This window comes from Akebia trifoliata, chromosome 9, assembly GCF_017979445.1.
Source record: "Akebia trifoliata isolate Shusen 1 chromosome 9, ASM1797944v1, whole genome shotgun sequence".
In the NCBI taxonomy this organism is placed as follows: domain Eukaryota; kingdom Viridiplantae; phylum Streptophyta; class Magnoliopsida; order Ranunculales; family Lardizabalaceae; genus Akebia; species Akebia trifoliata.
This window is the reverse complement of record NC_141383.1, coordinates 20,065,944-20,138,032: the sequence shown is the minus strand read 5'-3', so window position 1 is coordinate 20,138,032 and position 72,089 is coordinate 20,065,944. Positions and strand designations below refer to the sequence as shown.

Below are 72,089 nucleotides of genomic sequence, written 5' to 3'. Positions count from 1 at the left end.
AAAAAAAAAAAAAAAAAAATGATATGAACTTACATTTGCAATATTTTGCAAGATGGGAAAACCATGGCTTTAATTGATAAGACTTGTATTTTCTCTCAAATAAAAGGACAATGGAGCTTGATGATTAGCACTCCCACGGTACTTTACATAATGACAGGCCTCTTTTTTTCACTCATTTTTTAGTTTAACGTAGCTTCTTGCATGCTCAGGGTCCTGCCTTGGCCATAATACGAGCGTGGCTCATTTACCAACTCCAGAGCAGAAAAGGTAATTGCAAATAATATCTCAGAAAGTATGTTTCAGAAGGCAGTAATCTCCACTGCTCTAAGCTTTGTAATAAGCAATTTTGGGCCAATTGACGATTGGTAAGTCTCAATTCAAAATGCTTCTCACTTAGTCGTGCTTTGAATTTTTTTATTTTTATTTTTTTGTCAAACTTTTTCTTTAAAAGACCAATTTGTTAATGCTAAAGACATTGTCCCTGAAACTCGACATCCTAGTTGCTTGCAGGACACATATGGGCGCAGCTTGTGCAGGAATTGCTTATTGTTTTCTCACGTGCCCGACACTACAATCAGATAATTCATCCCAAAACACTAGTCAGGAAGATGTAATCACGTTCGTTAGAGTTCATCAGCATGATCATTGAAACCATGTCCTGCAAAATTAGAGGTAGGCTGAAAGTATAATGTTTTTTCACTAAATTAAATCCAAAATCATGCCTTCTGTTAGTGCAAGTGTTCTCACATCCCAACTATTACTTATTACACCCCAATTAAAATAAAAAAGAGTAATTCAATGGTTGGAAATGAGTAAAAGTTGGATTACTAATGGAACTCTATCTCTATTTGTTAATCAAATAATAACTTGAACCAAACTTTTGTAATGTTTGATAAGTGTTTTAATCTTTAATTTGGGTGTGATAAATAATTTAAGAAATTGTGGTGTTATACATAAAAGATAGGGTGTATATTTAAACTTCTGAATATATAAATTTTTTTTAAAATTTAAAATCATGTTTATTTGTTTTTCCAGAAACAACTGCGCCTAGCTTCCAAAATGACTCAACAAATGTCCAAGTTGATTTGATAAATCAACCCTTTTTGATCGAGTTTATATGCCATGCCACCTCACGAGTAGATTAGTCTTGGCCAAGTTTTCTTGGTGCATATGATACTAAAAAATTATTACTGTATTTTTTTTCCCCTTTTTTATTTATTTATTCACCATTAGATAGATCTTGAAATACTATTATCCTGGTGAAACAGACATTTGATCAAACCCTTATCTTAAAAAGATCATAAAGTTTATCTAAGTATCTGTTTTGTTGAATTAATGTGCATCTTAGGTGTTTCATGAAGATCTATGCAATGAGAAACTTGAATCTCTTCACTTGTGAAATGTGAACTCACTGCCGATTAGACCTTTTGGAATATCTTAAATTTATATATTATCTTAGGGAAATGGACATTCAGATCAAACATTACATCTAATTATTCAAATTTATTAATATGTAGTTATTCGTTGGTCATTTGCCATTATAAATCGTCAGAATTGATTGAAAAGTTACAACTAAAACATCAAAATTATAATTGTCGCTCTTAATTCCAGGAAAAAATATATATTAGTTGATAAATTTGGGGGTTCAATTTAAAACTAATTGACAATGAGTGGAGAGGCCCAACAGCTTATAAGGAGAGAGATAAGGCAATTTGTCTGTCTGATGTGGGATTAAACTCAACATGTCCTCGCACGTGCAGGCAGGACTAGGGCAAAGCACATGGAGAGGCCCAACAACTTATAAGGAAAGACAAGGAAATGTGTGTCCCACAGCTCATATCTCCATGTGCTTTGGCTTAATCCGGCCCACACGTGAGGGGTGAGTTAGAGTTTAGTCCCACATCGAACACACATTTCCTAGTCTCTCTCCTTATAAGTTCTTGGACCTCTCTACTCATAGTCAATTGGTTTTGAGTTGGACTTCCAAATTATCACTGACCACTAAAAGTTCAAATAATGAGAATGGGCATCTGATAACTTTAAGGTAATTGGGCATTGAGGAAGATTTTACTAATTGCATCATCAAATTACCACCTAAAAGTTAGGAGGTGTTTAGAGAAAAGTCTACCAATAAGATGGGTTAGACTTGACTTAAAAATGAAGGATTTGGATCCTTGCAGTAAATCTTGTTGGCGTGAGTCTAGCAATTAACTAGTTATGGAAATCTTAGATTTAGGAATCCCTTCACTCAAGGGTCAAACATGATTGTAGCCGTAAATATTGTATATGATAAGAATAGCTTCCAAAAATATTTTCTTATATCTCTATATATTGTACTCTGTTTTATGGAATAAATATAATAGAAAGAATTTACGTTTTGACATGGTATCAGAGTATGATTTTGGGTTCCTTATTTTTTGATCAAGTTGGGGTCAAGATTTTGCTTAGCCTCCATGGCTGATTCCACCGAAACCATCCTCGATAATCTGACATCAAAAATGACAGAGATCTTGACAAGGGTATAGACCTCTCCCTTCCCAATCACTGATTCCCCGATGGTTCCAATCAACATCAAGTTGGATGGTTCCAACTATGGATTATGATCCTAGGTGGTTGAGATGTACATCTCCGGAAAAGACAAACTGGGATACATCAATGGAGACTACCCACAACCACTAGAAATCGACCCATCCTTTTGTAAGTGGTGCACTGAGAATGCCATGGTGAAAGGCTGGTTGATCAACTCCATAGACCATTCCTTGGTCGTGAACATTATTTGCTACCCAACGGTTAAGGCCTCGTTTGATTCAGCTACTTGAATCTACTATCAGCTTCTGCAGTCAGAATCTGTTATCAGAATCTACTGTCAGAAGTTAAAACATTGAAAAGCTTGTTTGATAGAGCTTTGTAAAAGTGCTGTGTTGACCAAAATCTGGTAATTATTGTTTGATACAGCTTCTAGAATCTGTTGTATTAGGGTAAAATGACCAAAATACCTTTAAGCTTGATAGAATATTCAAAATGCAGAAAAAATTATTAGAATACCCCTATAAATATATAATTACACTAAATATATATAAATATAATAAAATTATATAAAAAATTAAAAAATAATTGTATTAATTTTAAAATATTTATATTTCTAAAAAAAATTATAGAAAAATTTATAATTCTATAGAAATTTTGGCAGTATTTTCTCTTAAAAATAGACATGAAATTTTCCTGATAAACAAAATACCTGCATAGTACGCAATCCCTACATGTTGTAGAAAAGAAAATAGAAACAAGTTTTAATTAAATAGTAGAAAATTGTTTATGAAATAAACCTAAACATCAAATAATCAAGAAATAAATGATAGTTAACTTCAGATCATGCAGATGAACACAAAAAACCTAGATCAAGATCGATATCAAAATTATAAGAGAAAATCAGAAGTTCTTGATCGAATTGTAGAGTTTCAGTGATATTTTCATATAAGAACCATACGGAGCTGAAATCTATCTACGAAATAGAACTAAGAATCAAATACTCACGAAATTGATGTCAGTTAGCTTCAGATTGTGCAGATGTGCAGAAAAAACTAGCTCAAGATTGAGATAAAAAAATTCAAAGAAAATCAGAAGTTTTCAATCGAAGTTTTGAGTTTCAGTGATGTTTTCAGCTACGAATCATGCACACCATCAAGGAATTACACCAACAGAACAATCTCTAATGAATCGAAATTTAGAAAATAAAAATCGAGATCAAATTAAATGTTTCACTAAAGATCATAAAGTATCCATAAGAAATCACATAGAAAAAAAAACAATTAAAAGGCCATTCGATCAATCACGAGCTTTAACATCAAATGACATTGAAAGAAATAAGAAGAAACCCTAAATTTCGAAGAAAAAATAGGGAGAAGGGGATCAACTTTGCTTACTTACTAAGCAGAAACGTCGAGAGGAGAAGATAAATCTGTGCGACGCTCTGTTGAGAGAGATGTGTGAGAGAGAGAGAGAGAGAGTGAGAGCTTTGCGAGAGAAGGAACTGTGCGAGATCGAGATCGAACGAACAGGTGTGTGTGATGTTTGTCGACTGAGAAGAGAAGAAAAAAAGCAGAGAGAGAGAGAGGTGTGTGATAGAGAGAGGTTCTGTGAGATGGGTGTGAGAGATTTCTGTCGAACGAGTGAGATATTAGCTTCGGTCAAACGAGAGAATAGAGACGATGAACGAGGGCAAAATCGTCAATTCACATGAACCGTTTATTTGGTAATAAATTCCCTCGCAAGCGCGAATAAAAAAATGCCTCATACGGGCTTCTCAAACTTGCGTTTCAAAACGCAATTCAAAACTGCAATTTCTTAACGCTGTGTTTTACCAAACGGTAATTAGACATCAAACCTCAACTTTTCACCGCAAACGCAGCGAAATCCGCATTTTGAAGTAGTAACAAACACCACCTAAGCAGGTATGGGGTTCTGTTGCTACAACATACTTTGATGGAACTGACACCTCATAGGTATATGAACTCAGACGTCGTGTATTGTAGACACCCCATTTTTGCACTCGCCGATTAATCAACTCGTCAACCCGATCGCAACGATTCCCAATGATGAATGTTTATTCTATTGCTTTATTTTGTTATCAGATATGTTTCAGAAATCCGGATGAGGTATCTCGAACTGATAAAACCTTAGAAACCACGCTACACTGGGAAATACGACCTCAGAAACATAAAAATCATCATTTTTCAGACAAAAAGAAGCTTTACTATAAAAATCACTAAAAAATGATCAAATTACCAAAATACCCCTAACATCAAAACAACCCTAGAGCTTATATTACGCTTAGGAAAATCCTTTCAAACACATAAAACAACAAATTGAAACCAAATAAATCATTTCGCCAATTTTCACAGAATTTGACAAAATTACGAAAATGCCTTTCATAAAGTTCACCATCATTTCACGCAAAAAATTTCATAAATGACACAAACCAACATTCCCATTGAATTTCTTACAAAAAACCGATTCTAAAACATCCTAGAACATAAAAAACCGATTTGAAACGCGAAAAGTCATCTCCGAGGGTAAAACGGTAATTTCACAATTTTTATAATTAAATTTTTTGAAATTAATAAATAAAATATTAAATAATTAAAGTGAAACATTAATGAAATTAATTTAAAATTTTGAATTAAAAAATCGATCAATTAGGCTCTCAGGCAAAATTGTTGAGGGTTGCTAAGATATTTATTCAAGGACCCCTCCATTTGGGGGTCCAAAGAATTACAGATATAATAGAGGGGGGTTCTCGAAAAAATTAAAGTCAATCAAGCAAGACTAAAGTCAATGTATTAAAGTCAATCAAGTAAGACTAAAGTCAAAATCTTAAAGTCAATCAATTAAGACTAAAGTCAAAATCTTAAAGTCAATCAAATAAGACCAAAAGTCAAACCCTAATAGAGTTCTAATTAAATAAGAAAATCTATTTAATAGAGTTCTAACTAAAATATAACTCTACTTAAAATAATTCTAATTAAAATACAACTAAATATAACTCTAACTAAAAGAATTCTAATCAAACACTAATTCTATCTAAATCAAACCTTAAAAAAATCTATAAATAGGGGTCCTCACACCCTATTTTCGTATCAAATCATAAACTTTAAGAGAAGTAGGTCAAAAAAGCCTCCTTAACCTCCCATAAACCTCAATTTTGAAGCCCCAACTCCTTACCTAACACCCATACTTCAATTTTAATTTGAAAAACCCTTAGAAACCCTTCAAAAACACCCCAAAATCCACAATAAAAAATTCGAAGAATCCAGATCTAAAAGAGAGATACCTTACTTCGGAGATTGGAAATCAGATCCGGAGGCAAAACGAAACAAGGAGTATGGTACAAGGAGCAGTTTTATCAGATTTGAAGGAATAAAATCTTTGCGTATCGAAGGTAAAATCTTTTTTATTTTTTTATCTAGGTTTTTTTTAGCAATGTAATCTTATTTGGGATAAGTAGAGACTGGCATTGGCTAGGCGGGGTTGGTGCCTAACACCTTCCAACCCCATAATGTGATCTCCGAATTCAATTTTTCTTTAGTAGATTTAGTCTCTTTATCCGGTTAGAGTTAGTATTCGATTCCTAGACCGGAATAACTAGGTGGCGACTCCCAAACCTCAAGGGTCAAAAGCGGATCCGCGCACCCCGCGAATCGAGGGCGCTTTCATGTATCTCAAATGAAACAAGCAGGTGGATCTATAGAAAAATATTATAACGATCTACAGGGTTTGTGGCGAGAGATCGATTTTCGTCGACCAAATCCAATGGAATGTGCAATTGATATACAAAGCTACAACTTCATTCTACAGGAGGAGCGATTTTACACTTTTCTCGACGGACTAGATGATCGACTAGATCATGTTCGGAACGATGTTATTCACCTGAAACCTTTCCCTTTAATTGAGCAGGCATATGCTCACGTTCGAAGGGAAGATCTCCAGCAATCTATGATGGTATTGGGAGCGGAAGCAGTGGTAAGTGGTGCTGTTATGGCCACCAAAGGCATGAAATTTGGACAGTCACAAACTTTGCTAAAGTCGGGATCATTCTTACGATCCAAAGGTCATTCTGATGGGCATAAGTGCACTCACTGTGGGAGTACAAAACATACCCGGGACACTTGTTTCAAATTACATGGCTACCCAGACTGGTGGCATGAATTACAAGCCCGAAAGAAACAAGATGTTCCTGCAACTGAAGACGTCTCGGGTCGAGCAGCGGTGGCCATGGCTGATTCTCAACTATCCCTTATTCCCTTGGCCGAACCTTTTACCTCAACCTCGGATCAAGGTAATTGTGGTCAAGTTTTTTTCAGCTCTACCACTCGGAATGATGGTGCTTGGATTATCGACTCCGGAGCGACGGATCATATGACATTTAATCCAAATGACTTTTCCAACACAACTCAGCCAAGGAGGACTTGCATTGCCAATGCCAATGGGGCAATTTACCCAGTCACAGGGGTTGGAACCGTGCCCCTGTCTCTCTCTCTCTCTTTAGCTCACACACTTCTTGTTCTGTGAGTCAAATTACTGAAGAGCTTAATTGTGTTGTACTGATATACTCTACTTTTTGCCTTCTTCAGGACGCTCTCAACAAGGAGATTATTGGGCGTGGTACTAAGAGGGGGGATTATACTACTTGGATGACTTCAGCCTAGGCAAAGCAAATCACACGCACCATCAAACTAGTAGCCACGAACGGTAGATTTGGCTATGGCATAGGCGCTTGGGGCACCCATCATTTGGCTATCTCCGGCATTGACTCCCATCTTTATTTTCTGTTTGCAGAATGTAGACCTTAATTGTGATACGTGTATCAAGGCTAAAAGCCAACGAGTTTCTTATCCAGTTAGCTTGAATAAAACTAATACTCCATTTGCATTGATACACTCCGATGTGTGGGGACCATCCCCGATTACTACTTCCTCTGGTTATCGTTGGTTTGTAATTTTTGTCGACGATTGTACTCGAATGACGTGGCTCTATCAGCTGAAAACCAAAGACGAAGTTTTCGCTGTTTTTCAAGCATTTCATGCCATGGTTCAAACTCAATTCTCTTCTAAGATAAAAATCCTTCGGTCTGATAATGGTGGCGAATTCATCAACCAAAGACTTCAGGCCTGTTTCTAACAACATGGCCTCCTCCATGAGACCTCATGCTCTCAAACACCACAACAAAATGGTGTTGTTGAGAAGAAAAATCGACATATTCTGGAAGCAACACGTGCTCTACTCCTTGGAGCAATGGTGCCGAGTTTCCATTGGGGGGATGCTGTGGCTACTGCCGTGTACTTAATCAACCGTATGCCATTTAAAATTTTATACTTTAAAACCCCTTTACAAATCCTCTCTACTCATATATCCTTTCCTTCAATATTGATGCTTCCTCTTAGAATTTTCGGGTGTGTTGCTTTTGTCCACCTCCCCAAGAATCAACGTACCAAATTGGATCCATGTGTCGTTAGGTGCTTATTTTTGGGATATGGTTTACATAAAAAAGGCTTCCGGTGCTATGACTCCACTACCAACCAAACCTATATCACTATGGATGTTTCATTTCTTGAGTCCAAGAATTTTTATCCTTCACCGGTACCCAATTCTTCCCTTCAGGGGGAGACTCAAGTAGAAGAGTCGAATTGGTTGATGGTCCCCGTGGGCGAGCACGAATCTGAGAATAGTGACCACGGATCTGGAAATAGGGAGGTTGCACAGCAGGAGGTACCACCAAAAATTGAACATGTCGAATTGAGAAATGAAGAGGCCGAAAATGAAGAACCAGAAAATACAAAGTACCCACAGTCCCCTCACTCCTCAGTACCTGAAGACCCTCATCCTCCTGAGAATGTCCATGAGGTAAGTACTACTACTGCACCTTTACATGCTAATATCCTGGATTCTTCTATTGGTTATGTGCTGCCTTTTAGACACAATCATGGGAAACCACCAAACAAATATTCCCCAGATGAAAAATATTGAAAGTCTAGGTACCCAATTGCAAATTATGTATCTAATCAAGGTCTATCCAAGCCGCTCAAGACTTTCACTTAGACATTATCCTCCTGCCATATTCCCAGTAGTGTTGAGGAGGCGTTATCTGATCTAGAGTGGGCACAAGCAATCCAAGAAGAACTAGAAGCCTTAAAGAAAAATAATACTTGGAAGTTGGTTCCATTACCGGAAGGAAAAAACAAGTAGTAGATTGCAAATGGGTGTTCTCTATAAAATACAAGGCTGATCGATCAATTGACTGATACAAGGTGAGACTTGTGGCGAAGGGTTTTACCCAAACGTATGGCATAGACTACTTAGAACCTTCTCACCAGTAGCTAAATTGATTACCGTTCGAGTCTTACTGTCTCTTGCAGTAAATTTGGACAGGCCACTACACCAACTCGACGTGAAGAATGCTTTCCTTCACGGTGACCTTGACGAGGAGGTATACATGGATAGTTCGCCAGGATATACAAAATTGGCTGGGACCAAAGTTGTTTGTAAATTGGAGAGGGCATTGTATGGACTAAAACAGTCATCGCGAGTATGGTTTGGCTGATTTAGTTCAATTATGAGGAAGTATGGCTATCGCCAAAGTAACTCTGACCATACTCTCTTCCTGAAACACCGACAAAGCAAGGTGATAGCATTAATAGTCTACGTGGATGATATGATAATTACAGGAGATGACGTTGAGGAGATCTCGAGGTTACAGGAACAATTGTCTACTGAATTTTAAAATGAAGAACTTGGGAGGGCTTAAGTATTTTCTGGGAAAAAAGGTGGCGAGGTCAGAAAATGGCATATTCCTCTCTCAACGAAAACATGTACTAGACTTATTGACGGAAGTGGATTACTAGAGTGCAAACCTATGGATACACCGATTGTGCAAAACCATAGGCTTGGAGAATATTCGGACCAGGTGCCAGCAGATAAGGTGAGGTATCAAAGACTAGTGGGGAAGCTCATTTATTTATCTCACACTCGTCCAAACATTGCTTACGCAGTAAGTGTGGTAAGCCAATTTATGCATAATCTGAGTGAAGACCATATGGGTGCCGTAATTCGAATTCTCCGCTATCTAAAGTCATCACCAGGAAAAGGACTAATGTTCTCCAAGAACACTCATCTAAATATTGAAGGGTACACGGATGCGAACTGGGCTGGGAATATCCTAGGTAGAAAGTCTACCTCAGGTTACTTTACATTCGTGGGAGGAAACTTAGTTACATGGAGGAGTAAAAAGCAGAAGGTAGTGGCATTGTCCAGCGCTGAAGCTGAGTTTCGAGGCATGGCAAAAGGATTGTGTGAACTTCTTTGGCTTAGAAGTTTGCTAACAAAGGTTGGTTTTCTTCTTGGTTCCGCAATGAATTTATTCTGTGATAACAAAATTGCCATCGACATATCTCACAACCCAATTCAACACGATCGCACCAAGCACGTGGAGGTAGACCGGCATTTCATCAAATAGAACCTGGAAGAGAAGATTATTTCGTTCCCTTTCGTTAAATTTGAAGATCAGTCGGCTGACATTCTTACCAAGGCAGTTTCCAGTAAAAACTTCTATGACTCACTTGACAAGTTAGGTGTTAGAGATATCTACACACCAACTTGAGGGGGAGTGTTGGCATGAGTCCAGCAATTAACCAGTTATGGAAATCTTAGATTTAGGAATCCCTTCACTCAAGGGTCAAACATGATTGTAGTTGTAAATATTGTATAGAATAAGAATAGCTTCCAAAAATATTTTCTTGTATCTCTATATATTGTACTCTGTTTTATGGAATAAATATAATAGAAAGAATTTACGTTTTGACAAATCTGAATAATAATATTAATAAAAAAGAATAGTCGAATAAGATTTAATATCCTTTGATAACCTTAATCTAAGGATAATTTATCCAAATCTAAGAGTGTGTTTTAATGTAACTCAAACTCGATTGGATGGATTTGGATAGTTGATGCGAATTAGAGTTTGGGTTTAGATGCAAGTCTTTTATTCAGATTTAATTCATAAGTTAGATGTGACCCGAGTTGAACCTAATTTATGGCTTACTACCTCAAGGTTCATTAATAATTGAAATATTTATCTGATAGATCTATCTGTTGCATTTTTATTATAAAAGCTCTCTTATTTTATAAGTTTGTTACTCAATAAACCTTATGTTTGGAATCAGGTTAGCTAACTAACTATTAATATTTCAGATTTTACTAAGATTGTTGCCTTCACATGGTTTATGACATTGGCAATCTAATATCATATCCTTCAAAATTTATGGAAAAACCCATATTCAAAATAGAAAAATACCAAAAAAAAAAAAAAAAAAAACCTTTATAAGTTTCAATGGTGAAAATTAACTATTTTTTTCATAGTTCTTAGAATTTGTCATCTACAACCATGTGGCATCAAATCATGTATTTGGATGCCACAAATTGATATTGTCAGGAAACTTTCCTTACTAACAAAGGAATGTTTTTCTTTCTTAAAAAACTTTGGAGTGAGACCCACATTATCATAAATGATTAAATGCCTATAATACCCTAAATTCCTTTTAACAAGTATTCATTGTATCTTTTTCATATTTTTGTGGAGAATACATGTTCAAAGGAAAGAGGAAATAACATGTATTAAGTTAAAAAATTAAGGGTATTACATGTATTTAGTCTTTTAAAAAAGATGTGAATCTCACTAAGGTTTGTTGAGTAACAAACTTGATAAAGTAAGATTTTTTGGTCGACTTATATGTCTCATTTTTATTTAAAAAAACTCCTTGGAAGTTTTGGCAACTCCAAGGGAATCTTGCTCTATCAACTTTTATCCAACTAACTTGTGAGTGGGTGTAGACACCCCATTTTTGCATATGCCTAATTTGACAATTCGTCACCTGATTACCATGAATTCCTAATGATGATCGCAAAGAACTCGAAAGCTTGTGAGTACTATCCCTGATTCCTTTCGCTTTTACTCTTTTCATCTCTCCTACTCGTTACGATTCGACATAGAAATTTACGCACGCTTAGGATCGCTACATGTTACACCCAATTTAGCAAGCACGTACGCTTAAGTTCGCTACACAGTTCGATAACCTAGAGACCTCGTTACGCTAGGAAAATAGGACTTTGAAATATAGAAATAATCACGTTGGAACTGAAAGAAACCTCACGTTAAAATTTGTAAAAATTTACAAAAATTGATAAAATGACAAAAATACCCCTCATAAATTTCGGACCTCCGAAAGACTTCGTAAAATACCTCCATTGCACTCAGAACATGATTTCGAGTCTAATGGGACCCAAATCGACAAAAACAGAGAAATTTATGAAAAATCATAAAAATGACCGAAATACCCCTCAACCTCCAAATTAACTTAGAGATTTCGATCCTTAGGAAAATGTAATAAAAATTGAAATCCAGTTAAAAATCCAATCTAACTAAAAATAAAATTTAAATTAAAAATTAAACAATTCAAATTTAAACAATTAAATAATTAAAATTAAAATCAAGCGACAATTAAAATTAAACAATTAAACAACCGATCAAATTAAAATTAAAATGTGATCACAAATTAAATCCAATTAATTTTTTTAAAAAAAATTGATCAACCAATCAACCATTAAAATTAAATTGAAGTTCTACCGAAATCTAATTAACAAATTTAAAATTTGAAATCAAATTCAAACAATTAAAAAATAACACTCAAAAAAAAAAAAAAAACAACAATTCAAATCACTCAACTAATTAAAACCAAGATCAAATCCAAAATCACATGGCCAATTAAAACTCAAACTAAAAATTGAAAACCAACCAACCAATAAATGGAAACCTAACTAAAATAACAAATTCAAATCCAAAATCAATCGAGCGGCGAAACGAAATCCAAAATCAAATGGCCAATTAACAATTAAAACTCAAATTAAAAATTAAAATCAAATTAATTTTTTTTAGCCAAACTCAAAAAAAAAATTAATTAATTAAACTAAAATAAAAATTAATCAAAAAAAAAAAAAAAAAATAATGAATTGATATAATCGACCAATCGTAAAGACAGACAAAAGAGACCCATCGTGGTACGAGTAGTGTGGTAACATTACTCTTCATTCTCCAAAAGAAACCAAAGGAGAGGAATACGTGTTAGAAAGAGAAACAAAGAAACAAATTAAAAAAAAATAGAAAGATGTCTTCTATAAAGAGAGAGACACGTTTCTCTCTCAAAGGACTTCTTCTTCCTAGACGTCCTCTTCTTCTCCTTCTCCAAGGTGACTGTCAAGAGGTTGCCTGGAACGTCCTTGGGCTGGAGATCTCTTCTCTCCCTCACTCTTAGACTTCTTTCTTCCCCCAACGAAGTTTTTGCAACAGCCCTCTCTGCAAAACGTGGTTTTTGCAGTCATCTGCCCTCAGCCCCATCTCCAACGCCTTTACTGCCTTCATCCTCTTCACGTCCCAGCAGCCATCTCTCTTTGTCCCCTTGCTGTCCCCTCCCCCATTGAACCTGCAAATCCCGTTCTATAACTCACTTCACAATCATCTTCTTCACCTCACGGTCTGCAACAGCCCACCTCCTTCTAAACGTCCCATTCTCTTTCAATCTCTCAGGCTTCTCTCTCTAATCTCTCCTTTTCCTTTGATCTCTCCTCTCTCAAATCTCTTCCCCACGTTTTTTTAAAGCCATTAAACTTCTCTCTCTCAGCAACATTTTTTTCATCTTTCTCTCTTATAACATCCTTACATCACCTCTCTCTCAGCCAAGCCTCTACAACAGACAGCTGCAACCACGTTTTTTTTGCTGCCTAACTGAGTCCCAACACTCTCTTTCACCCCACAACAGCACCCTCTCTCCAGCATTCCTCCTTTCCATCACAACAACCATGACAAGGATTCACAAGTCTTCGCTTGTTCCTGAAGGAATCAAGCCACCATTCTTAGACTAATAGGTGAGTTTATTGTTATTTCATATTTATCTTTTTGTATTGTTTTTTTTTTTTTTTTATATATATGTATTCTCCATTTTTTTTACGTTGCTATTCCTATATATCTCTTCCTTTTTTTTTTTCCCTTTTTTTATGTTTTTATTTATTTTCATATTTTTGTCGATAGGATTAGGAAGATATTTATGTTATATATTTTTTAGTTTTTTTTATATTTTTTATATAAGTAGGACTAGGAAGGTATTTTTTTTTATGTTTTTCATATTGATAAGATTAGGATAGTTTTTTTTTTATATTCTTCTTTATGTTTTATGCATTTTTTTTTATCATTAGGAGAATTTGCTTTTTTGTATTATTTTTCACTATTTATTCGTCTTTGTATATCCATAGGGTTCGTCAAATATTCATTGTGTATATTTTCTTAGTTTTTTTTATTATTATTTTTAATAGGCTAGGAAAATATTTTTAGGTCTCATCTTGCTTATTTTATTTGTTAGTCTTTATTTTATTTTATTTTTATTTTCGCATGTTGGTAGGATTATAGGATTTTTTTTTTATCATGGTTATTATGATTGAGTTGAATTTACATGATCTATGATGATGTTCGAGTTCTTTGTATTATTTTAAGATTTTTCCATGTGATCAATGTACTCCTTGACTTGACAGCTGTGCATGTTATTGAATGATAGCTATTTTGACAAAAATCGAAAATCATGCGTGCATGCTCGTTTGGTTATTCTAGGGATTCATGACTATGAGAATTTTCTTATGGATTTTTCTTTCTAACTTAGGAATTTTTCTTGCAATAATATTTGTCAATTTCCAATTTGTTGATTCCTAACAAATCAATAATCTTCTAATTTGGGACTTCATTTTTATATGACTCTTCTTTTAGAAAATTATTGGTGAATCGTTGAAAGATTTGTATTCGGAAGCTTTCTAACAAGAGATTGCGTGATTTTTTTTATTTTGGGAGAATGTACGTTCATAGATTTCTAATTTAGAAGTTTCATATTTCAAAAATTTTCCAATTTAAAAGATTTCGCATTCTTATATTTTAGAAAGTTCAAATTTAGAAACTTACATTTTTGGAATGTTCTGTTTTAGAAAATGTATCTTTTTAAAATTTTAATTTGGGGATTCAACATATATCTCTTGAATTCTAATTTAGAAAATTTCATGTTCCTAATTTGAAAATATTATAAGTCCCAATTTGACATGTTTCTATTTGTAATCTTCCTATTTAGAATATTCTAATGATTTTTTATTTTGGACAGTTTGAGAATATACTTGTAGGTGGAATTTCTTAATTGATTTCAGGTCATGGAGTTAATTAGGGTTTTTTCAAACCCTTCCATAGTTTGTGGAATTCAAAGAATAATCATGTAACAGTTGGGACAATTTTTAGCCATAGGATTTGATTGGAAAACCCAACATAAATTGTTGATGATGATTGGATTGTGACCTTGACTGTAGTCTTTGTATGTTGGCCATAGGATGATTTTGGATTGTAGTAGAGACCGATCATTTTGATCGGGCGGGTTCGGTGCGTAACACCTTCCGAAACTTGTAATCTGACCCCTTACCCATATCTTTGATCCGTGGACCGATCCATATCCGTTTGGAGTTATTTATGGTTCCTAGACCTAAACTAGGTGGCGACTCCCATTTTTCAAAAGTCCCCAATTTACCAATTGGACCCCTATCCACTATTGAGTGAAAAAGGGACGAGGCAATTTCAGTGGGATCCGTAACATTTTAAAATTTTAAATACCTATAATACCCTAGTCCTCTAAATCAAACACCTATTATATCCTCTTAACATATATTCTCTCCCGAAAGTATCATTGGGATCACATGATCATGAAACAATTCAACACCGTAAGCTCTAGATTTCATGGTAAAAATTAGATTTAACAAAAAAATAAAAGAGAAAAAAAAAACTTTTTTGAGTTTGATTCATGGTTTTGGGGGAGATAGTTAATCGAGAGAGAGAGAGAGAGAGAGAGAGAGAGAGAGAGAGAGAGAGAGAGAGAGAGAGAGAGAGGGAGAGAGAGAATATAATAGTTATTTGATTTAAAGAATGAGAGTATATAAGTATTTAATATTTTATTTAAAAGAATGTGGATCCCACTTAAAGTGTATAAAGGGTCGGGTTTAGGTTGGATATGAGTATATCCATATTCAAATTCAACTTGGATCCTATAGTTAAAACCAATTTGAACCATTTTGCTTTCATTAGATCCGAGCTTGACCCGATTGAATTACTTGATTTAGGTCGATCGAGTTGGATAATTTTGGATTGTTCAACATCTTTTTTTTGCTATATATATATATATATATATATATATATATAATTATTACTATTTAATTTTACCATTGTAATTCTTATATTTTATAAGAATTAATGTTATATTGAAGAAGTAGGAAAATGATATTTTGAAAAACATAAAATATAATTTTCAAAGTAATATATCATTCGAATCCGACAGATATAAGGATAGATTCGTATATGACCTGGATCTGACTCGGGTCAAGGGACATAAACCCATATTCTATTTGGATATATTCCAAGGGTCTAAACCTGTTAAATTTGGATTCAAATCAATAGGAATTCGAATAAAATTTGACCTATTTTATGTCCTAATCCCACTACAATGTTTGTTGGGTAACAAACTTGATTAAATAAGGTTCATTTGAGTTATCAAAACTCCACGGGAGCTTTTCTTTCAAGAAAATTGCAATAAATAGGTTTGCGGTCCACCTGGACACCATGTGGTGATAGTGACGAGTCCCTTATAAAATTTATGTTGGAAAATTACTTGGTGAACGAAGAGAGTATGATGAAAAAGATTTTTTAGAACTTCAAGGCTTGAATCAAATTCGATCTCTTTTAGACAAATATCCCCCTTTATAGATTAGAATCATATTACAAAAAGGGTCAATGAACAAATGCCTTCAAGATGTAGAGAAGTCTACACTCAAATTATTAAATCGGAATATGTACAATCCGATTTAATCTAGAACACTCGAAAAATTAGAAACTGACAATGCCAAGTACTTAAGCTTAGAACAAGGAAAATATAAAAAATTTCAGTGAATTTTTTTAATTTTTGGTTGGTTTTTTATAGTAATTTTTGTGCCTGTTGACCAAGAACCATGATTTAATGTTTCTTGATTTAATAATCATTGGATTGTGTTTAATATCAGATCTAACAATCCATATTGCACCCTATTGAAGGTATGTGTCTCATGCCTTTTAATCAATACCTATTAGTTGAATCTATCTGATTTAATAGTTCTAATCGTGTCCGGTAGGTTACCACTTGATCTAATAAATTTGATTGACCCTGATTGAATACTAATTATGAATCAACACACCTACTCGATTCTGATCAGGTACTAACATGATCCAACACATCTGATCGTTTTCGATCTTGTATTATTTTGATTCATCATATCTGATCGGATACTAAAGTGATCGTGCATCCAATCCATCACATGTGACGGATCAACCACAACTGTTGGATATTTTCGTATCAAAAAAACTTTAAGGCACTCCAACTCCTCAGGATGATGCATACGTGCGAAGTGCAAAATGCGCCTCAAAGCGTTTAATGCGCCATAAATGTTAAATCGCACGACGTGCGCGTGCGCGGATGATATTTCGCTCCACTTCGAAGCACCGAATCAAAGCCATAAAGGTGTGACACTAATATAACTAATTATGTTGACTTCTTCTTATAAGGTACATCACTTTCTCACTTGTGAGCAATGTAGGACAAAAAAATCCCCAAAATCTAATTCAAGAAAAATAAAAAAAATAAACCACAAAAACTTGAATTTTATTTTGAAATTATTCAATAAATCCCTATTAGTTCAAAATATAAATAATGTTTTTTAAAATAAATATATATTATTAAAATAACTGCACCACTTAAGTGGCTGCCTATGTATCTAAATAAGGATCAAGCTTCCGTAGTTCTTACAATTAAAGATCGTTTAAACAATTATATAGATTTACAAAAAAATTGTCATCGCCGTAGAGACTAGTATATAGATGAGAGGTATCCTTTAGATTTGAACATTCACTTAGTGTAAATAATCAAAGCTATGTCAATGTACTGTGGTGAATTTATCTTGAACCAATGATCCTTAGAGATGTGCCAGATTTTTCATTCATATTTTTCTCCACGAGGTTGAGAGTTTTATTTATTTTGCACATTAATGGTCATGTGTTATATCCTATTTTCATTAGCGTTTTTAGAAACGGTTTAGTTTTTACAGGAAACAACTTGATTTCCTCATTCATATAGGTAAGTTCACTTGGAATGATTCTGCGAATCACTATTAAAGATTTTAAAACTTATTAAGGATTTGCATACATCATTTTTCTTGTAGAAACCAATACTAGATATAAGAAATGGGGTAAACTTAGTTCTAGTGTCCTTCTAAACCATTCATTTGACTTGTTTATACCTATTGAACCTTATCTATTTTTTTCAAGACAAAGGTTGGGTTCCCATAAAAAAATGATTGATTTATTTTATGGACCTTAGCTCTATTCCTTTAGAAGTTTTAGATATCATATCTCTTGAAAGTCCTTTAGTTAAAGCATCCACTAAATTCCTATTGGATTCGACAAAATGACTGTAATTACTCCACTTTTGGGTAATAGTCTCACAAAATTATGTCTAAGGCTAATGTGCCTTGATTTTCTATTGTAAGTTTTGTTTTTACTCTTTGTACAATGTTACTTAGCTATTTAAGTTGATCATTATAGTTGGAGTGAGCTTTTTTCATAATGGTATATCCATTAATAGATTCATAAGCCACTCTATCTTTTCACATGAATTTGCTAATGCTATCATCTTTGATATCATGGTAGAGTCTGAAATGTAAGTCTACTTCTTAGATGCTCAAAAATAGTAGCTCCTCATAATGAAAAGATCTAACCAGTTGTTGACTTTGAATTGGACTCTACATTATTCCAATTTGCATTACTGTATTCTTCAAGTACATTTGGATATCCCTGATAATGTAGTCTATAGTCTAAAGTTCTCTTCAAGTACATTAAGACTTTAGATACACCATTTCAATGCTCAATACTTGGATTACTATTAAAACGTACAACACACTTACTACGTGTGTAATGTTAGGTCTTGTGCTATGCATATCATACATAAGATTCCCAATAATATTGGAATATTCTAGTTGAGATTTAGCACAACTAGTGTTCTTCATTAATTTTATACTATGATTCATAGGGGTAGGCACTGATTTATGATCAAAACGACAATATTTCTTCAAAATTGTCTTAATATAATGAGACTGAGACAAAACCATTGCATTGTCCTTCATTAGGATTTTAATTCCTAGCATTACGTTAGCTTCCTCTAAATCCTTAATATGAAAATTAGTTGATAGAAACATTTTGGTTTCTTCCACACAACTAAGATTAGTTTCAAAGATTAACATATCATCAACATAGAGATAAATAATTACACCAACATTATTATCAAATTTGCAATAAATGCATTTGCAGCGTCATTAACTTTGAAATCATGAGACAAGACTATTTTATTAAATTTCTCATGCTATTGAAGAGGAGCTTGCTTTAAACCATATAGAGATTTAAATAGTTTGCACACTTTCTTCTCTTGACCAAGTTTGACAAAACTTTCTTGTTGTTCCATATAAATTTCTTCTTTTAAATCATCGTTTAAAAAAATTAAAAATATTCATTTGATAGACAACCATTTTATAAATGAAAGCAAAAGAAATAAGTAGTCGAATAAATGATATACAAGTTACTAGAGCATATATGTCAAAATAGTCTATCTCGTATCTCTATTTAAAGCCCTTAACAATTAATTTAGTTTTAAACTTATTTATTGATCCATTTGCATATAATTTGTTCTTAAAAACCACTTATACCCTATACGTTTTGCACCTGGGGGTAAGTTTGAGAGAATCCAAATCTGATTTGAGATAATCGAGTTATCTCATCAATAATGACTTCTTTCCAAAATGATGAATTTGTAGAGTTCATAGCCTCAAAAAATATGGAGGATTCATCTCCCTTTACATTTAATATAAACTTAATAACATTTTTTACTTTATTTTTATCTCCTTCAACGAGATAAACCAGAAAGTTAGGTCCAAAGTGTGTTCAACTCTGAGCCTTTTACTCTTCCTAGGTTCAATATCTTATTGGTGATCAGAACCAGGGTTACTACTAGTGTTATCTTAAATAGGTTGAGAAATCTATTTAGGAATATAATTTTTAGAAATAAGTTCATGATGACTTAACTTAGTTAAATCTTCAAAAAAAAAATTGCATCTACAAATTCAATGATATCACTAGTGTTCAGGTCAAGAAAACGATAACTTAGGCTATTTTGAAAATAACTAATAAACACACACTTGTAGGTTCTAACTCCTAACTTTGATTTCTCAGGACTGAGTTTTCTTACATAGGTAAGACACCCACATACTTTGAAACAGTTGGGATTAGGTTTCCTTTTGAACTAGAGTTCTTAAGGAGTAACATTTTGTTTCTTTGTTAGAATTCTATTTAAAATGTAACAAGTAGAAAAAATCACTTCACTCAGTAATGAAAAAGATAAACCTGAACTGACAATCACAACATTCACCATTTCAACTCAAGTTTTGCTCTTTTTTTCTGCAACTCCATTTTGTTGTGGTGTGTAAGGAGTTGTAACTTGATTTATAATGCCATGAGTTTTGTAGAAATTAATGAATTCATTTGGATGGTATTCACCACCCCTATCATAATGTAGAATTTTATTTTTAGAGTTAAATTGATTTTCAACTTTTGTCTTAGAGATTCAAAATTTCTTGAAAACTTCATTTTTAATTTTCATTAAATAAATATATGTGTACCTTAAGTGATAATCAATGAAGGTAACAAAATATTTATTGCCTCCACGTGTTTAATTCTTAAGGTCGCATACATCACTATGAATAAGTTCTAAGATAATAAAGTTCTTTCAATAGATTTAAAGGATTTTCTAATTATCTTAGATTGAACGTAGGTTTGGCATTTTGAAATTTTTTCTAAATTACACTTAGGAATAATTCTCTAAATTACACTTAGGAATTAGTCTTAGATTAATTATACGTTTAATTGAACCATAATTAACGTGTGATAATCTACAATGCCATAAACATAATGAATCAACAATATAAATAATATAAGAAATTTCATTATCTAAATTTAGGTGAATCACACTGAAATCGCCTTGACCCTTCGTCACTAAATAGTGAGAAGAGGGTCCGATTGGTTAAATGGGGGATTTTTTTAAAAAAAAGGAGTCGCCACCTAATTTAGGTCTAGGAACCATAAATAACTCCAAATGGATATGGGTCAATCCATGGATCAAAAAAATGGGTAAGGGGTCAGATTACGGGTTTCGAAAGGTGTTAGGCACCGAACTCGCCCGATCAACATGAACGATCTCTACTACGACCTAAAACTGACTTGTGGTCAACAGGAAAGATTATGATCAAGGATATGGTCCAATCATCATCATCAATTTATGTTGGGTTTGCCAAACAAATCTTATGGCTAAGATTGTCTCAATTATTATATGATTATTTTTTGAATTCTACAAAATATAAAAAGGTTTGAAAAGCCCTAATTAGCTCCATGATCTAAAATCAATTAAGAGATTTCACATGCAAGTATTTCCCAAACTGTTCAAAGTAGAAACTGTCAAATTAGAACTCAAAGAATTTCCAAATTGGGAATATGAAGTTCCCAAAATTATAATTCAAAAATATATGCTTAATTTCCAAATTAGGAATTTAAAAGATACATCCTTCAAAATAATAAATTTCAAGAAATGTAAATTTTTGAATTAGGAACTCCAAATTTTCATATGAATGTGAACCTTCTAAATATAAGGATGCAGAATCTTCTAAATTGGGAAATTGCTAAAATATGAAATTCCTAAAATAAAAATTTATAAATATGTATTTTTCTCAAAATAAAAAATTGTGCAACCTCCTATTAAAAGGTTTCCAAATATGAGTTTTCCAACGATTTACCAATAATTTTCTAAAAGGAGAATTATATAAACAATGAAGTCCTAATTAGAAGCTTATGGATTTGCCAAAAATCATCGGAATAGAAAATTACCAAACGAGAAGCATCCAAGTTATCATACTTATCAAATCGAAGATTGAAAAATCTCATTGCATAAGATTTCCAAATTAGAAAGGAAAGTCCATAAGAAAATTTTCATATTTATTGAATCCTTAAAATAACCAAACGAGTATGCACACATGACTTTTAGTCTTGTCACGTTGGCTATCACTCAACAACATACATATTTGTCAAGTCAAGAGGTACACTAATCATATGAAAAAATCTCAAAATAATACGGAGAGTTTGAACATCATCATAAATCATGTAAATCCAAATTGAGCGTGATGATCATGATATAAGAAATCCTTTAATCCTTCCAACATGTAAAAACAATAAAATAAAAATAAACAAGAGGGAGGCACACAAATATTATCCTAACCTATCAATATGCAAAAGAAGGGCTTAAAACATAGATAAATGAGGGAGAAAAACAAAAAAAATTTATATACATGAAAGATTTTCCTAATCCTACTAATACAAAACAAAAGAAAGAAAAATTACTCAAATTTTCCTAATCCTACTAAAACAAAACAAAATAAAAATTATTCAAAAAAAAAAAAAAAAAACACTATCTTAATCCTAACGATATGCAAAAATAAATGAATACATAAAATAAATAAAAAATCTCCTAATCCTACCTACATGTAAAAGCAAATAAAAAAAAATGAAAAGTTCATAAACATAAACAACGTGCCATGAAAACGAGGAAGAAAAATAAGAGAAGACAAAAATAAAAATAGACTTACCTAATGGACCGAGACAACAAGTTGATTCCTTCAGGTACAACAGAAGGCTCGTGAGTCCCTGTGATGGCTGCTGTGATAGAGATGAAGAGTGAGGCGTTCTGCAATGGCCTTGTGCTAGAGGTTCTATGGAGAAGATGAAGATGGCTGTCGAAGGCGATGAAGGCAACAAGGTGGCTGCTTGGCAGTGTTGCGATGATGCTATTGAAGATGAGATGAAGACAAAAAGGAGATTGGGGAGTGTAGCAGACGTGACAGAGAATATTAGGAGATAAAGAATGGCTGGGAGTGAGAGAGGACGTGGAGAGGAGATGGGCAGCAGGAACGTGAGTTACAGATTTAGTAAGGAAGTGGTCGTTGTAGGCTTAATAGAGATAAAGGGGGGGCTTAGTTGCAGGTTTAATGGAGATGATGGAAGGGACAACAAGGGATGATGACGTCGAGTAGTGGGCTGTGTTACAGGTAAGTGGAGGTGATGTAGGGGACAAGTAGGGGAGGACGTGGAGAGGAGCTGGGCAGCAGGTCTGTACGTCTAAAAGAGAGAGAGAAAGAGAGTAAAGGGATAGAGGAGAGAGAGAGAGAGGTTGAAGAAGAAAAGAAGAAGACGTGAAGGAAGAAGAAGACGTCCAGCCAGCCCTGGCGTTAGAGAAGAAGACCCAGAGAAGAGAACATTATCTCTTTAAATAGAAACCAAGTTTCTATTTCGATTTATTCTTTGAAAATATTATTTCTTTTTTTTTTATATTTCTTTTTGGAGAATGATGGTGAAACGATCCCATGCTACTCGAAGTTTGTTAGTGGTCTCTTGTTGTCGAGTTATTGGTTGAGGATTTTCGTTTTGGGTTGATTTTTAACGGGATTTCATCGACATTTTGATTTTGATTTGGTACTTAAAATTTCTCTTTTAATTTAAATTTGAGTTTGTATTTTATTTCAAATTTTAATTTTAATTATTTAGTTAAGATTTAATTTCAATTTAATTTTATCGATCGAATTTGATTTCAGATTTTAAATTTGTCGATTAGATTTAACTTTGATTTTGATGATTGGTTAATTGGAATTTTGGTTGATCGATTTGAAATTTTTTGATTGGATTTAATTTGTTGATTACGTTTTAATTTTAATTTGATTGGTTGTTTGATTTTAATTCTAAATGTTTAATTGTTTAATTTTTAATTTCAATCGTTTGACTTTGAATAGTTTAATTTTTAATTTGAGTTTTATTTTTAGTTTTAATTGTTTAATTTTTAATTTGAGTTTTATTTTTAGTTAGATTGGATTTTCAAATGGATTTCAATTGCTATTACATTTTCCTAAGGATCGGGGTCTTTAAGTTGAATTTGGATATTGAGGTGCGTTTCAGTCATTTTTATGATTTTTCTTAAATTTTTCTGTTTTCGTCGATTTGGGTTTTGTTAGATTCGAAATCATGTTCTGAGTGTAATGGAGGTACTTTCGAATTTTCTGAGGTTCAAAATTTATAAAGGGTATTTTCATCATTTTATAAATTTTTGTAGATTTTTACGAATTTTAACGTGAGGTTTCTTTCAGTTCTGACGTAATTATTTTTAAGTCTCAAAATCATGTTTTCCTAGCATAACGAAGTCTCTAGGTTATCAAACTGTGTAGCGAACCTAAGCGTACGTGTTTGCTAAATCGGGTGTAAGGTGTAACGATCCTAAGTGTGCGTAAATTTCTATGTCGAGTCGTAACAAATAAGGGAGATGAAAAGAGTGGAAACGGAAGGAATTAGGGACAATACTCATAAGTCTTCGAGTTCTTTACGATCATCATTAGGAATTCACGGTAACCAGGTGATGAAGTGTCGAATTAGATAGATGCAAAAATGGTGTGTCTACACACACATTTTCAAGAATAACCATATCTCACAAATACATTATTCTTGGACAAGATAAATCTATTTGATTCATGCACAAGTTTGAAATCTGATTTGTTAAGCATGTATCTTAAAATGAGATTCTTGGTGATATCTGAAACACGAAAGACATTGACAATATAGATAGTCTTCCTAGAAGTGAATTTAAACTTTATTGACCCAACTCCGTAAATGTCTAAAAATGCATTATTGGCCATCTTCACTTTTGCACCTTCTTTATAAGTTACATAACTTGTGTAAAAACTTTTATCATTACATAAATGTTTTGTTGCTTCAATGTCAACCCACCAACCATTATTATTTGACACAACATTTACTAGTGAGCTAATATAGGACATAGTTGCAACCATTGCATTTTTATTCACTATCGTATTTGTCTCTTTCTTGAATTGCTTATTTTGATGTCGATATTCTTGTGCATAATGATCAGGCTTATTGCAGTATCAACACTTACTATTTTTGTCAACTTTCTTCTTAAAAGAGGCAGAGTTCTTAGGTTTTAACTTATAATCAATTTTCTTGGCTCTTTACCCTCAACCATGTTCATTTGGGTTTTCTCTGTTTGGTCATATTTATGTTCCCTATTACGGGCATCTTCTTTTATACAAAGGTGATGCAGTAGAGATTCTAATGTGTACTTCTTCTCCTCATGTTTCATTCATATCTTGTCATCTTTCTAAGATTGGAAAAACTTAGAAATGATAGTCCCCATTTGAAAATCTTCTAGAAGATTAATTTCGCAATTCTAAGATCTTCAACGATCAATTGTAGTTCATGTATTTGGGACAAAATCGATTTGTTATTAGACATCTTAAAATCAAAATAATTATTAATTAGAATTTTTTTTTTGGTTACTTGCCTCTTCAATTTTGTAATTATTCTTCAAAGTTTTCCACAATTTCTTGGTCGAGTTGGCAGTACGATGGATATCATAAATCGAGTTTGAAAGTGCATTGAGAGTATGATTTTTGCACAGAAAGTCGTCCGCTTTTTATTTCTTGTGCCTCTCTTCTAATTTAGTGCCGTTTTCTGGAGTAATATCATGAATGACATTTTAATCATCTTCTAGAACATATGTAATGTTCAAAGTAGTGAGGAAGAACAACACTATTTCTTGCCATCGAGTGAAGTGTTGCCATCGAAATGGTTAAGGCGAGACAAATCTTGATTTGTAACTTGGAGAGAATCAAAAATTGAAGCCTCCATCGAATTGGAAAGATATTTGTTTAAAACTGTTGGAAAATTACTTGGTGAACTGAAAGGATTTGATGAAGGAGATTTTTGAGGACTTCACAGCTCAAATCAGATTCAATATCTTTTACAAAAATATTCCCTCTTACTGGTTAGAACCATTGTACACAAAGGGTCAACGAACAAATGCCTTTAGGATATAGAAAAGTTTACACTCAAATTATTAAATCAAAATATATACATCCGATTTAATCTAGAACAATCGAAAAATTAGAAATTGACGATACCATATACTTAAGCTTAGAAAAAGGAAAACATAAAAAATTTTAGTGAATAAATTTTATTTTTAATTGGCTTTTTATAGACATTTTTATGTATGTTGACCAAGAACCATGATGTCTTTTGGTTTAATAGCTATTGGATTGAGTCTGATCTTAGATCTAACGATCCAGATCGTACCTTATCAAAGGTTTTGATCACGTCTAATCAGTTACCACTTGATCTAACAAATTTGACTAATCTTGATCGGATATTAATCATGAATCAACACACCTAATTGATTCTGATTGGGTACTAATTTGATCTAACACACGAAATAGTTTTCGATCAGGTACTATTTTGATCCATCATAATCTATCGATTTAAGGTTCCCGAACTCCTTGCGACGATGCGTACGTGCAAAGTGCGCCTCAAAGAGTATAATGTGCCCTAAACGCCTAATGGCCCTTTTGCATGATACACTTGTGTTTGCAAGTGCGCAAGTGGTGCTTCGCACCACCTTGAAGCACCAGATCAAAACCTTAAATGTGTGACACAAATACAACAAACTATGTTAACTTCTTCTTATAAGGTACACCTCTTTTTCACTTGTGAGCAATGTGGGATTAAATCGTATATACACAAAAATCCCCAAAATCTAATTTAAGAAAAATAAAAAAAATAAATCACAAAAATTTGAATTTTATTTTGAAATTATTTAATAATTTATATCATTTTTCATTACTTTTTTTTTTTGTCTTTTTCGTGGTTCATACTAAACAAATATGGAAAGAATTGCTAAAAAGGAAGTTAATCAAATATTAACTTTTCTCTAGGCAATTAATTCTGAAAGAAATAAGGAAGGTATTACATGTATTTAATATTTCAAAATGATGTGGGTCCCATCCCAAGATTTGTTGGATAACAAGAAATTGAACAAGTTAGTAGGATTTTTTAAATCTTACTAAGGGTCATTGAGTCCACGTGGATTATTAAAATCCAATATCTCAGCCTTTTAGATTTCATGGAAAAACTAAAACTAAAAAACAAATTTTTTTTTTTAAATTGATGCAAGGTGTTGAGAAATGGAAGGCTATCAAATTCTCAAATTAAAATTCAACAATGAAAATTATTATTTTTAATTTTTTTCGAGTTCTTACAATTTTGTCTTTTACAACCTTGTGAGTTCGGATCAAGTTTTTGGGTGCAATGAGGTGATGCAATCAGGAAAGTTTTCTTTATAGGAAAAGTGTTTTGCTTACTTAACAAATTTTAGAGTGAGATCTACATCATTGTAAATGATTAAATATCAATAATACCTTCAATTCTTTTAATTAAATATTAATTATATCCTCTTCATATTTAGGGTTGGAATTAACGTCTAGAAGTAAGAGGATATAACTAATATTAATTTAAAGAATTGAGGATATTATAAGAGTTTAATTATTTACAATGATATGAGATCGACTTTAGGGGTGGTTGACTAACACACTTTACAAAGTAAGGGTGTTTTTGTAATAAAAATGCAACAAATAGGCCTGCCCCTTGTTAGCAATTTGGAATATGACAAAAATTCGATTCGTGAAAAATTCGAGTTCTATTCGATTTTTGATTGTAAAAATCCGATCTAAAATTCGATAAATGAAAAATATAAATGTTTCATACATGTATTAACCATTTTATTTAAAAAATTCGGCTATATGATAGTGATGGTGATAATGAAATTGGTGATGTTAATGATGGTGGTGGTGGTGATAATGAGTATATTAAAGTTATTGTTCCATTGATTTTTAAAAGAAGACTAAAGTCGAGGGATGAATCATTAATTTAAAAATTAAGGTTATATGTTATTATTTTTTTAAAGATAGAAGGGATATTTATCATGTAGGATGGTGTATTCTTCCAAAATTTTGAAACAATTCCTTCAAAGTTGACTTGAGTTACACGTCAAACTTACAAGTTTATACTTTGCAACATACCACAAGTTATAACAATATTTTTTTAGTTTTTATAAAAAATTATAATAAAAAAAATATATTTATTTTTTTCAAACTTAAAATCCTTGAATTATTCAGAATGGTTCAATTATCCGGAAAATAATACTTTAAGAAAAAATACAAAATTTTCCAGAATTTAACGAGAGATTGCTAACATGAGGCCTGCCCGGACGATAGGTGGGGAATGAAAAACCCCTTAAATTTTACACCGTTTTTCATTACTTTTTCTAGTTTTTTTTCGTATTTCCCGCCAAACAAATAAGGAAAGAATGGCGAAAAAGGAAATTAATCAAATATTAACTCCTCTCTCGTTTCTCGAGACTCAGACAGCTAATTCTCCTGAAAATAACCGAAAACCCAGAGAAACATCAACAGAATATATCTCTCAAACCCTTTACTAAAATGGCTGTATCCCGAAACCCTCCATCGAAACCCAACACCGACATCCAGAACGAAGAGCAAGAGATGGAGAGCATCAAACCAGATTCTTCTCAACAACCCCCAATTCTCCCATCTTCGTCTTCACCTTCGAAGAACACTCAATCTTCAGAGGTTGACAAAGGCAAATATTGTCACCAGGTTAATTGAAATTATCCCCTAAAAAAACCCAAATCTTGTTTCAATTAAATGATTCTCTCAAGTGAGCTTATTTTCGAATTTTTTTTTTTTTGGGATTTTGTTTGGGTTGTCTGTTACAGTGTCGGCAAAGAAAAACAAAGTTCGAGTCTTGCAAGAATCAGAGAAATAAGAAACCTTGCACTATTAGATTCTGTACAAAGTGTCTCTTCAACAGGTTTAGATCCTTATTTTATACAATTTTTGATTATGGTTATTTAAAAAAAAATAAAAAAATTCTCTTATAGTTTGATTTGGGTTGGGTTGGCGTTGAACAGATATGGAGAGAAAGCAGAAGAGGTTGCTCTGTTGGATGATTGGAAATGCCCTAAGTGTAGAGACATTTGCAATTGTAGTTGCTGCATGTAAGTGTTTATTTTTTCCAATTTAAAGTTTTGGGTTTGATTTGGTTTGGTGGTTTGCATGAAAAATAGTTTGTACATTTTGATTATTTATTTACTTTTTCAAAATGGGAAAAATTTATTGAGAATGTTAAAAAAGAAAAAAAAAAAATAATCTGTTTTATAGGAAGAAAAAAGGGAGCCAACCTATTGGGCCTCTTGTTCATACTGCAAGGGCAACTGGGTTTTCTTCAGTTTCTGAAATGCTAATTGTGAAGGGTCCTCAAGATTTGATCTCTTTGATGGCTGCAAAGGATGTGAGTGCTTCACAGAAAAATCCATCTGCTTCTAGCAAGGTTTGATTGATTTCCCACTTTAAGTGTTTTATTGATGGGCTTGTTATGTTTCACCTTTTTTTTTTATATTCTAAATTTATACTTGTTTCTAACAGGAATTGGTAGTAGCAGAGCTTATGTCAAGTCCGCTAGAGAAGACGGATCTACCAATGCAGATTTCAGATAAAATCTATCCAGATCTTATTAACAAAGAAGAAGGGATAGATGAAGAGAATAACTCATTAATGCCAGCTTGTGATGATGAGGTTCCTGAAGCCCATATTCCATTGCCTCAGGGGATTGATCTCACAACAGTGGTTGGCATTGATTTACGTGCTGAAGATGTTGGGTATGCCTTGCAATTTCTAGAATTCTGCAAGGCGTTTGGACAGGTAATTATAACTTTGGTTACATTTAGCTTTGGGTTTGAAATTGAAAGGAAGGTTTGATGTTTCACTTGAAAGACCTTATGTATTTCCAATTTTTAAGATAAAATGGTCAACTTTGTTCAGATTCTAGTATTATGTTACTGATTTTGGTTTCACTGTGCTTGGTAGAAAGATTATTTTTTTTATCCTTAGTGGCAAGGGCCTTTGGCTTTGCAATTTCAATGATTTCTATTAATGATTACTAGCCAAAAGTTTCAGAAATTGTTAAATTTGCTGTTCTGAGTTATTTTTCTTGATTTAAAAAACGCATGGTTTTTTTTCTCTCTGTTATATGAGGTGGATTTCCATTTTAAAATGTTTTGTTACTTTCTAGGTCTTTAATTTGAAGGAAGGCCTACCTGAATCTGTTCTTCGAGAATTAACATGTGGTCGCTTACGTTGTCGAGGACAGAATTCTTCGATCGTTCAGTTTCATTTCCAATTGCTGTCTTTGATGCAAAAGGGCTCTGGAGTAGAGTATATTTCTTTTCCCATGTGATTTTCTGGCTTATAAGATTCTATGAGCTTATAAGATTTATATTTTTTCCTTCTTTTAGACACCTTTTAAGTCCAAGCAACGAAAATTCATGGTTGCAAGCCCTTGGAAAATGCTTATCTGAGTCCCAGTGGGAATTGGAGGATTTTTCTTTGAAGTGTTTTGATGAAGGTGTTGATGGATACGACAAGCTTGACTTCTCAACAAAGCTTAGACTCTTGAATTTTCTATGCGATGAAGCTCTTAGTACCCCGTAAGTGATAAAGGCTGCTTATGTTGCATAATTTCTTTTCCCAATTAACCTCTTTCCAGATAGTTCACAAAATATTTCACCCACTTTTCAGAGAAATACGAAGTTGGATTGAGAGACAAAATTCAGAATATGTTGAAAGAAAGAAGGAATTAAAAGGAAAATTAGTTGCTACAAAAGACAAGGTAACAAATCTTATGAGCATAAAATTAATATTGATTTCTTAGTGTTTCTTCTTAAACTGAAATTTTGTACAGGAGAAATCCTTAAAGCAAAAGATGAAGGATGAGATAGCAAATGCTGTCCTGAAAAATGATGCTCCACTTTCTATTGTTGAGCACGATAAACTTATTTCGAATATGAAAATTGAAGTTGCGGAAGCTCACGCTGAGATGCTAGAAGTAAAAAACATGGCAACGAAGAGTACGTTCTTGATCCGTTGGCTCTCTTCATCTAATTTGTTGACTTAACTGTGTTTATATTCATATTTAATTTCAGTATTCACTTGATTCATGTACATAAGGAGGGTTAAGTTTTATTTTTTGTCTATAAAAGTTGTTGACATGGTAGTAACTGATTACCAAATGTATGCTTGCAACCATGCACTAATTTTATTTAAACGTGGTGCACTTATATCAATTGCTAGTGAGGAAATTTCTCTTGATGATTTTAAGATCAAATTATGTTACATATGAAGAATCAGAAGCAATTTCTTTCTGTTCATTTATGATTTATGATGTTGGGCCACATTTTTTCTGTAGCTATTATGTTATTCACATGCTCTCCTATATCTTTTTCTTTCTTCATAATATTACCTAGTTCAGTTGGTAACAAGAGACTTGGCTGTGGACAGAATGTACTGGAGGAACAATATTCGTTTCAATGACCTCAAATCTTTGGGATAATGCTTTGTTGCTTTAATTGTTGTGTAACTAGTTCTATAGCTATGTACACATGCCAATGGGAGTTCTGCATGGTATGTTGTATTCTTGTAAATATCTGCTGTTGGGAGAGTGGGGTGGTGTCTTCCCCTTATGGGTGGTTATTTGGAAAGGGATTTAAAGGGTTTTGCCGGAGTTCCGTAAGAGGATCGTTTTTAGGATTGGATGTAGAATAGGGTTAGATTTTGGGACGATCGTTAGTGTGGAGTATTGCCTCTGAGATCCCGATTTCTGAATCTCTTTTCACTTTCTCGTAAGTAAAATGAGCTTGTGAGAAATCTCGTGGTCCCATCTGGAGATCATGTTTCTTGGGATCTTGGTTTTAGAAGGAGCCTAAATGACTGAGAGATTCAAGAGGTGGCCCATCCTATGGAGTGTTTGCCCAACACAAATTTGGACTACTCATCGCATGATTCGCGTGGTTGGAAGGTAGTAAAGATGGTGATTTCTCTGTTCGGTCTTTTTATGCTTCCTTGGGCCCCAATAACTTCTCTTCTTTTCCTCACTTTGCAATATGGGGCCCGAAAGTTCTTTCAAAAATCTCTTCTTTGTGTGGAAAGTGGCCCTTAAAAAATTCCTACTACGGATATCGTCATGTATAGGAGCACAACTGCTGTGAATTTTTGTTCCTAATGCAAATCCAATGAGGAATCGGCCAACCACTTGCTTATTCAGTGCTTTTGCTTCAAAGGTCTGGAATCATTTTCTCTCGTTATTCAAGTTCTCTGGGTGTTTTCCTCAATCCATTCTAGCCTGTTTCAATGTTGGCATCTTAAGGGAAGCTCTAACAAGTAAAAGATTCTTTGATCTCTAAACCCCTTTGCCGTGTGTTGGGACATTTGGCTAGAGCAAAATAGTAGAGTGTTTGAAGAGAAAGAGTAGTCCTTTCATGCTGGGCTTGGGGACATTGTGGGGTTGATCTTTTATTGGTTTAAAGCTTTGAAGATTTCAAAGGAACCTTCTTGAAGATTTTATGCTTAGATGGGACGAGCTAGTTGAATCTTGAGGAGTTGTTTTTCTTTGTCTTTGTTGTTGTTGGCTGTTGTTGGGTAGTTATCTTAGCCACCCTTTCTTTCTTTTTCTCTTATTAATAAAAATTTCTTTACCAATAAAAAAAAAGTTAATCAATTCCCCTAAAAAATTGCCCAACTTCCATCCAGATACAAAGTGCTCAAGGCAAGTCCTCCTTTAGTAAATAAAATATCCAAAAAATTTACAATTTTGATCTTTAACACAATGGCGCCCAAAGACCTAAAACAAAAAATCGATGAAAAAAACTCAAATATGTTAATCCTTTTCTTTCCAGATAATCCAACAATCTTGGTGGATATTTAATATCACATCTAGCCAGTTTAGTGAAGGTTGCATTTAAGACACAAAGGGCTCTTGGTGCTTGAGGTGCATACCTGAGTGAAGGAAGGCACAATAAAATTATAAAATTCAAAAAATTAAATAGTCAAAGATAGGTTTTAGATATTTTCAATTATAACATGTATAAATGTGATTTCTAAATAAGGTAAAGTATTCATTCAATACTTAAAAAAGAAGAAGGGTTAGCAAAAACGGAGAAATCAGACTGGAAGAACAAGAAAAAGGGAAAATGTATAAGTAGGCTAATGACATCTGCCGTTGCTGGTACAACACAACAATTGGGTAGGTTCTGTTCGTGATTGGTTGAGCCCTAGCCCATCATTAAATAGGCAGGTTGTATCTTAGACCAACCCTATACCCCTAGTGGGCCGAAGTTGACTAAGCCCTAACCCAACCCTAATGGGCTCAGGTTGAATAAAAATGACAAAATTTAAAATTAAACATTTCAAATGGTTAAAAAGGTGCTTTTTGAATAAATATTTTTGTATGTAAAGACTATACAACATTCATTTTATTCAATTTTAAGTGAGGCGTGTGCTTGGTTTGCCTGCGCCACTTCATATTTATTAAGGTGTCTTTGTTCCGCCTTGCCTTGGAGCGCATCAAGGCGCTTATCTTGACTACACTGCATCTAGTAATGCCATCAAATGTCTTTAACATGGGGTTTTCATTACATTGTTCAAATGTTGCTGATATTTAAATTCTACCATATAAGAAACTTAATTTCTATACTTTTTTCCATTACTTTAAATATATAGCAAAATTTTAAATGCTATGAAGGTGCAAGTAAGAATGTGTTTGGAATAAGACATTTGATCGTTTGAATTATGTTAAATACGCCTGTGTTATGGAAACTTGCAAATGATGGTGATTATGTACTATAAATTGAATAAACCAATGTGACGGAAAATAGTTTTCTTACGAAAATTGAGTCAATGAATTACACTTTTTGTTTAGAAAGAAGAGAACAACATGGATTGATTGTTCGCATAAAATATAAGATCAACTGGATATACAAGTATTCATTTGGACAAACATAGTGTCACCTTGGCACTTCTAATTTCCAATTTTTTGCGGGGACATGCTACTTTATGGCCTGGCACGGCACTTCTATGCATTTGCTAGACATGGTAGAATCAACCTTATTTTTGAAATTAATTAACATTAGGAGTGTGTTTCATGTACTTTAGTTAGTTGACTATTTATTCAAATCAATTTTCCTTCATGTCTTACAAAATACTAAATTACCACTTAGAAGATATGTTGTACCATTAAGTCAATACTTGTATGGCAATTGTTTGCAACACAATCACAGAACAAATCGAAGATTCTTAATCTACATATGCATATAAAATATGTATCTTTTTTTTGCATTAATAAAAAATAAAACTTAAGTTACTTCGTTTGTTGAGGCTCTCCATTCACATTCACATGCATTTAATTGGTGTAATTTCATACCTATTAAAAATTAATGTAATTTCATATCTATGGATGAAAATTCCCTGTTTGCTTAATTAATGGGAGAAAGCTCTCATACGTATGTATGCAAATTAAATAGAATGAAAGAAAATTATTTAAACCAATTTAGTCTATTAGGGATGATATCTTCTTTTCATGCACGTACACTAAATAGAGCAAACATGATTTAAAAAATGTGAGTCATTATTTTTCCTTAATGAAGAAATCTCTTACATAAATGTATATGTATGTTGTTGTTATATATAAACTTGAGTTTTCCCATGCCTACGGCACAACCGAGAGTGGAGGGAAAATATACACTCAACACTCCCCCTCACCCATAAGGGTGGAAAGAATCGAACCCGTGACCTATACAAACCTAGCGTTCTGATACCATATTAAGGTCCATGGGCCTAACTCAACCTCAAAACCATGGTCATAAGGTGAGGGTTGCCTTTTCTTCCTTTTATACCGCACGGATTGGGCTCCCACAGGCGATGTGGGACTATCGTTCTAACATCCTCTCTTACGTGGGACACCACGTGTAGAGTCAGGGAAACACTTCTACACATTTAGAAACAGACGGGCCTAGCTCTGATACAATGTAGAGAAATGAGATTTTATTGATGTCTTTGGATCAGTGCAATGATCCCTATAGGGTTTTTATAGATAACAAAAGAATCAGATTCATATCTAATCGGATCTAGGTAGATTTTATAAGATCGTATACTATTAATATTCTAATCCTAATCAAATCTGTAGATGATTTAGTGTATCAAGATACACCTTATTACAATGCTCCATATCTAATACTTTAACAGGGGTTAATGGGGTAAAAGTGGAAAGAAAAATTTGTAGAGGTATTATTGAACAAAGGGTGGAAGGGTAAAGGCAATAAAGTTGGGGGGGAATTATCGGAAAAGGGGGAGAAGAGGAAAGAGAAGAAAGTTGGAGGGGTATCATGGGAAAGGGGGTAGAAAAGAAAAGACAATAAAGTTGAAGGCGTATTCTTACAAAGGGAGGAATAAAAGATAATGAAATTGAAATTATTCTTTGAAATGCGTTTGAGATTGAATCTAAACCGCTCTTTATGGGTATAAATATTGGGGGAAGACAATTGTTGTGTTTTATTATGTATATACTAGAGTTTTCCCATGCCTACGAGGCTATGACATGGTCATCCTCTTCGGGGTTAAGGGGGTAAAGAAGGAAAGACAATAAATTTGTAAGGGTATTATTGGAAAAGGGGTTAGATGGGTAGGCACAATCATCTTCTTTGGGTTTAAGAGTAAAAAAGGAAAGGAAAAAGAGTTGAAAGGATAAAGGCAATAAAGTTGGAGGTTATTATAGGTAGGGGGAGAAGAGGAAAGGGAATAAAGTTGGAGGGGTATTATTGGAAAGGGGGTAGAAGAGAAAAGGCAATAAAGTTGAGGGGTATGATTGAAAAAGGGAGGAGAGAGAAGGGAATAAGGTTAAAATTGTTTCTTGAGATTTGTGTTAAAGGGGTAAAAAAGGAAAGAAAATAAATTTAGCAGGGGTGTCATTTGGTAAAAGGGGAAGAAGAGAAGCTAATAAGGTTGGAGAAAGGTAATATATAAAGTTGAAAGGGTATTCTTAGAAAGGTGGGTAGAAGAGGAAAAGCAATAAAGTTGGTGGTATTCTTGGGAAGGGGACAATAAAGTTGAAGTTGTCCTCGTGATACGTTCTTTATGGGGCATAAAAGTTGAGATGAACGCGGGGGGGGGGGGGGGGGACTGTCTTGCTTTAGTATATAGATATATTTAACTTTTAATTTATTTCAAGGAAATCCCTCAGATTAAGGCATGCATATGAAAAAATTATCTTCATTAGAAAAACAAATGTGTATGCGGTTTCGTAAAATATCGAGGTCATAATATATATATTAGAAAATAATTCAATATTTGATTTTTCTCTTTGGGAAAGTTCTCAAATGCATTGATAAGTATAGGCTCTTAGGTGGAATTTACATGGTCTGAGGTTGTATGTGTACGCCTAGTGCTATAACACAAATACATTGCACCATCTCAACCATTCGATCCATAATGCATGCCACAAAATATAAATATATATGCATAATATTTAAAAGTTATTTGTGCAAATAATCATTTGACCAAAAACTCGTTGGCCGACATTTTATATATTCATCCAAATATTAAAATGATTCGAGATGTGGAAATACATAGAGATGGTCAACCGAAGGAATCCCATATTGACATCTCCACGATATTCTCACGAGCTCAACTAGATTCTCAAAATGTCTAATATATTCGTCAATTAAATCTTGAGCTTTTGATGAATCAAAGAATCATAATTAAAACTCATACACTCCCATTTGATTGTTAGGTCAAAACTACATATCAATGATCACATATTTAGTGGGAGAAAATTTCGAGGATTTTTTGCATGATTCTCCAATATATGCCAACATATTTTTACATGCGAACTGATGGGCTGAACTTGCCCTCGATGGAAAAAACTTGAATCTATAAAAAGATCATTGAGCATGTGAGGGAAATGAAAAATGAGTTGTCCCTAGGTTCATTTTCTGTAGCCTTGGTCAAGATTTGAAGTTTACACGGACTTGATGAATTTGGGTTTCATGCATGGACCTACCATCACCAAGTCACCTACAATGTTGCCTCGGGATGAAAAACACCCATACCTCATGAATGCTAAAACTAGTTATTCATATTATAAAATGATTGCATATATCATATTTATTTTTTATTATAAATTTTGAGTTGCATCTTGAAAAGGCTGCCAAGCCTTACGTAATTCGTGGATAAAAAAATTGTCTTAAAATAATAATTGACTTTTATGTTCACAATTATACTAACAATGTTGCGATACTAGAATTTCCGGAGTTAGTTGTGCTAGATACCTTGACAATTGGCACACATGCCACAAGTGAAAAAGGTTAGCATTGATTAATTTGAGATTATAGATGAATATGGCATGCTAATCGAACTATCTTATCTACTCCCTTGTTGGGAATTTCTGAAGCCAATGCACGTTTCTAAGTTTAATGAAAAAGAACTTCAGATGCACTTTTTTTTAAACAAATGTTACCATGTTGAATTTGCCTAAAATGTTTTTAATTTTTGTATATTTATTGGCTGCATAAATGATAAACATATATTATCTTTGAATTAGCAATTAAATTAACATTTCTTTGAGATCACTTTTATAGATAAAGCGAGATCGGATGCTGTTAGAACAGAGTCTATTCTTTTGGATGGAAATGGCCATGCATTTTGGAGATTGGAAAGCTATTCTGATGAACCATATATATTGCTTCAAGGTGTGTCTTAACTGCATAATCTTAATGTTTAAATATTCCATGCAATTTCACATTCAATCATTTTTTCTACACAGATATTGGAAGCTGGGACTCTGTCACTCCTCAGGACAAGTGGTTTACCTATGATTCTGAACAGTACAAAGCGGTTGAGGATTATATTTCTTTTAAAAGGTGAGCATAACATATGGTTCATCTCTACAGTACTTATTTTTGGCAGTTGTTCCAGTCTTATTCGTATTTGCACTATTGTTGGTTCTATAGGTTAATGACCCAAGGATTAGTTAAATCTTAATATCAGTCTATGGTGTATATCATATATAGTTTAGTCATGGTTGATGTAACAGTCTAGAAAGAACATCTGGAATGTAGTGTTGATTCTAATATCATGTGGTTCCTAAGAAGTGCGAACTTAGCTAATTTTATAAGATTTGTGAAGAGTTGTTTCCATATCCTAGGTTAGACCTTCTCGAACCCAACTTTACGTTGCTCACTGTAAAAGAAATTTATTGGTAATTCTTGGTTGATTTTACGTTCACTTTGATAGAGTATTTATAGAGGTTACATCATGCCAAGATATAGAAAGTAAAAAAATATTAAGATCTTATATTCCTAATTAGCCTAAATCATTCCAATTATGTAAATATCATAATCTCCAATATTTCCTATTATAAAAGGTACATATTCATATAGTCTTCCATTTATGATGAGATGCAGTGTCAGTGATACAATGCATCTTGTGTATCTTTGTGCGATGCATCTCATTCTGTAACATCCACCAATCCTTTACCTATCACAAAAATAAATAAAAATGAAGATGATTATCAGGAGTTATAATGGTTGCTTCATAAGTGTAAAATTAGGAGGTTTGAAGTTGTTATAGATGATCCTTCGAATAAAAGAAAAAGAATTCAGTCAAAGGCAAAGGAAAGGATCTTTACCTTTTGATGATGATGTTCATTCTCAGTAGTGTAATTGTTAGTATATCTCATCTAAAAATGTGATCTACAATATATATTTTTTTTTGTTTCTAGGCAACAATGGGTTGATGGTCAACTTGAAAGTGGGTTTAACAGGTTTTGAACCTAAATCGTGGGATCAACATTCCACACATCTTACCAACTTAGCCGAGTTGGCACCTTCATGTTGTCTACAATACATACCCATTATCTAACAAAAATATATATGTATATATTCTGGTTTCAGTCCATCTTAAGAGGATTTACTCTTTTTCTGCAATCTCAAAGACCCATATGGTCTCAACCTTCTTTTATATAGGATGAGTTTGCTTGCACACTCCTAGTGCAACAACTTCTGATATCTCCAGGACTACCAATTGTGGGAGTCCTAATTGAGTGTGCTATAGGGATAGATCCCTCATAGGCACCCCTCTCAAACCAACCAGCACTGATCTTTCCAAACAAGCATGTGGAAAACCCTTCCATTTTTGTGAACTAAGTTTTCAGTTCTCACACTATGGTGCTTCCATGCCGTGGTAGTTTAACTTGGCTATAAAGTGATGTGTGACTGCATCAATAATGAAACAGAAGAAACAAGAAACATAACCAATATTTGTATTGATGAGGGTAACCGCAAGAGGAAAAAATAGTCCACAAGAGGATTTGATAGTTCAAGTTAAATGATACAATCCCATGATTGACAATTACAAACGACGAGAGTTTTGAGATAGTGATTACTCTCTACTCTAAACAATGTCTCTTAACAGTGTAACTTGATATCGAACATGGATCATTTGGTTTGAAAGAACATCTTATAAGGAAAAGAGTTGCTTCACGTCTTTGCTATAAGAACATGTCTGGATTTCTCTTCTTGAAGATTTATGTTAGGTACCCACATATTAGTACTGGGGAGTACACTAGTTTGTTAAGTACCCACATGTTGCTGGACTTCGAAATTAAGATTAGGAATTTGATCTGTATTTGGATTGTGACGAATCTGTGGAGATGTGCATTGGTTGGTTTAGGAATTGCTCTATAAATATGAAATGTATTTTTATTTTGGATTGTGATCTTATGTTGCTCAGTGAAATTGAACTTTTGATTTGGACATAGTGGAATGGAGGAATTGGATTCATTTCGCCGTACCCAAATCTTTCGGATAAGGATTTGTTGGTGAAATTAGAAGGCATTTCACTAGAAAACATTTTGGAATTGTTGAAGTTGATGCAAGGGTGGAGCCAGGAATTTGCCCATGTGGGGGGCACCTAAGAAGGGAAAATTTTGTTGTGGGGGCAATAAATGTCACACTCGCTCATAACCTTCTTGGCTTTGAAAATTCTTGTGGGGTCAAGTGCCCCCACTGTAAATCCGCCTGAGTTGATGTATGTTTCTTTGTTCTCATACTTCAGCTGTCAGAAGAGTACATATTTTGATGATCAGATCTAATGTTAGACTCATCTATTGTTAATTTGAAATTCACAAACTTACACCATTTCTTCTTTCTTTCTTGCCCAGGAACAAAAAGCCAAAGAAATGATCAAGAGACATGGCTACTGCTGCTATTGTTGTACTAAACTCACAATAGGCCTCTCTTTTTTCATGATGGGCATGATTAAGGACAGATCGTTGTTGGATGCATCAGAATCAAGTACTGATGGAAGTCAATTGGAAGCATTAGATTCCTATTCTAACAAGCTTCAAATTGATAAACGTCGGAATCAAACTGCGTTCACACCTATAAGAGACTCCGAGGATGTAGCTGATTCTGAAACAAATATGAAGCCTTCACTGTTTCCTGCAAAACTAGGGAACTACTTGACAGAAGTGGTCAACTCAAAGCAAAGAAGGGACTGAGTTCTATAGATAATTATTTTGGAAAACTTTTTTTTTTTTGTAATAATTTACACACCGATGGATCTATACATCGTAGGTGTCAACAAGTGCATGTATAATTTGCCTTCAAGTTTTTTGTTCATGTAGCTCATATATGGATAGTGTTTGCAGGTATTAATTATGTGAAATAATCATTTCTTGCTGCAACTATTTCATCGTTTCTATGGCTGCTTTGCACGCTTTCATTAAAAAAAAAGGATATTGTTCTTTCTAGAAAAAATTTAACTTTGTAGATGGTTTGATATTGTTCACAAAGTGTGTATATGTATTTCAGGGAAATCATTGGTGCTCGCTACTTTTTAAGATTAATGTTTGCTCCAAATGTCCATTTTGTCAAAGATAATATATGCTTTCTAGGTATTTCAACATCTATCTAGTGGCAAGCTCACCACTTCCCAAAAGCGATGAGCTCACTGTTTTTCCAAAACGATGAGTTCGTCACATTGTTTACTTAATATTAACTCTACTTTCACTTCCTACTAGAAGTCAGGGGAACCATAAGCCAGCCAGCATCTTTATCTAACAATACATTTTTGTTCATCACATTTTTTTCTACCTTTATAACAATACAATTTAGTTTGTCACATTTTTTTTCTACCTTATTTGAGCAAGGGATCCATGGAAACTCCTTCCATTTGCAGTTTGATAATGCTCATTTTATGTAAATTATCCTTTTTTTTTTATAACTCAAGGATGTTATTGTAATTATTTTGAATATATCTTCAATTTTTCACTAAAGTCATGTATTTCAGGATCTCGTACATACATTTTCACATATATTTGGATGCAAATTCTACGTATTATGAGAAATTCTATTGTGATCCCCTGGTAGAGCTGTTTTGAGATTAGAGATCATAGAGCATACCTATGAAGATCTCGAGGGTTATCCAAAGATTGAAAAGGTTCTAGGAGAACTATCACACCGCAGATCCCAACATGAATCCCAATGATTCCTTTGTTGGAATTTCGAGGTGTGATAACAATCCCAACCTTTGATAACATATCATACTACATAACAACACTTAATTTATAATTATAACGCAGCGGAAACTAAACCTAATAACCATAATCAAAGTTGCAGAAACTAACATCAATCATAATCCATATCCATAAACAAACCTTAAAGACAAACGTCATAATAAATAAAACGGCACACAATACCTTGTCATTAGTTCCTTACAAAATAGAAAAAAAATATCCTAACCTTAACACATCTCAACTTGAAGGAGGTTGCTGTTCATTGACACGCTCCTCCTCAATGACCTCTTTAAAATACTCTTCTTCATACAAAGATTTTTTCCACAATTGAATAATTTGAAATGGTCAATGGTAGGGTGAGTAATGGGGAGTTACTCAGCATGAAATCAACCGTTCTAACATCCAATCACAACATGCAACGTAGAATCATACTGAACATTTAAATAATACAGGTTTTATTATAACATAGGATTCGAATAAAGGTGAAACAAAAGTAGTAAATGATTGTAATAGCCATCAATCTATCATACTTCATAATTTTTTAAAGTTAAATATCTATTAATATTACATCACAAAATGAAGAAAAAATATATAATACAAACACAGTGGTGTAGTTGATAAGAGAGTTGATGAACACGTTGAAATAATCGCCTTGACTATGGTAAATCGATATCCCAAACTTAGCCTCCGCTGTGAAATCCCACCGTTCGTATCTGATTTTGTGGCCAGTCTAACAGATCATGATTGGATGACCATTTATCTGGCTCAGGCTGGTCGTTGATCAAGAACTCATTATTGATTTCAAATAACGGCGAGGTCGACCGTTTGATGATTATAGACTCTTAGTGATCACTAACTATCCCAAAAGCGAATTTCCCGTGTCTAATCCTATCAAGAGGCAATACATGTGAACCTCGACTATCTTTATTCTATACAAAGACCGTCTTTACACACAAATATTCATCAGGAAAGAAGATAAGAAATTTTCGGATCCCACAAGTTGTATTACACTCGAATGTATTTAATACTACCAAAAAGTATATAATATCAAGTATTATCCTAGATTAACCTGTCGCTTCTGAAAATATAGTAACGTATCATTCTTTTTAGACCTTCTACAATCCTTTACTAGTAAACAAAATAATTTTTGTTTCATTACATATATAACAATCATATTTTTTTAAAAAATACAAGTAATGATAGTGCCCTCTAGTCATTCTGTTAATACATCCATCCATACAACAATACATCCAATATATTTTCACGTGGTCGTGGAAATATTTGAGATATTCATCCATCGTATCTTTTGAGTCACTATTCCATTCAATCAGGAGAGAACATAAGTTCTTACTATATATCCATTAATTAATTAATATAATTATTCTTTCTAAATATCTATCAAAATATATATTTTCTTCAAAATATTTTTGTTTCAAAGGTATCAACCAATTCCATATGATGGTCTTGGTTGAATAGTAAAGACTCGAAAAATGTGATAAAATAATAAATAGTTAAAGCTATGAAAATTTGGTTACGTATTAAAAGTGAAATCTTTCCAAAGTTCTTTAAACGTAAAACAAAGATTTTTTTAAAAGTGATTAAATATATATATATATATATATATATATATTATATATATATATATATATATATATATATATATATATATATATATATATATATTTTTTTTTTTTTGACAAAGCGAGTTTTTTGAATAGCGAGTTTGACATTGCTAAAATACCAACCAAACCATTATAGCAATTTCCAATTGCTATAATAATGGTCCCAAGGGGTTAAACTTGTGTTCTTCGTGATTTTCACTTGAGTTTTTCACAAATGATTTTGCCAAAACTTGTTTTATTATATTTTTTTTCTAAAACTTGTAAAGAAATATAAAAATAACTCATTTAATATAAAAAAGTAAATTTATGGAATCTAACATGTAGGATTTAAAATCAACCAATCCTAAATAAAAAATTCAACCAAAATCCAGTTGATAAATCTATGTTTTCTTTAAAATTAGCAACTAAAAGGTAGAAGGGAGGATTTCTTATTTGTTTTGACTTCTAAAATGAAATTTCGCTAAGAACAACTCCCAACAAACGCTCCTTGCTTGAATCCCAACTTGATTTACGTTCCCAACGAACTTTCTTCCACTCAAATTGAAGGTCTCAACTAGGTAAAGCTTTTTTTCTTCTTTGCGAACCCTTGGTTCTCTCTCTAGGGTGACTGGATCATTGTTTGAAGGTCTAGGGTTTTTGGGTGATTTACATTGGGAAAGCAAAAAAAGAAGAAAGAGAAATATGATTCTCTCTCTTAAGTTTGGTATTTATATAACATCAGGGACATATTGGTAATTAATATAATTTTTTTTCTTTTATTAATAACTTAACGGACGAGATTTCATTTTTCACAAACTTATAATCTATTTTGACTAATTTTTTGATACACATCTCATGGTGTAGTCAAAAGTTTCAGAAACATCTTTTATAAAAAGCTTATATTTTGATTAACCACTTATGCACGCTTACCAAGGCACTTGCTAATTTCTTTTAACCCTTCTCTCCAAATATTTGTATGAAATCATTTCTAAATACTTATTACAAAATGCTTAGAGATACACATAATATAATAGTTGTGACGCCCCGAATTCTGGGTCCACAATGTTGAAAAGAACTTAATTAATTATTCATTCCTTACATTCATAAATTCAAAACAAAAAGGAAAAGAAATACTTAAACATATTATCATGAATCAAATTAAAACCTTAGCCCTATTCACCCCTTAACATAAATTAATAGGAATCACTATAAGTGAGAAATAATCATTAAATTATTTCCTCTCGATCTCGTCTATCGTCATTACTCCTTTCAATCAAAATCTGAAATTTTGTAAAAAAAAAAAAAAAAAAAGCCACAAAGTTCAGGTAGGAACTCATCTCTACAATTTTTCTAAGAATTAATCTAAGATAAATAAATAGAACATGAAAAATTTACAAAAGAAAAATATATTCATGATCAATAATAATAGTAAAACTTCAATGACAATAATATTTATAAAATATCATAAAGTATTGTCACTGTTGTCATTATATTTCAAACATAGAATTCTGTAACAAATCTAATTATATCATAATTTCAAACATGAAACTCTCATATTCTATCATTAATATCTTATTTTAATTGAGATAGAAAGGAAAAGATGATCCTACCTTTTATTTTTATTTTTATGACGAGTCTATGATTTGGCTACATTGATTCTACTAATAATTCTTTCTTCTTTAATAATAACAAATGATCAAGACTTGATTGAGATTAAATTCATTTTCAAAGATGAAGATCTCTCTTTTTTTTTTTTCTTTCTTTCTCTATCTCTCTCTCCTTTTCTTCTTACCAATCTAGGTCATTCACAAATTAAGGAAATCTTTGGCTATCCTTACCTTAACATGAATATAAAAATATCAATTCGAATTTTAAAAAGAATTTCTTACATGAAACGGCTCTATTTAAGAAATGATTTTAAATTTTCAAATAATTTCCTAATCAATTCTCATATCATCATAATTTTAGATGATCTAAGGGTTGAAATTAAAGTTATACTTGTTTTTATTTTTTTATATTACTATTCAATTAAAAAGGAAACAAAGTACTTATTGAGGACCTACACAATATGTAAGCTTTCTATAAACTATCCTTAGATTCAGGTTGTCAGGGGTATTTAACCATGTTTGGCCTGTTCTTTTATGTGGATATATTGCACTTACCTAAACCCATTAACTTCAATTTTTGAGTTAAATCTAAGCCATTTTACATTGCACGAGGTAGAGATTTCTTTCTAAATACCCCCTACCTTTTGAGTGGTAATTTGATTGACTCAATAAATCTTTCTCTCTAAAATAAAATTTAAAATGCCCAAAATACATTTTCTCATTTACCTTACTTGAGTTTTTAGTGGTCGATTCATTTTTCAATGAACTAGTATAATTTAAAAAGCCTTAACTGTAACTCTTGATCAATTCCTACAATTTGTAACGATAAATGATAAATGGATAATGGCATATTCATAAATTTGAATATCTAGATGTAATGCCCGATCCGAATGTCCGTTTCTTTAAGATAATATATGCATTTCAGGGAGATCTATTACTAGGTGAAAACTGAAAATTTTGACAAGAAAAATCGACGGGCCAAAGACCACAAATTTTAGAAAGTGAATTTTGACGGCCTATGACCGTTGAAGTTTTTTATGATCCCCAATTCGACGGCTTAGAGCCATCAAATTTCTCCCATCCTCCATTATTTAACGGTTTCGATCCGTTTAAATTTTTTTTTGACAATGAAAAATTTGATGCCTTGGTCCGTCAAATTTTACGAAATTTGACGGCCTTAAGCCGTCAAATATAAGCTTTCTTCACATTGTGTATTCAGTGGCAAGTTAATCAAATTTCACAGAGTGCCGAGCTCACTGTTTTCCCTCTGCGAGCGCGTTGCTTGGTTTGCTTAAGCAACGAGCTAGTCGCATGGGAAAAACAGCAAGCTCATCAGTTTTGAGAAGTGGAGAGCTTGTCATTGCATAGGTCTTCCCAAAGTACCTAAAATGCATATATAGGGACAAGATCAAGATCCAACGTGTTTTGTAAAATGGGGTTAGAAGTTTCGAAATGGGCTGATTTTTGGCATGGATGATCTCTATGGTGAGGAGATTATCCTCACAAAAAATCAGCCCATTCTGAAACTTGTAACACCAGTTTAGAAGATGAAGAATTGTGGTCTGTCCTTCACTCTCAATTACATACTTCTATTTTCTCAACACCCTCAAACCCCCCCCCCCGCCCAGTTGTTTTCCAACTCATCCACCATCTTCTAACTATTACCAAAGGAAATAACATCATGAACAAAGAAAATAAAAAAAAAAATAAAAAACTATATAAGGTTTGCATGTTTTTTAAACAAAAGGCTGAAAATCATATTCACAATTAATTACCTCAAAACAAAATCCCCAAAGTTGTGTTTGTTTGCTTGTATTGAATGAGTGCGGTTGTAAGCAACCTGTAGGAGTTGATGGAATCGAATCATAAATGATATGAACTTACATTCACAATATTTTGCAAGATGGGAAAACCATGGCTTGAATTTGTAAGACTTGTGGTTTCTCTCAAACAAAGGGGACAATGGAGCTTGATGATTAGGCTCTTAAAGTCATTGTTTTTTCCCATAAAAGACTAGTATGAGACATGGTTTCAAAACTTGTCCGAGACCGAGACGTATCGCCCGAGTCGTCTCCGTATTAGGCATGGATGAGACGGACAGACAATTCAAATTTTCGGACGAGATATTAAACCCCACGCTCATTTTGTATTTTTTTTGAACGAGACATCTCAAATGTATCGAAAAACTCGTCCAAAACGACTCAGTATCTGGCATGGACAAGACGAGACGCAAAATTGAGTTTTAAAACCATGGTATGAGATGTATTTAAAGTACAAAAGTAGGAAAAAGTAAAAAAAGAAGAAGAGGAAAATCAGTTCTTGTAATGTTCGGATTGGCTTAACACCACTAAGATTTGAGGCTATAAGCCTTGACCCATAGAAGCATATTCCTCTCCCTACAGGTTTGACTCTATAGGTTCAAGGCATACCCCTATTGCACCTTGAAGTTAGCATTTTTAAACATGAGTTCAGTAAGTTGCATGACTTAGCTTTTGACAGAGTGCAATAGAAGAACAAGATTCGTTTTGCCCACCCTAAGCCTTTGAGATAAGGCTTTGTTGTTGCTCTTGTTGTACCATAGTGAGTTGCATACGATGTCTTTGCGTCGCACTCCTATGGTGCTTTACATAATGACACGCATTACAAAAAAAATTGCCAAATAGGAACAGACGTTTAAAACGGCATTAAGCCGTTTTTATTTAAAAGCGGTAATAAACCGTTTTAATTTTTAAAAGCCGTTTTTATCTTGGTTTTAAATGTCCAAACTCACCGTCTCTTTCAATTAGAATTTGGAACGAACCTCGATCTCATCTCTCTCTCTCTTGATCTCGATCTCATGTCATCTCTCTCTCTCTCACAGTTGCTTCCTCGATCGACCTCTCATAGTCGCTTGCGATCGGCCTCTCAATCGCTCTCTGTCTCTCCCTCGATTTGTCTCCCTCGATCGATCTTATATCCCCCTCGGTCATGGCTTCATCTGAAGAACGCGAGAGATTCGTTTACGTCGCTAAACTCGCAGAACAGGCGGAGCGATACGATGGTTAGGGTTTTTTATTTTTCTTTTCTTCTGTTGATTTCGAATGTCAATTCGATTAGGGTTAGGGTTTTAATCATTTGACGAATTATTAGGTTTTAATTTTATTTGTTTCTTTGTTTTTGGTAGAAATGGTGGATTCAATGAAGAAAGTTGCGAATCTCGATGTCGAATTAATTGTAGAAGAACGAAATCTTCTCTCTGTAGGGTACAAGAATGTAATTAGAGCACGAAGAGCTTCATGGAGGATCCTTTAGCTACTGTTGGAGAATCCTCTATTTTTTACTATAAGATGTGAGGGATTTAGGTGTGTTGGATGGTTTTTGTTCTGATTTTGTGGATTTTTTCGGGCTTTTTAAGGTTTCGAAATTTGCTTGGTTGCAGGAAAGGCGACTATTATCATTATCTCACGGAGTATAAGACTGGTATTGAGAGGGAAGAGGCTGCTGATCAATCACTGAAAGCGTATGAGATAATTTTGCTTTTTATATTTTATTTTTATAAATGTTAAATTAGAACCATTTCTGCTGATCAATCACTGAATGTGTTTGAGGTATTTTGTTTATTTTTCCTTTCTTTATGAATGTTAAATTAGAACTATTTCTGATGGAGCTAAGGTAACATTTTTAATTGCTTGATCTGCATTTATTTGGGTTTGAAATCATGATTTGGATTTGAATATCTCGAGAAGTCTAGAAATTCATGTGTTTAGTTCTTAAATAGTTCAGTTATTCGGTCAAAGTTTGTATTGGAACTTGGGATGAGTCACAAATGGTTAATGGGATCAAGGTGACAAAAATCTGCGATTTTTTGTTGTTGAAAAGATAGCTATTTTAATAGTTGTCGATTAAATCACGGATTTTCAACAAATTGCAAAGTTTTTGAAAAAGTGTTTTTTTTTCTTCAAATTGATAGCTTGAAAATTTCAGCCTAACATTCTTCTTGTTATATAAGAACATTAGCCTGACGACCACTTAATAATTGTCCTACCAAAACCTCACAGATATTACTAATGCTGGTAAGTACAAGAATACTTCCAAAAATGGCACACAAAAGCTTAAGAAATCTCATCTAAGCTTTGGCTAGTTGTTCCCCTATTCTAGGACGTTTAATATCATTGAATTTTCCAGATTTAGATAAGAAAGCTAAGTATTAGTACCATAGGTGGTTAGTTTTCTACAATTCCCAGATTAAAAAGTAGCCAAATGTATCAAAGTTTTCTGGAACCTACAACCAATTATGTTTTGTATTAAATTGGGTAAGCAGATGAAGTACATTTACAAATGAAAATTGTTGGGTAGGTAGATGTCATGAACCTTAACAAACAGATAGTGACATCGGGAACAGTTTGAAATTGTATTGAGAAAACAAGGGTGAGCTACTATAAATTTGTAAAGTGGTTTGAGTGTGTTAAGGAAACATAAGTTGTATGTTTCTACCAATATGAATGGCCCACCTAAAAATTTATATCAAACATTTGATCAGACTACTACCTAAGTTATAGGAACCTTTACAATAGGTGCCGTTCCCTCTTATATAAATCAAACAATTCATTCATGGGAAAATTGGATTTTTGTTTTAATCTCTGCTTCTGCTCTTTTGCTTACTTGAATCGACTACAGTTTTTTTTTGAGCCACACACGTACGTTCAAAGTTTTGAAGATCCAATTTAAGGTCTTGTTTAGACGAAAGATAGCTTCATTGGTGTGGTTTCTTTTGTCATGACTGAAAAGGTGGCCTAATATTGATTTGCGTAAATTCTTTCTTTTTTTTTTTGTTGTACTTTAGTGTAGATAGAACCTAACCTGAATTTAGCTTTTCTTATGAACATAAATAACCGTTTAAAACAAATGTTGTTGAAGATCAGCTTATTTCCTAAACAAGTTAAGCTGTTACTCTGTCATTACTCTAACTTGTTACTCTGTCATTACTCTATGAATGCTCCCTTATGACTATTTTTCTATTTTTTTCAGTCGTTTATACACTTATTCTAGATATCTTACACCTCCGTATAGATCTCTTTTTCTCATGATCTCAACCTAGAACTATGCTCCTAGGCATTTTCATACATACTATCAGTGCATGATGAGTTAAGGAAACCCAAATTAGAGAGTCAATATTTCTTAGGATTGTGAGTTTTGTTGTTCGTTCGTTCGTAGTGACCAATTTTATTTCTTAGGATTGTGAGTAATCTCAATGCATGTCACGCTATTACCACTAGTAACAATGTTATTTGCATAAAGAAGATGATTACCTTGTATACACAATCATGAGGATATAAGTCCATCAAATTTGGACAATGTGCTTTTATCAGCATATGGTATTTGAAATATGAATCCATTTTTGTAGGTGGTCTTCAAATAGGCAGCACTGTGGCTGTTCTTATAACTGTTTTTGTAGATGGTCCCCTAGTTGATTGCTTGCAAGTAATGGGCCTATAACTAGAGGCATTTCATAGTTGAAGATGATTCTATAGCGAGAGATATTATTTGTCCTTTGCAATCTTCGATTAATTCTTACAAAACTCAGATATTAGTAATTTGTAGACCATTAAATATGGGCTTATTTTTGGTTGGCACACACTTCTTTATATGACTTATTGCACCTACAAGGCGCCAACAACCGAAAAATAAATAAATAAATAAATTGTGGAATCCTGTTGGACATTTGAAAATTTCTTCCTTAAATCAAAGATGATCCGATGGATCATGTCTCTTAACTTTGACCATACCACGTGCATTCCACGTAAGTTAATCGAATTAATGTCAAGAAGACATGGCGTAATTCGACAACTAATAGATGATTAAGTTTCTTAGATGCCTCACCTAACTATTCTAAGCCTAGTTGTCAATGTATGAAATAGTTAAGGTACGTGGCTTGATTCTATGAATCAAAACTCTTTAGTAGACTTAACTAGACTCGAATGAATTTAAAATTGACTAAGTGTACTAAACTAGTAAACTAAAATAATGCTCCAGACTCTTAAAAAAAGTAAGAATCGTGATAATCTGACCATCTCATGTGGCACATTCAATTGACTCTCCTGACGTGACATGAAAATCATAGATTTGTATGTCTTGGGATACAAAACTGCACTTCCCCATACAAATATGTATCTTGAGACATACAGATCTACGGTTTCCAAATTTGTCATGTTAGGAGAGTCGATTGAGTTCTTGTACAGGTTCTACCACAGGTGGAGGCATTCAGCACCACGGATTTCAACCTGGTGAGAGAAAAAAATAATCTGACGATCACCTTCTAATCTTGAACAGTGTGATTTACAGTCTTGTACCACCTCAGAATATTTCAGCCTAGATATTCGAGTTGGGATAATCAAGGTTTAAAATCTGATTTTGAGGAATTGTCTCAGTTATTATATAAACTGAGACTGTATTATTGACCAAGAGTATGAAACTTTAAAACATGCACATGATAAATATTTACAGTATTAGATGGGTTGCCCTTGTACGACTTTCTTATAAATTTGTAGCTGTCTTCTCTTAATGGTGCCACTCCCCGCTTATATTGATGCAGAATCTAATTGCTACGAGACTTGGGGTTCAGAAAATCACTGGAATCATTCTATTCGACATGATTTGGAGGTTAATTTTTTGTTCATCTTTAGTTTGTTGTGAAGCCTGTTGTCGTTAGGACTTGAAACTGCAAAGCTACGTATTATTGTCCATGTTTCTAATCAATCTGAATTACATGCATCATGTTGCAGATATTTGTGGATTCTGATTGATTCAATTGGTGAATATGCCCTCTTAGAGTAGAAGATTGGCCTGCACAACTTGATCTATTTATCAAGATGGCTCATCTTGTTTACGTGACCAAATCGGTTGAGTATGTATCAGTTTACTATTTGATTGCTTTCACTCAATAAAGCTGAATCAAAACAATGGAGAGCATCGGAGGAGCCCACAGGTCATGGTAGAAATGAAAATTAATTTGACCGTCGGTAATAGGTGTGTAGAAAAAAAAATTACAAATTAAAAATTAATTTTTTTTAAACTTTACATATCGGTTTATGACCACTGTAGATATCGGTTTGTAACCGATGTCTAAAGTCTCAGACTTAGGACATCAGTCTTATAGACATCAGATTTTAAATCGATGTCTTAAGGTATTTTTTGGTTGTTATATGAATGAAGATTTGGAACGGTTTTAAGCCGTTCCAAATCTTGAGATCTAAGTTTAAAATCATTAACGACGCCTCATTAAAGATGATTCAGCAACCGTTTCATAGTGGCTTAGGAACCGTTATAAACCGTTCCGAATTTCCATATTTGTTGTAGTGACACCTCTTTTCTTGTTTCTCATTTTTTAGTTCAACTTAATTTCTTGCTTGCTCACGTCCTGCCTTTGCCATAATTAGAGTGTGGCTTATTTACTAGCTCCATGACAGAAAGGCAATTTCAAATAATATATCAGAAAGTATGTTTTAGAAAGCAGTAATCACCAACGCTATAAGCTTTGTAACAAGCAATTTTGGGCCAAGTAATGACTCGTAAATCTCAATTTAAAATGCTTCTCAATTTGTCATGCTTTGAATTTTTTTAATATTTTTTTTGGCAAAGTTTTTGTTTAAAAGACTAAGTTGTTAATGCTAAAGACATTGTACCTGAAACTCAACATCCTTGTTGCTTGCAAGACACATGTAGGGGCAGATTGTGCAAGAATTGCTTATAGTTTTCTCACGTGCTCGACACTACAATCAGATAACTCATCCCAACATACTAGACAAGAAGATGTCGTTAGAGTTTATCAGTGGGGACCAAGTAGGAATTGGAGTCAATGCTAGAAGAATGGGAAGATTACCAAAGGACCTTGATGGAAAAATTGATCAAGGGGCAAAGCATGGGCATTGAGGGAATTAAGAAGGATTTTCTTGTGGAAAAAACCAATTAGGGAAGGCTTAGAGGGTCATTTCCTTAATCAAATATCGTGCACACATGGGCTGTGTAACTACCCAAACAAACTAGTTTTAGGCGAGTAAAAGTTATAACCGAATTGCATTGCATGTAGGTGAGCAAAAATTAGTGCAAAATAAACCTGTACATTACCCAAAGAATAGTCAAAACTTGGGCTGGCACTAATCCGAAGTATATCCGACGTCCAAACCGGTTCGATCCTAAAAAACAAGAAAAATTGGATTATTAGATCCGAAACAATTTCGGATTGAATTTGGATTTACCCCAATCTGCTCCAAAAAAATCCGATCTGAACATATTTTAATAATTTTTTTTTTTTAAATTCTTAATTTCATAAATATACATATAGATAAAATGTTTTAGTCTTTTTGGTTTCCCTCTATATTTGTAGTTGGAAAGTAGGTTTTAAAAAAAATTTATATGATTTTATATTTTTTAAATTTTGTTGAACATTGATCATTTGAAAACTAGGCATGTGTTCGGATTAGATCGGATTGGTTTCGGATTAAGGATGAAATGAAATGGATCGGATTCAGTTCACATATTTATTAATCTATTCGAATCGAGTACATGTTTACAAATTTTCGGATCGATATTGGAGTGCTATGGATTTGGTACCGAACCGATCTGTTGCCAGCCCTAGTTAGAACAACGCATAGCCTGCCCTTTAGGTGACCAATGACCATGAAAGTCTAGGCTTGGCTGTTTGTCACCAATGGACATGAAAAAATTGATTTATTATTTGTTATTGTTTGATTTGCTTAAGTTGGTCCCATTCGATTAATCAAAATTCTCTCAATTGATTTTCATCACTAGATTTGATTGAGTTCTTGGGGTTCTTCGAACAAATTGGGGTGTCTACAGATGTTGTCGAAAAATTTTCCTTAAAAAAGAAAGTGTTTTTCTTTCTTAAAAGACCTTAGAATGAGACCTACATCTTTATAAATGATGAAATACCCATAATACCATCAGTTCTTTTTAGCAAGTACTTTTGTATCCTCTCCATGTATTTTGGAGATTGGAAAACTATTCTAATGAACCACATATATTGCTTCAAGGTGTGTCTTAACTGCATAATCTTAATGTTTGAATATTCCATGCAATTTCACATTCAATCATTTTTTCCACACAGATATTGGAAGCTGGGACTCTGTTACTCCTCAGGACAAGTGGTTTACCTATGATTCTGAACAATACAAAGCTGTTGAGGATTATATTTCTTTTAAAAGGTGAGCATTATTCTTGTTCAAGCCTAATATACGGTTCATCTCTGCAGTATTTATCCTTGGCAGTTGTTCCAGTCTTATTTGTATTTGCACTATTGTTGGTTCTATAGGTTAATGACCCAAGGATTAGTTAAATCTTAATATCAGTCTATCGTGTATTTCATATAGTTTAGTCATGGTTGATGTAACAATTTAGTAACAACATCTGGAATATAGTGTTGATTCTAATGTCATGTGGTTCATAAGAAGTGCCAACTTAGCTAAGTTTCTAAGACGTTTGAAGTGTTGTTTCCACATCCTAGGTTAGACCTTCTCGAACCCAACTTTACGTTGCTCACTGTAAAAGAAATTTATTGGGAATTCTTGGATGATTTTATGTTCACTTTGATACAGTATTTGTTGGTTATGTATTCTATTCTTGGCAAGCGGTTAAATGGATACTGAGGTACTTAAAGGGTATTACAGGAGTTGGTTTGCTATATGATAGAAGTAGTGACACTTCTGATAGTGTTATTAGGTATGTGGATTCTGATTATGCTGGTGATTTAGATAGGAGGAGATCTTTGATGGGCTATGTTTTCACTCTTTGCGGTAGTACCATCAGTTGGAAGGCAATTTTACAGTCAACAGTCGCATTGTCTACCATAGAGACAGAGTATATGGTAGCTACAGAGGCAGTGAAGGAGGCAATATGGTTGCAAGGCTTGGTTATTGATTTGGGTTTGGAACAAGGTGTTACTACAGTATTTTGTGATAGCCAAAGTGCCATACATCTAACCAAAAATCAGATGTATCACGAGAGGACCAAGCATATTGATGTTAGATTACACTTCATTCGAGATGTGGTTGCTCAGGGTGCTATTGTTGTGAAAAAGATTGATACAGCGAAGAATCTAGCAGATTTAATGACTAAGGTCATCCCAAGTATCAAGTTTAGGGGCAGCCTGAACTTGATAGGTGTTTGCAGTTCTTGAGGCCCTAATGGGGTAAGGCGAAAGCGGTTTCTTTTTTGTAGAATTAAAGTCAAGGTGGAGATTTGTTGGTTATGTCTTCTATTCTTGTATGTGGAGGGTTGTCGTGATTTCAACCCGGATCTTTTGAGATCCGTTAATGACTTGCATGACCCATTTAATTCGCCTCCGGGCAAAATATTGGGCCCATTTGGTTTGGTTTTGGATCCGACCCGTTTAACCTCTTTGTAACCCTAAGTATATAAAGGGTAAGAGATGAAACCCTAAAGGGTGAGAGTGAGACACGAGAGACAGAGAGAAATTGTAACTGTGTTCTTCTTTGGTTAATATAGTGAAATCGCCGTTTTTGCCCATGGACGTAGGTCGATTCTTTGACCGAACCACGTATATTTTGTGTCATGTGAGATTTTTGTGTTCTTGCTTGATTTATACTTCGGATCCTAGGGTTTAGTCTAACAGTATTTATAGGGGTTACATCATGCCAAGATATAGAAAGTAAAAAAATATTAAGATCTTACATTCCTAATTAGCCTAAATCATTCCAATTATTTAAATATGATAATCTCCAATATTTCTTAGTATAAAAGGTACTGATTCATATAGTCTTCCATTTATGATGAGATGCAGTAATAGTGATACAATTCATCTTGCGCATCTTTGTGCCATGCAAAAAAAGACAAAAAAATGAAGATGATTTTCACGAGTTATAATGATTACTTCATAAGTGTGAAATTAGGAGGTTTGAAGTTGTTATAGATGATCCTGAGAATAAAAGAAAAATAATTCAGTCAAGGGCGAAGGAAAAGATCTTTACCTTTTGATGATGATGTTCATTCTCAGTAGTGTAATTATTAGTATATCTCATCTAAAAATGTGGTCTACAATATTTTTTTTTGTTCCTTCGCAACAATGGGTTGGTGGTCAACGTGAAAGTGGGTTCAAAAGGTTTTGAACCTAGATCATGGGATCAACATTCCATACATCTTACCAACTTAGCCGAGTTGGCACCTTCATGTTGTCTACAATACATACCCATTATGTACCAAAAATATATATGTACATCTTGTGGATTCAGTCCATCTTAAGAGGATTTACACTTTTTCTACAGTCACATAGACCTATGAAGTCATTACAAAAAAGTTGCGAAATTGGAACAAACTTTTAAAACGACATTAAGCCGTTTTTATTAAAAAACGGTATTAAACCGTTTTACTTTTGAAAACCGTTGTACTTGTAATTTTAAACGACTCAATATCCGTCTCTGTGTCGGAACGAACCTCTGTCTCACACTTTCTCTCACAGCCGCTCCCTCGATCAAACTCATTCTCTTAGTCTCTCTCTCAATCACATCTCTCTCTCGATCGAACCCTCGATCTCAGTCACTCTCTTAGTCTCTCTCTCGATATCAGTCTCTCTCTCAGTCGCTCTCTCGGTCTCTCCCTCGATCGATCTCTAGATCTCATCTCTCTCTCTTAGTCGCTCCCTTAATCGACATCTCGATCTCATCTCTCTCGCTCAGTCTCTCCCTTGATCGACCTTTTAGTCTCTCTCTCAGTCCTCCCTCGATCGACCTCTCAATCTCATCTCTCTCGCTTGTCACCTCACGCGACAAGCCATGAATCATGGCGACTTCGGGCTAGGTACTCTCTCTAATCCCTCTTTTCTTTATATAGAGTGTATTAGGGTTTTTTATCTGATATCTTCGGATTTGGATTGCCGATTTAGGTTTTTAGATGTGATTCTCTGTTCTCTCATGGTAATGTCACCATTCTAAGAGGTTTTCTTTATGTTTAGGAATAATTTCATCTTCATTAATAGTTTCTACTTCAATTTCTTTTATGTTATTCATGTTTATTTTTTTTAATGTACTTGTTGAAAATCTGAGGATTTTAGATTTCAGAAGCTTTTTTCTTCTCAATAAATAAATAAAAATAAATATAAGATGATCTTCTTTTAATTGGATTTATGTGCTTTCTTCATGTATTTGAATAAAATGTAGCAATCTGATCTATATATGTTTTTGGATTTATGTGATTTCTACTTCCATTTTAAGTGCACTGAAATTACTTTGAATTATGATACATGACTAACTAGATTAATGAAAGAAATCTTTCACTAATATTTTTATTGACTTTCTGAAATTTACATTTTTTATTATCTTGTGGTATCCTAACTAGAAGAGAGTATGTTTGAATTCCAACAAGAACATATTTAAGTTACAAGTTGAAGGTAGAGCATTAGGAGTCAATTAAAGCTTTTGCATCTATAAAAGAAGTAAATATTTATGGCATCAAAGATTGTTGGGTTTGAGGATGCTACAGAACAGGGTCGAGCTAAATTATAAATGGTGCCTTATTGCCTCTTTCAAATTGCAATATTGTAGTAGATGGCAACATTCTTATGTATTCTTCTAACATGTGATGCTGGTTTCTCAACTGCTGGACCTAAAGCTTATTTGGGGACATGTTGACATCCAATTCTGAGAAATACTTCAGGCCATGAGGCTGCAAGCTCTCACATTCCCTCACAATCATTTCAGCATGAGTGACACAGACAACAATTTTTAAATCATTTTTTTTCCTTCAGTGAGTAAGCTGGATATTGTTGATTATTATTATTATTTTTTTTTTTTGAACTAAAAAACTGAGTGTCATGAGGGACTAAATATGTCCAGCTCATTAAGTTATAAGACTAAATGCGTGTGGTCATATTAAATAAACCACATATCAAAACTAATAAAAATTACCTATTTCATAAATTAATATAAGAAAATATATGCAGGACTTTGATTGTAGTATGAACATAACCAAGCTTTAAAATCTAGTCTCAACTCTCAAGGCATTGTATCGATCAAGAGAATACCCAAGACTATCTCAACTGAGACAATCCATGAAATTCCATAACATTTGAGATCCAAGACAATCCCAAATCATGCAATGTCTTGGGTCAATGTCTCATTTTGGTCTCAGCTGAAACCAAAGCATTTTGACCAAGAGCATGAATCTCATTTTGATATTGCTTCCTGCACAGATCTTAACTTAATTTGTTCCTTTTGTGGTATTGATACATAAATCACTTCACTGAAACTACTGATCATCTAAGCAATTTCAGAATAACTAGGGGGTATAGATTTCCCTGCTTTACTTCCACCTTCACCTCAATAGACTTATTCATCCTTACTCTAATCAGATATTGGTCGCTGCCCGGCACTGTGAGTATGGTAATCAACCATAGATTAAGGTTGAAACAATAGAGAAGCATTTCCCACCAAGATTAATTCTGGGGGCTCATGAATTAGTCCCTCCCAATTGTAAATGAAATTTTCTATCTTTGTGTCAAAAATTCCTTCTTAATAGTTGACTATACTATGAGGAGTCTACCAATGGCTTTGCACACAAACGGAATTTGTTTATACCAATCTTCAATATTCTATGATACACTCCTTCCAACTGCTTCAGAAAATAAAACATACCGTATATAGTGGCATCAAATTAGAATTTGCTAAATATCAAGCTTTTTATAAGTAAGGGATCTAAAGTAATAAGCGAAACGTCACCTATTAATTTCTTAAAGTTTCTTATGCTTCATTGGACTTTGCTGATATCTAGTTGCTTGGCATATTTAGGGAGCTTCTATTCCACAATGTTCAAATGGGACAAATCTCTTGATACCCTTAACAGGTCCAGTTAGACCAGAGGATATGGCTGTCACTGGTACGGGTGCACGCCTTCATGCTCATGAAACTCCTTGACTTTCTCCATTGTATGATTTTGAAGAATTGGAGGGAGAATTGGACTTTCTTACTCATGTGGTTGCACTTACTTTCTATCCTGCTGTTACTGGAAAAACCCCTATAACTCTTGGTGAGGTAAATGTTGATCTTTCAAATTATGTTAACTGAATGCTGCTCATATTTTTTTACTAATGGTTAAGCATATTGAATTGTTTCTTCTTTGTTTTAATTCTTTTTATTTCTATTATTATTATTATTGCCAAAATTAAATTCCTGTCAATGACAAGACTATAATTTCATTGAAGATTCTTGAGGTGCCTGAGTAAGAAGTAGAAGGCCAAAAAGCAATTCCAGTCGGATAGTTATATCCCATGCAAACTGCTCTGGTTTCTCAAATTTTTTGTCAGCTACGGTTCAACTTCTCAATTAATTTTCCCTTGGATATGAAATATTTAGTCAACTGCAGTAAGGTAATTATCCTATACAGCCAGTCTGGTTTGTTAAATTCATTGTCAGCCACTAGTTCAACTTCTGAATTACTTGTCATTTGAATATGAGATACACTATAAGTGGGAGATGGTACTATTACTTCAGCATATCAACCTCCAAGAACAAGGATATGCGGCTATGACTAAATTGTTCAATTTTAGAAATCTTGAACATGTTTAAGAGTTACTCATATTGAATGGTGGGATAGGATTCATGTTGCCAACCCCAAGTAGTCAAGATCGAATTTTTTTAAGGCATGTGAGGAGTGCACTTTGAGATGTGCCTTAGTGAGAGCATTACTCAATGGAGAGGAGTCACTCGGTGAATTTCCATTTGCAAGTCTGTTACACTCGGTAAAGTCTGGCTTTTGATTTCGTTTTTAGTCTCAATATTGATTAGTGAATTGGTGCATTGGTGCTGGTATTCGCAAACGACATTGACAAGGACACTGTGGTTTTGATTGCTGCAAGGGCTTCCAGGGTTGAGAACCAAGACGCTATCGATGCTTCTATTGTAGGCATGTTGGCTGATCCTAAGGAGGTAAGATATATATAGAAAAAAAGGAAGAGTATGAAAACTTTTAGGCCTTCTGACTGATGAATGTTTCACCTCTCATTCTATAGTATGCTACTCAGGTGCCAATGATGTATCAATGATCCAAATGGCTGATGTGGGAATTGGCATCAGTGGTCAAGAAGGAAGGCAAGCTGTGATGGCATCAGATTTTGCAATGGGGCAGTTCAGATTCTTGGTTCCCCTGTTATTGGTCCATGGCCATTGGAATTACCAACGTATGGGATACATGATATTGTACAACTTTTATAGGAACGTTGTGTTTGTTGTCATGCTATTCTGGTGAGTATTCTCTTGTGAGATATATTTTTCGCATATCTAAATATTATAGAGCTTCTATTGGCACAGCAACTTTTACTTACTACACCCCAATTCTTAAATTATTTATCAATTTGGCTTAAATTATAATCTCAACATTATAACACTTGATCAAGCAATTTCAGTATTTATATACAATTATGATTGGTTTCATATAAAAGCCTAGACCCGAAAAATAGAAATGTACCAAAACATATAAGAAAAGAGAGTTTCTATTGGTACCCCAAATTTTACTTGTTCTCAACCATTTACTTATTTTCTTTAATTTTAATTGGGGTGTAATAAGTAAAAGTTAGAGTTCCAATAGCAGCTCTCTTTCATAATACTCCTCATTTTGAAATCCTATACGTCCTACTATCTTCTGTCAAGGGTTATTTCATGGGGAGTGGGGGTCTAGACATACATGGTCATCCCAAGCATGGGTTTTCCTTTTTTTTATTTTCGTTTGATATATGCACTAGATCATCTGCTTCTTTGGTGCAAGCCATTCCAACAACATCACTATATGATTCATACACCAACAATTGGTATTCCATCTAGTCAGCTGATCTTATATGCTCAATATTGCTACAGAAATTTTGAAGTCAAAAGTTTTCCTTTTCCTTGGTTGGTATATCTTGATGAAAAGCATCTATGATTTCTACACACTTTCAAGTCAAGATGTGCGATATGAGGTACAATCTTGAGGTCACTTCAGCATTATTCTGTTGGAATTTGTAACAGAGAATCTAGAAGTACAACTTAGAATGTTATCTTAGTCTGCGAAGAGTTGATCCTCAGCACTACCACTACTGTCTAGGAGTGCTTCAGCTTAGGAAACTTTCCCAACTATGGGATTTCTTGAAAATATGGGATTTCTTCCAACAAAAGAGAACTTAATAGTCTTTTTTTCAAATTATCCTATGTATCCAACCAATTGGAAGAAGCATAGCATATATCCAATGGTCTTGGATCATCTTATTAGAAGTGAAAAAAATTTGTGGGGACATTCATTTGCCCATGTTTGATTAAGTTGGGAAAACTACTTAAAACAGAGAATCTAGAAGTGCAACTTAGAATGGTATTGCTTTTCTTCCTCTTTTTTCTCAAAACTTGTAGACAATGTGGTTTTTTTGGCTTTCCATGCTGAGAGTGATTTTTTTACCTTTTCTTTGATTCACATTCCAGCCTTAGTTACAAGTGAACTATAATAATTAGCGGTCCAGGTATGCCCATAGCTTCTTGCAGCTCTAATTACACTGTTTTAATTATCATCCTGATTATGCTGTTGAACCACGCTCTTTCTATTTGCAGGGATTTTACAAACCCAAATCTGCCTTCTGAACAGAAAGGCAAATCTCACAAGTATGTATGTTCCCTTGTGATCTATTTTTCTCATGATTGATTTTGCACGTGTTCTCTTTGGATTCAATCTAAGGTGTTGTTTGTCCACTCTCTCTTAGATATGGTTTAGAAAAATAATGTAAAGCTGTTTGAATCTCATCTCTTGGATTTTCATGATTTCAAATCTACTTGAAGTGCCGAAAGAGATATATTTACTTTTGTTTCTATATTGTGGAGTCATTGTGCTTATGTTTATTTTTTGCGATTGTTCTTTTAAATAAACACTACACCCGACTCCACAACACAACACAACATAAATCAGTAACTATATACAATTTTTTGACTATTTAAAGTGGTGGATTTTGTGGATTTTGTTGGGCCAGTCTGGGCCAAAAACAGACCCTTGGAGAGCTCTAATTTATAAAGGGTTAGACAAGAAGACATGGTTTCACTGTGGTGGTTGGGTGTGCAGGTCACCTGTGGTGTGACCAAATGGAATGTCTCTTTAATTTTCAAAACAAGGTTCAACAGCATGCATTTGCTAACCTAAAAGTCTTAGAAGTGTTTTAAGAATTTATTCTTATCCCCTCAATCATGGTTTTAGAATCGAACTAGTTTTAGTCGAGTTGGCTCAGTCATCTCGAATTTGTCTGTGATGTCTCGTCAAAATTACCAAACAATACACTCAATTCAGCAACTTGTTGCAACAACAACAATGGCCTTTTATAAAAATCTCAGCGACAACAGCTTTACATACTACCTTTCTCAGCAGATCCCATGTTCTATAACTCGGTGGATGGATTAGGTTTTAAAATAATGGAACGACAAGCAGAAAATAACATTTGATACATGAGCCCTAATCTAGATCAAATAATTAATTGCATACCTCTTTCATGGACCATCAAAAGAGGTATTCCTTTTTATGATAATTGGGGATGTCCAATCTGCCTTTTCAATGATTTAATCAATCAGTTCGATTGATCATATCCAGGCTGTGGATTGCAAGATTTTTCATTATGGACTTATCATGATTGTAGGAAGAATATGTTCAAATAGAACAGCTACAAAATCAGCAATCAGGATTATATATTGAGTCGTGATGAATGCAGCGGTTTTGGAATGCGGCTGACGTGGTCAGGGCACCAATCACAGATCTTTTTCTTCTACGGACCTCCTTCATTTGTTCTAAAGTTCTGATGGTATTAGTCTGATGCAAAGTGCACATATGTTATTAAACATTTTATATTCGGTTACATGGTTTAGTGCTTCTTCTGAATAATAGCATTCTCATTTTGTGGCTTTCAGCAGATTTCTTTGGATTGTATCTCATTTTTTATTTCTCTTGTTCTAGCCTGATCTAGCATAGGGAGAAGAAGAAATGGTTAATAAAGATATTGTTGCATTTAGGAAGGGGCTTTATCGACAGGTCGTGCTGCACAAGTATTTTTTGCTCCCTATATATAGTTAATTCATGCCCTCTAAGAGAGAAATTTGTTTGTTAATTTTCTACTAATTTGATAGGCAAGGAAGAAGAGAGGGCAATTATGCAAGATTGATAATGTTATTCGAATGGGGCGAGAAATGGAATACTAATTGCAATACTTGGCTATGCTTCTCATATTATATTTTTCACCTTATTGAAATAAACTTAAACGTGCCCTTTTATTTCTAGAATCGGATGGCATCTACCAATTCACACCAGGCTTGCAACTGGAATGGCAATGATATTCTTCGATGACGCCGCCAAGGGGTTGGATTGTACCATTCCGATCTGAGATTGTCTTCGTGACTCATCAGGTAATAGCCCTTGCCATTATTAGCATCAATTCATTGCTCTATGTTTTTATTAGTATCATACTCGCGTAACGTAAAAGTTTTAACGACAAATTGTCCCGAGAGAGTATCTAATGTGAAAGAAACAATCGGTCAGTCTTTGACAAGCCCTTCGATCTACTTTGGTAAGTTTTATCCGTGCTCTAAAATATTGCTTCCACATTTTTTGTCAAATCCCATTCATATGGGTGTATCTCTATTTTTTTTTTCAAAAGTTTAGATATCAGTTTACGATAATTTTAGATATCGGTTTGTAACCGATGTCCAAAGTCTCAGACTTAGGCATCAGTCTTATAGACATCGGATTTTAATGGAGGTCTAAGGTATACTTTTTTTTTTTTTTAATTTTTCTTGTGCTAGTGCTTTCAGATTTGGCACGGTTTTAAACCGTTCCAAATTATGAGTTTTTGGAACGGTTCTTAACCGTTCCAAATATTGAGATCTAGAACGGCATCCAGCGGTTTTAACTCATTAACGACGCCTCTATTAGAGACGGTCGGTCAACCGTTTCATAGTCGTATAGGAACGGATATAAACCGTTCCTAATTTCCATTTTTGTTGAAGTGAGTAGAACCCTAGAGTTGGTTGGTTTGCTACAACTCGGAGCTTTTAATTAGAGAAGTAGGAGATTCAAAAGATTTTTTTTTTTGTATATGATCCATATGTCCTCAACCTTCTCTTATATGGGATGAGTTTGCTTGCATACTCCTAGTGTAACAACTTTTGTGCGAGTCCTAATTGAGTGTGCCATAGGGATAGATCCCTCATAGGCATCCCTATGAAACCAACCAACACTGATCTTTCCAATCAAGCATGTGGAAAACCCCACTACATGAAAATTGGAAAATTTGACAGAAAAAATTGATGGGCCAAGGCCCATGAATTTTAGAAACTGAATTTTGATAGTCTAAGACCGTTGAAATTCTTGATGTTCCCAGATTTAATGGCTTAGAGGTGTCGAATTTCTCCCATCCTTCATTAATTTGACAGGTTCAGCCTGTCGAAAAAAAAAAAAAAATTGACAATGAAAAATTCGACGCCAATTCAACTCCTTGGTTTGTCGAATTTTATGAAATTTGATGACCCAAGGCCGTCGAATTTGGGCTTTTTTCACATAAAACCCTTCCATTTTTGTGAACTAAGTTTTGAGTTCTCACACTATAATGCTTCCATGCCATGGTAATAGTTGAACTTTGGCTAGAGAGTGATGTTTTACCGATGGAAGTCAATTGGAAGCATTAGATTCCTATTCTAACAAGCTTCAAATTGATAAAAGTCAGAATCAAACTGTGTTCACGCCTTCAAGAGACTCCGAGGGCATAGCCGATTCTGAAACAAATATGAAGCCTTCACTGTTTCCTGCAAAACTAAGGAACTACTTGACAAAAGCGGTCAGCTCAAAGCAAAGAAGGGACCGAGTTCTATAGATAATTATTTTGGAAAACTTTTTTTTTTTTTTTGTAATCATTTATGCACTGATGGATCTATATATTGTAGGTGTCAACAAGTGCATGTATAGTTTGCCTTCAAGTTTTTGTTCATGTAGCTCCTATATGGATAGTGTTTACAGGTATTAATCATGTGAAATAATCATTTCTCACTGCTGCAAATAATTCATCGTTTCTATGGCTTCGTTGCACGCTTTCACTGTTTTTCCCAAACGATGAGTTAGTCACATTGTTTACTTAATACTAACTCTACTTTCACTTCCTACTAGAAGCCAGGAGAACCATAAGCCAGCCAGCATCTTTATCTCACAATACATTTTTGTTCATCACATTTTTTCTACCTTTATCTAACAATACATTTTAGATCGTCACATTTTTTTCTACCCTATTTGAACAAAGGATCCATGGAAACTCCTTCTATTTGCAGTTTGATAATGCTCATTTTATGTAAATTATGTTTTTTTTTTAAATCAAGGGCATTATCATAATTATTTTGAATATACCTTCAATTTTTCATGTAAAAAGTTATGTATTTCAAGATCTTGTACTCGTACATACATTTTCACATATTTGGATGCAAATTCTATGTATTATGAGAAATTCTATTGTAAGTCGGCTGGTAGAGCTGTTTTGAGTTTAGGGTCATCATTAGAATGCATGAAGATTAGAGATCATAGAACATACCTATGAAGATCCCAAGGACTATCCAAACATTGAAAAGGATCTAAGAGAGCTGTCATGCCCCCAGATCCCTACACGAATCCAATTGATTCCTTTGAATCTCGAGGAGTGATAACAATCCCAACCCTCGATAACGTATAATACTATGTAACAGCTTCAAATCTATAATTATAATGCATCAGAAACTAAAACTAATTACCCATAATTAGAGTTGCAGAAACTAACATCAATCATTATCTAGATCCATAAACAAACCTCAACAATCTCAAACATCAATCATTATCATGAGTTCTTTACACAATAGAAAAAAAAAAAATCCTAACCCTAACAATCTCAAACTAAAGGAGGTTGCTACTCATCGACACACTCCTCCTGATTGACCTCTTCAAAATACTCTTCGTACAAAGATTCTTCTACAGTCGAATAATTTGAAATGATGAATGTAGAGTAACGGGGAGTTACTCAGCGTGAAATCAACTGTTTCAACATCCAATCATAACATGCAACGCAGAATAGTACTAAACATTTAAATAATACAGGTTTTATTATGACATAGTATTTGAATAAAGGTTAAACTAAAATAATAAATAATTGTAATAGTCATCAATCTATCTATCATTAAAATATTCTATCATGCATCATCATTTTTTTTATAAAGTAAAACATCTATCAATATTACATCACAAAATGAAGAAAAAAATACATAATACAAACACGGTGGTGTAGTCGATAAGAGAGTCGAGGAACACATCGAAATAATCGCCCCGGCTATGGCAGATCGATATCCCAAACTTAACCTCCAGTGTGAAATCCCATTGTTCGTATATGATTTTGTGGCTGGTTTAGCATACCACTATTGGGTGAACATTTATCCGGCTCATACTGGTCGTTGACCAAGAACCCAATATTGATTTCAAATAACGGTGAGGTCGATCATTTGACGACTACAAATTCTTGGTGATCAATAACTAGCTCAAGAGTAAACTCCCCGCGTCTAAGCCTATCAAGAGGCAATACATGTGAACCTCGACTATTTTTACTCTATACAAAGAATGCCTTTACACACAAATATTCATTAATAAAAAAGATAAGAAATTCTTGAATCTCACAAGTTGTATTACACTCTAAGGTATCCCATACAACCAAAGAGTATATAACATCAATTAATATTCTAGATTGACCCATCACTTAAAAAAATATAGCAATGTATCACTCTTTTTAGGCTTTCTACAATCCTTTATTGGTAAACAAAATAATTTTTGTTTCATTACATACATATAATCGTATTTTAAAAAAAATACAAGCAATGGTAGTGCTCTCTAGTCATTTATGTTAATACATCCATCCATATAACAATACACCCAATATATCTCCACGTGGTCATGGGAACATGTGAGATATTTATCCATCGTATCCTGGAGTCACTATCCCATTCAATTAGGAGAGAACATAAGTTCTTACTATCCATCCATCACCATTCTCCCTAAATATTTATCAAAATATATTTTTTTGAAAACATTTTTGATTCAAAGGTATCAACAATTCCATATGATGGACTAGGAAAACGTGAAAAAACAATAAATAGTTAAATTTATGAAAATTTGGTTACATGTTAAAAATGTGATATTTCCAAAGTTTTTCAAACATAAAATAGAGATTTTTTTTAAAAAGTGATTTAATTTTTATTTATTTTAAAATAATTTTTATTTTTTTTTGGCAAAGTGATTTTGACACCCCTAAAATAGCGACCAAACCATTATAGTAATTTCCAATTCCTATAATAGCGGTCTCAAGGGGTGAAACTTGCGTTCTTCGGGATTTTCACTTGGATTTTTCACTAAAGACTTCGCCAAAACATTCTTTTATATTGGTGAGCTGAGGTTATAAAGGGCCCCACCCTAATAAATTAATAGAGGCTAAAGCCGATGAAAACAAATAGTGTGATCCTCCAGGAGGGCATTGTACAATTCTGCGGGAACATTTGAGGAATCTAAAACATAGAAATTATTAGTTAAAACATCCTTCCTTGCTAACCAATCAACCGTTCTATTTGATTCTTGCCAAGCAAACCCCAACACACCTGATTCAAAACACCACATGCACTACAGGAAAATGTATATAGTGACGGGATTTAGCAATGGTCAAGTTACATTTGTCGGTGTAGAATAACTATATCGACAAATCAAAAAAGGTATTGTCGGTGTAGAGTTAATTTTCCATTTTTATTTTCCTCTTCTTCTATTTTCTAAACGAGTTTTTTTTCCTAATTTTCCATTTTCCTTTGACCAAACTCTCTCGATTTCAAGACTTCAACCAAACTTTATTGATTTCGATCTTGTACTCTCGATCTCGTCATCTTTCTCAATTTCGATCTTGCATTCTCTTGATCTCTTTATCTCTCTTGATTTCGATCTTGTATTCTCTTGATCTCCTCTTTTGGAGTGTTGGATTTGATGCAAAGAGATCGAGCTGATCTCTTAGGGACGAAGTTTTAACTCTTTTGGAGTGTTGGATTTGATGCGAAGAGATCGAGCTGATCTTGTGCTCATCAGTCGATTCTTTTAACAAAATCGTTAGAGACCGAAGAAGAGTAGAGGAAGCGAAAAAATTTGTAGTCTTAGGTATTCTTCTTCTTTGATTTTCTCCTTAATTGGTTATTCTTTCATTCTTTTGCTCTGATTTGAATTTTGAAAATCAATTTCAGTTTCTATAGACTTGAAGGTGAATTATCTTAAATTTGTCTAATTTTGGAAAGAATTTTGAGATCTTGATCTTGTATTCTTTCTTTGTTATGTTTATTATGTCATTCTCATAGATTTGCACTCAAATTAGGGTTGATTTATGTGGTGGAAATTAAGGATATCTTAGCATCTATGGTAAATCGCAAAAAAAAAAGTTTTTTTTATATACAATCCTCATTCGGGCTGGATACAGACTCTAATTTCAAATTAACAAGGGAAAATTTATTTTGAAAAAATGGAAATAGAGAATTTTGACAATTAAGAAATTACCTCTATTATATTAGGGATAAAATTTGAGACACCCCATCGTCATATAACAATTTTGAATTAAATTTATTTGGTTGTCATCGATTGTCATGCTATTAGTTCTTTATGTTAGTTCTCAAATGTTGTTTAGATTTTGAAGTTTTGTGGGGGTTTTTTTTTAAGTTTTTATTTAGTAGTGGATGTTGGGATTGGGTTCATTTAGTCTAAATTGTATGTATCAATTGCATTTGCCAAAGATGCCATCATCTAATAGTTTTTTAAGTGTTAGAGATTAATGAATAGGCTTATCCATGTGGATGTGTGTTGATTGGCTTAGAACTAGGGCTTAAAAAATTTTAAAAAAAACATCTTTCTTATCCTATATACCACTAAGGATTCTTTTTTTCGTTTCAAATTAATATTCTTGTGATATGTTCTTTTGTGTGTGTGACCATGTGTTATTGGTTTAAAGGTGTCGTTGTCGTAAAGTGGACATGCCAATAGATAAAAATTGGATTCAGTTACCTAGAAGTACCCCAGCGTATGATGAAGGAGTTATTAAGTTATTAGATTTTGTATTTTCTCGTTCAAGGTTTGGTAGCATGATTAAGTGCCCATGCGTCAGATGTCTCAATGCGATTTTAAATGATTGAGATAACATGCATGGTGACTTATTATGATTTGTGATGAATAAATATTATACTCGTTGGACGTATCATGGAGAGAAATTTGAAGATGAAGATAACAATGATGAATTTGAAGAGGGTGATGATATGCAAGGGATGTTATAAGATGCATTTATAATTCTTAATTTTGATTATGGGGAGGTTAATGAGTCAGATGATGATGGTCTAGATGAGCCAAACGATGATGCAAACAAGTTTTATGAAATGTTGAAGGATGTTGAGACTGAGTTATACTTGAGTTGTACTAAATTTTTGAAATTAGCTTTCATTGTAAAGTTGTTACACTTGAAATGTCTTAACAGATGGAATAATAAATCATTCGATATGTTGCTTGAGTTGTTAAAAGATGCATTTCCTGTTAAAGAAAAGTTGCCAAAAAATTACTATGAATCGAAGAAGACCTTGTAAGAATTTGGTTTACATTATAATAAGATAGATGATGATTGCATGTTATTCTGGAAAGAACATGAGAATGCAAATGAATGTACAGTATGTGGTAAGTCTAGGTCGAAAACTATTAGTTGCCAATCAATTGAAGACTCCTCTAATTCTTCTTCAAAGGAGAAGAAAATAGTTGCAAAGATTTTGCGTCATTTTTCGTTGATTCTTAGGCTTAAGAGGTTATTTATGTCTTAAAAAATAATTAAAAATATGAAATAGCACGTCGAATGTCGTATAAAAGATGGGGTAATGAGGCATGCAGTAGACTCTATGGCATGGGAAGCTTTAAACAATAAATATCCATAATTTGGTTTTGAATCTCGGAATGTTAGACTTGGATTAATCACTTATGGCTTCACTCATTTTAGTTATATGAGTACTCCTCATAGTGCATGACCCGTTGTTCTGATTCTATATAACCTCATACCATGGATGTGTATGAAGCAAACCTCTTTTATAATGTCATTGCTTATTCTTGGTCCTAAGGCTTCCGTGAACGATATCTATGTGTACCTACAACTATTAGTGGATGAATTGTGGCTAGAAAGAGTTAAAACATATGATGTATCAATAAAATAAAATTTTTGGATGCATGCAATGGTTTTATGGACTATCAACGACTTTCCTACATATGCTAATTTGTCAGGATGGAGCACTACAAAAAACTTACTTGTCCATTTTGTCACAAGGATACTTGTTCAATACGATTGTATAAAGGAAATAAAGAATATCATTTAAGACATCGTTGATTCTTACCACTCGATCATAAATTCCGACATAATAAAATGTCTTTTAATGGTAGAAATGAGTTGGGAGTTGTGCCAAAACCATTGATAGGCGAAGATGTGCTCGATCAATTACGTGATTATGAGCAAATAATATTTGATAAAACAGATAAAGATAAGGATGAGAGAAAAAAAAAAGATAATTGTAAATTACCAAAGAATTGGAAGAAGAATAATATTTTTTTTAATTTACCGTATTGGAAAGATATTTTAGTGTCATAGTTCAGATGTTATGCACACTGAAAAGATATATGTAATAATGTGATTGGAACATTATTGAACATTGAGGGTTCAATAAAAGACAATTTGAAGGCTCGTCTTGATATGCAATTAATGGGTATAAGAAAAGAACTTTACCCGATATCGAATGGGGAAAAGTTTTTACTACCACCTGTACGTGACACAATGTCTTTAGTTGAGAAAAAGAAGTTTTGTGAATGGTTAAAGGATGTAAAAGTACCAGATTGTTATTCATCTAATTTTTTAAGGTGTGTTTAAGTCAAACAATGCAAAATATCAGGGCTCAAGAGTGACGATTGTCATGTTCTAATGCAACAATTTATTCCATTTGTGCTAAGATGAATCTTGCCTAGGAATGTGTGTTTGATTTCGATTGAGTTGTCCACATTCTTCAGACAATTATGTTGTAAGGTTTAAAGATAGAGGAGTTAGAAAGCCTTGAATCTCAGATTACATTAACACTTTGTAAAATGGAGATGATATTTTCATCGATTTTTTTTGATATTATGGTGTACTTGCTTATTCATTTAGCCAGTGAGGCTAAGTTTTCCGGACCAATGCAATATAGGTAGATGTATCCAATAGAAAGGTACTTGCGTAGGTTAAAGCCATATGCGTGTAATAAAAATCATCCAGAGGGTTTTATTGTTGAAAGGTATCTTTGTGAAGAATCGTTGACATTTTGCTCGAGGTACTTGCATGGGATTGAAACGAGGTTCAATCAACCAGTGCGTAGTAACGATATTGTTGATGATGGTTCAAGTGAAAAATTGTCGATTTTCAAAAAAAATGATTACGTTATAGGAAATGCAATCTCACCAATGTTGGGACGGAGAGAGTGAGAACAAGCTTGTTTGTATGTGCTAAACAATTATGATGAAATTACTCCATTTGTTCAGTAAGATAAGTCATTTAAAATCATTTTTATTTATATTCATAATTGATAGTAGTTCTTAATTAATGAAATAATTTATTGTACAGACAACACAAATAGATGATTAAAAACACTCATAATCACATAAGTGTTAGGGATGTAGAGCAAAAACATGTGAAGGAGTTCACCGAGTGGTTTAAACATCTTGTATGTGATAAATATCATCAAAATTTATTAAATCCACTTAAATATAGTTTTAAATGTATTAATTACATTATTTGATCTTAATAAGTTTCACAAATGCGGCTAAATGGTGAAGACGTAAATGAACAAATCTATCAATTAGCTCTCGGCCCTTCTCATAATGTGATTTGTTTTAAGGACTTCATTGTAAATAGCTTTAGATTTCACACCAAAGAATAAGATAACCAGAGAAAAAACTCAAAATAGTAGAGTATTTGTCTTTGTAGAAATACATAGTTTTGCAAGCGTTAAGGATACTAATTCGGTGATAGGTTATATAGGATACTATGGTATCTTAAATGATGTTTTAGAATTGAAGTATCCAGGTGGGAATCGAGTCATACTATTCAAATGTCATTGGTGAGATGTCATAAATTGTGGGAAATTTAAGCAAGAGTACCTTGAGATCTGACATGGGGATTTGTGTTAGCGTTTGGCGGGGCGCCACAGATGGTATCAGAGCATAATATTAGATCCGTATGGGATACAGATCTGCTGTGCTTTGGAAAATTGGCTGATACCATATATATTAGATCGATAATTATAGAGTGTCATTAGGAATTCGGTATCCGAGCTCATCAGTAATTCTGTATTGGAATTACGAGTTCTTCCATGTCTAGAAGTCTATAGAGCCTAGTAAGCCCAGGATAGGATTCTAGGTTTGTTCTGTTAGTAATGGAAATGAAGACCATTACTAAGTTCCAAGCTATGATAGTAATTCATAGTTACATAAGAGCGGTTTCGGCCTTATTTTAATAAATGCCTTTTGACGGATAAATACAAGCGAGAGTAGTAGAAAAGGCAGAGGCCAAAACACAACAGAGACAAGATAGGTTCTGGATCAGACTACTAACCCGAAATCACAACTAATGTCATTCCTTGGACAGGTGGCTGAGTCTCATGACAAGTTTAGAGAAGAAATATGAATAACACAAGCACCACTACCTTGAAG

General features: G+C 33.7%; 2 protein-coding genes and 1 pseudogene across 4 annotated transcripts in view; all 3 read left to right on the top strand.

Moving 5' to 3' along the window:
• The window catches only part of LOC147394546 (uncharacterized), a 15,813-nt gene extending 14,557 nt beyond the window's left edge, over window positions 1-1,256 (top strand). The window contains exons 14-15 of the mRNA XM_086454589.1: window positions 210-672; window positions 1,036-1,256. The gene's annotated coding sequence lies outside the window, so the exon portion shown is untranslated. The remainder of the gene's footprint in view (window positions 1-209; window positions 673-1,035) is intronic.
• Window positions 1,257-27,973: 26,717 nt separating this feature from the next.
• Window positions 27,974-55,856, top strand: LOC147394545 (uncharacterized). Of its 2 annotated transcripts, none has more exons than XM_086453354.1 (12): window positions 27,974-28,302; window positions 28,422-28,516; window positions 28,617-28,703; window positions 28,867-29,035; window positions 29,131-29,406; window positions 29,777-29,919; window positions 30,000-30,191; window positions 30,283-30,373; window positions 30,446-30,611; window positions 37,170-37,280; window positions 37,355-37,451; window positions 54,062-55,856. In XM_086453354.1, the coding sequence occupies exons 1-12, from the start codon at window positions 28,126-28,128 to the stop codon at window positions 54,063-54,065; spliced, it is 1,608 nt and encodes a 535-aa protein (XP_086309480.1). In that variant the 5' UTR covers window positions 27,974-28,125; the 3' UTR covers window positions 54,066-55,856. The 2 variants fall into 2 exon arrangements, with proteins under 2 accessions (XP_086309480.1, XP_086309479.1); XM_086453353.1 differs by lacking the exon at window positions 54,062-55,856 and adding an exon at window positions 39,752-40,290.
• Window positions 47,109-64,091, top strand: LOC147394544 (14-3-3-like protein B; annotated as a pseudogene). Its single transcript, XR_015181322.1, has 12 exons — window positions 47,109-47,355; window positions 47,479-47,643; window positions 47,734-50,578; window positions 50,887-50,954; window positions 51,077-51,852; window positions 53,419-53,515; window positions 58,109-58,351; window positions 58,522-59,058; window positions 59,176-59,245; window positions 59,341-60,940; window positions 61,957-62,118; window positions 62,271-64,091. The product of XR_015181322.1 is annotated as a 14-3-3-like protein B (transcript).
• Window positions 64,092-72,089: the final 7,998 nt, after the last annotated feature.

Excerpts from the sequence above, each read along its gene's own strand:
- LOC147394545 (XM_086453353.1), top strand. The coding sequence starts at position 28,126 with ATGGCTGTATCCCGAAACCCTCCATCGAAACCCAACACCGACATCCAG. Across the intron at positions 30,192-30,282 it reads GATGAAGCTCTTAGTACCCC|AGAAATACGAAGTTGGATTG; the intron begins GTAAGTGATAAA and ends CCCACTTTTCAG. Across the intron at positions 30,612-37,169 it reads AAAAAACATGGCAACGAAGA|ATAAAGCGAGATCGGATGCT; the intron begins GTACGTTCTTGA and ends TCACTTTTATAG.